At 41.0% G+C, this 72,089-nt stretch overlaps 2 protein-coding genes across 5 annotated transcripts; one reads left to right on the forward strand and one right to left on the reverse strand.

Moving 5' to 3' along the window:
* Positions 1–2,474: 2,474 nt before the first annotated feature.
* Positions 2,475–27,435, reverse strand: marco (macrophage receptor with collagenous structure). 4 transcript variants are annotated; one of them, XM_029530433.1, is made up of 11 exons: positions 18,983–19,158; positions 14,079–14,177; positions 13,211–13,377; positions 12,763–12,880; positions 12,619–12,681; positions 11,264–11,335; positions 7,282–7,350; positions 6,074–6,145; positions 4,676–4,711; positions 4,110–4,274; positions 2,475–3,344 (listed from the first exon to the last, which is right to left on the reverse strand). In XM_029530433.1, the coding sequence occupies exons 1-11, from the start codon at positions 19,080–19,082 to the stop codon at positions 3,211–3,213; spliced, it is 1,095 nt and encodes a 364-aa protein (XP_029386293.1). In that variant the 5' UTR covers positions 19,083–19,158; the 3' UTR covers positions 2,475–3,210. The 4 variants fall into 4 exon arrangements, with proteins under 4 accessions (XP_029386293.1, XP_029386292.1, XP_029386294.1 ...); XM_029530432.1 differs by having other exon boundaries at positions 2,481–3,344; positions 6,074–6,157; XM_029530434.1 differs by lacking the exon at positions 18,983–19,158 and adding an exon at positions 27,298–27,435 and having other exon boundaries at positions 2,547–3,344; positions 6,074–6,157.
* Positions 27,436–32,468: 5,033 nt separating this feature from the next.
* On the forward strand, positions 32,469–35,102 carry LOC115061881 (homeobox protein engrailed-1-like). Its single transcript, XM_029530440.1, has 2 exons — positions 32,469–33,024; positions 34,783–35,102. The coding sequence occupies exons 1-2, from the start codon at positions 32,469–32,471 to the stop codon at positions 35,100–35,102; spliced, it is 876 nt and encodes a 291-aa protein (XP_029386300.1).
* Positions 35,103–72,089: the final 36,987 nt, after the last annotated feature.

Consider the following 72,089-nt stretch of genomic DNA (forward strand, 5'->3'; position numbering starts at 1 on the left):
TCCAGGTCTGTGCCTGCTGAAGACTCCCGATCCATGAAATCAAAAAAGTACTGCTGAGGAAGCCTCTTCGATCCACACCTGTACTATTCTGGTTGTTGGTTAGGGGGCACTGCTTTTAGTTCCACATGGTGATAGTCTCCAGCCACGATCACAGGTGCTATTTTAGCTGTAGCCTGCAGTGAAACGTAGGCAGCCACATTCAGGATGGAGCAAAACTCTAAACATTTTGGTCTGCATTTCACTGTCAGATATTCTAGGTCGGTGAGTGGTGTGTTCCAATGATGTTCGTAGCTGTGCACCTGGAGTTGATAATGTACAGTGCCGAACCACCACCTTTGCTTTTAGCTGAGGCTACAGTCCTGCCTGCCCATTACAAAGATCGCCCCTCTTTTTCCACCGTAGAGTCTGGTATGTTATCATCAAGATAAGTATCAACAACAATTGCAATACAGCTGTCCATCCTGCTTGAGACGATCCTCAGCCAAACATCATCCATTTTGTTAGTGAGTGGCCTGACATTAACAAAGAAGAGCCTGGGTTAAGCGTGTGTGGGTTAGTATGTAGCCTGTAGTTCCTCCTACCCCGCTTTTGTTTATGGTGCCTCCTCCGTCTCCTAAACCTGTACCTCCTGATGAATTAAATCCAGTTTCAGGGATATAGAGAGAAAGAACTGTTTCCCAATATCCAACAATTCAGCACTTCATTGTTGAATTAAGGCCTCCAGTGTCTGAACTGACAGTACAAACCAACAGCTCCCGGCAGCTGCCTCCACACACTGCTCTCTTTGTAGCAGGCCGCAGGCTCAGCTAGGAGGCAAGAGAGCAGAAGTGGCTGTAATAAAGTAGCCCCCATCACCAACATGCCATGCAACACTGTCCAAGTGCCCACGTTAAGTTCCCTTGGGAGCTGTTCTCCAAAATAATGCCAGGCCACACCACTAATACCGACAGCAGATTCAGTGTAGAGTAACAGAGGTTGTTCATTGAAAGGAGATGCCACATAAGATAATGCCTGCATACCCTGCCAGGCCACATGCACAAGAAGCATTGCCACCCTGGTTGACTTTGATTAGGAGGGTGGACACATGAGTCAATCATTCAGGTAAAGAGGAACATCCACCCCTCTGTTTGCAGGGTGAAAGGGCTGCTGTCCACAAATCTGGTGAACACACATGGTTGACAGTGAAAAATGGAATGGAATTTGTGGCCCTGAAAGGCAAAGCCAAGAAATTGCCTGTGGTGGAGGACAAAGTGAACATGAATATATGGGCATCTTTCAGGTTGATTGAGGTGAACTCCCCTGGCAACTGTACACAGGACATCAGTCATGCTCAACACATAGAATGGCAAGAACTTTGGGTACCTGTTGAAACTCTGAAATTCTAAAATGGGTACAAAACTTTCTTTGTTACAAGAAAGTGCACCAAGTATCCATGAGATGCACCAGAGGATTCGACAGCTGGATGGCACCCTTGGCCAGGAGAGCAGACGCCCCTTAAGGTCTCCATGCCCTTGTATCAAGGGTAACTCCTAGGTAACTCACACTTCCTGTGAATTTGTTCATCACCAAACCTCTCCCTGGAATCCTGTCAACTTATCAGCATCTCTCCTCAGCCTTTCCTCTAGAAGACCTGTACTCATTCACTGGTTTGAGTGCTCCCACCAATTAACTCACCCTATCATACACTACCAGTCAAAAGTTTGGACGCACTTTCATATTTATTTGAATGAGAAAGTGTGTCCAAACTTTTGACTGGTAGTTAACCTGTTATTGGTGTGTGCCTGCATTTAGGGGGCCGACCACCTAGTGATCCTAACAATTTAAGGGTCAAAAACTGCAGCTTCATGAAGCTGTGGTCATATGGCTTGAGGCCACAACAAGCATATTCCACTGCTCTGATTTTTCCATGATATCCTTTTAACAGCTTGTCAAGCCAGTTTCTGTTCCTCACATTGTGCTCTCCGTCCAGCAGACCAGCAAAGAGGAAAGCAGATGGTGTCATAAAAACTCCTTAAAATCCTAAACAGGATGAGTTTGACCTCCTCAAGAGGTGCAGATGTATTATCAGACCAGTCCAAGATGTTATTGAGATGAACACCCTCATTATTTGCACACAGTATTTGTAAACCCTTACCATCTCAATATACAAACTTTGGTTGATCGCATTAATATTTCCAGTATTATTGTGAAAATGGTTCAGCTCACTCCTCAAACAAATTCTCTGATGACTCACTGGCTGATTAAAGTCCTTGTATTCCTGTTTAATCCCACCAACCTCTAACCACCCAGACACATATTTATTGATGAATGTATCACCAGAAAACCACTTAATTAAATTGTTGGCTGAGTTGTAATGTGTATACAGTGAGGAAAGCAGATAGTAATGTACCCTGAGAGGTTCTGTGCTGCAAACTACCACATCAGAAACTATTCTTGCAGCCTCACATACTGCAGTCTGTTGAGTAGATTTAGACTGACACTTGGGAAGCAACTGGACATATCTTGTTCTGAAGACGTTTCGCCTCTCATCCAAAAAGGCTTCTTCAGTTCTGACTGTCAGTGAAACCCAGGTATTTAACCCAGCATGGGTGCAGGTGATCACCAAAAATGAGAATGTGATTTAGGGTGGTTTGGCTAAAGGTCTTCAAAACAAGATAAGAAGTCCAGTTGCTTCCCATTAAATGCTCTAAGAGTAAGATGGCCTGGATGACTGAGAACCTTCACGGACATTTAGACTGACACCAATGTGTTTCGATTCTTTCATCATTAAAGACGCTCAAGTTCACACTACTTAAAGGAAAGAAATACAAAGGTGACATCAGACATGAGAGCTAGCCTAATATTAAATTATTATGGATTATCTGAATTCACATCTTTAGTACTGAAGCACCTGGGAATACAATGAATACACATTGACTACACTTGTGGGATACACTGAACCAGCTGGGTCAGAAACCCTTCACCACTTGTGAGTGACGGAAAAAGTTTATTTTTTAAAATTTATTAACATGATCTAGGTTACAATGCACTGTCATTTAAGGACATAAGTTTAGTGATACTGAGACTTAGCAAATACATCAGAGCTGTGAATCATCATTAGAAGCAGCAGCACTGTTCTGGTTATATTTCCAGTAAATAGTGCCCTGTGATTTCATGTTTATTAAAGCTAACTGTGGAGAGCAGCACAGACAACATTGCTCTTGTTCAACTTCAGTTCACACACTGCACTCCAGCATCCTCACTGTGTTGGCAGTTGTGTTGACCAATACCACCATTTGGACAGCTAAATATGTTGGACTCTGACCCTGTACATCGAAGGTCATCCAGCCAGATCTTACCAGAACCTACAGAAAGACAACATTCCGTTAGAAAACTCAACTCCTATGTTTTTATTGCAGTGAGAAGCTTGGCAAAGACAGTATGAAAATATTCTTGACTACAGTACTTTAGTCTAGTCTCTTAACTTCAGTGAACTGAAACCAACACAAAGGTGTGAACACAAAGAAGACCGGAGGACTCTGGACTGGCTCGAATGACCTATAAGGCTTATTGGGGTCCATGTAGACTTACATCTTTAACTGTACATGTATGTGATGGCATCACATGTGGCCTGTTAGTAGTTTCTACATGACTTCAGCCATAGTTGGTGGATGTAATCAGGCTGGCCCTGCTTTCTTTTTTTTTTTTTTATGAAATCCAGTAACAGTGACAGTCACTAATTTGAGCATATTCTGCCCTTTTCTAAGGAAATTTCACTGTAAATCATGCAGTCAAAATAGAGTTTGTGTTCTGTTACGTCCCAATTGACAGTGTTTTATGAAAATTATTAATTTAACAAACAGTAGTGCACATAAACAGCATCATCATGTCAGCCTGAGCCACCACACTTTTTAGACCATGCCTGGTTTTGACCATGCCCATTTGTGACCGACTATATGTGTCATGACAGTTTTCCTGCCTATAGCTCTCCTATACATTCCAAAAATTACTTCTAATTATTAATTCTAGTTCTATTTGCAAGTCAGGTTCATTCAATACCATGAGTTGTAGTAAAGAACTGTGCGACAGAGAGATAATGCCAGGCAATGATGTTGTTGTGCTCGTGTTACCTGGTGAGGCATTGAAGGTGAAAGAAGCAGATTGAAAGTCCAGCATCCTACAGATCACCTTGGCATCCATATTGTCGAAATAGTCATCACACACTGTGCCCCAGAACCCATTGTACATGACCTCCACTCGCCCTCGGTTTGGACCAGGCACCAGACGAACATGTACTTAGATGTTACAAAGATTGAGATCAGGTGGTTGAAGTGTCCATTTACCAACATGTTTGGCTATCCTGCATTAATTAATAATTGTGAACATCACAGCCAACATTCAGGCATTTTACATCTGCTGAGGTTATGTCCTCAAACTCCTAATAGAAGTATTTGGTTTAATATCATATGTGGTCACTGGGGGGACTCAGGTACGATGCAGACTTAAACCCTGTTGGGAAACATGGCCACATGCCCAGTGTATATGTCATGAGCATATCATAATTATGGCATGAGTGTCATTTTGGCTGTAAAGTCGGTACAAAACTATCAAATTTGTGAGAGGTCAATGCTTCAGAAAAAATTCAGAATATCATACATGGAAGAATCATGATTTCGTAACTCTTAACAACACTCACCATCATTTCTGTTGAAATCAGAAGCTCCTTTCTCTCCTGCAGACAAGGCAAGAGAAGATAATCTTGAAACCAGAGATGATCTCACTGACAAGGACTGACACATGTTCATTATTACACAGAAATGATTTATTCTACAGTTTCCTTTAATTTTTAAAGTGGTAACACAGATATGAGACAATGCCTGCAGCTTCATTCAAGAAACACACTTGTAAACCAAACAGAATGATATCCTGAAGCTCCTTTGTAAATTGAGGGCTCGGTCCAGGAGTTGGTTTCCTTACCAGACTGGACTCAACAAATGGAATAACAGCAGTCAAAACAATTTAGACTTATCCATCAAGCTGTGACACAATAAAACCACTTAACCCAGTATCCATGTACACCAGTGGATCACTGACAATGTCTTACTTCAGCACACTCACTTACCCTTTGAAAAGTGAAAAGTGTCTTTCATCTGGATGAAAGTGCTTTTTTCCGTAGGTGCATACCAAATTATTTCATGCATATGCGTATATTTTCAGTAAAACAGTCATGTTATTTTATACAAGCAAATAAAACATAAAAACATTCTTTACCTACTTACCTGATGATTCTGGTTCAATCTGATTCACCTGATTAGACACTAAAACTAACATCAACTAAAAGGAAAAATTGAAGATTGCATGTAAATCTGTTTGCAAGAGGTGCTGGCAACTCCGCCACCACTGTTCACTACTACTACTGTTATCAACGTAAATTCAGGGTAATCCTGGGTTGTCTGGCTCACTTATCACTATGATAACTTATTCTCACCTGCTCCAGAGCAGGGTTATGCTGGAGATTGAGAAGCACAGCCTAAGACAACCCCATGGAGCTCAGAGCAAAGGATTGTCAGAGGATCCCTCAGAAAAGTTGCTAAATCTGTTTGGTCCATCAGGTGAGTTTCTATGAGACATAGATTGATCAGATGGACTCATATCCATCTGTTAGCTTTTAGTACCGTATGAATCCGCAGATACTTAGAGGAAAGTTGATGGTCCCAAAGATTGTCATTACACTTATTGCTAAGAACACCCTGGATAGGTTGCCAGTCTATTGCAGGGCCAACAAATAAAAATGTACAGAGACAAACAATTGTTTCCACTCACACCTATGGGTAATTTAGAGTCACCAATCAACCTAGACAGTCATGTCTTTGGACAGTGGGAGGAAACCGGAGTACCCGGAGGAAATCCTGGCTAAAAATAAATGACACAAATAAACACTTTAAATCTGCATATAAAAGAAACAACGGCTGAGGTGGAAAAATTATTCAGAGTTGGTACACTCTATAATATTGACTGAAATGGAACCACAGGTTTGATATATTGAGATGCATGTACAGTACAAATCTAACCATAAAAATGTTACTTAGCCGACCTGGAGGTCCAGGTGCTCCAACATCTCCCTGGTTTCCTTTCTCTCCTTTGAGCTCAGGAACTCCAGGAATTCCTGTGCACAAATCTAAAATGAGGGACAACGAATCAACATGGGCCATATCACACACAAGTAGACAAAAGAAGCGAAAGATAAACACAAACAGGCAAACTCTCCCTGTGCAGGATTTAGTACTCAGGTACCTGTTCGGCCAGAGTTCCCTGTGTCACCTTTATCTCCTTGAGGTCCCGCAGAAAAACAAGAGTCAGAAGTAAACATTAAGGCCTAGGAGTGTCTCGGTTGAAGATGTGCGAAGATGATACATTGATTAGCCTGGAAGGTGTGGTTCACGTGGGGGATAGGCACAAAAGCGTGGGAAAGAGATAGGTTCACATAACAGTCTAGTCTGTGTGAAGATATGATACATTGTTTCATCAGGAAGTTGGTTCGAATGGGAGGATTGGCACATAAGTGCAGGAAAGAGATGTGTACCCGCAAAAGACATTGTTCAGTCTGAAATGTGTGTGTGAGTGAATGAGTGAATTGGGGTGGTATGTATGGGGATGTTTTCTGCCTGATGGATGAATATAGTCTGGATACCCATTCATTTCCTATGCTGGTCACTTTTGCCTGGGAACGCCACAGGTGTAACAATGTTGATTAAAACACTCAAAATTCAATGAAAGAGGTGATCATCACTTTTATATGTTGAAGTGCATAGTGTGGAGGATATCATAAGGCCTTGAGGCAATCAGATGTAAAACACAATATTTATGAGTGTTTTAAGTTGTAAATCAGTCAGATTTGACCCGAACACGACAGGAGGGTTAAGTCTCGTCAAACGTGGGTGTACGAGCATTTTAAATATGCGTGGGACAATCTACAGGCTGATGTGCTTATTATCAACATGGGAATAGTAGGGGGGGGGTCCAAATAATATTAAAAGGTTGGTGGGACTTGTCCTGCCCTTTTATAATCGTAGGTATGCCCATTAGTTAAACCTTTAGAGGGCCATTGCATACTCAACTGCTAATTGAGCAAGGAATGTTCAGACAACATGTTGATTGTATGTTAATATGATAACATGGTGTTGGATTGGTCTTCTGCATGGGTCTTTTCGTATTGTCAGTAGTTACTATCATGATTATTATTATAAAATTAGTTTTCTGGTTTTATAGTGAAAATCTGAAAACCTGAATTCAGACCCTTACCTGGGGCCCCGGGTTCCCCTTTCTCTCCCTTTGCATTTGGTCCTTGATTCCCAGGGATGCCAGGAGGACCTACAAACAGATATACAATATAACACACACACACACACAATGAGTGTTTATGCTATAAATCTGTATGGCCTTTGTCATTGTTCACAATCAGCCACATCAATAATGATGGCTAAACACTAAATGAGGAAGCAAAGCTACAGTAAAATAAATAATAATAATAATATAATAATAATATACAGTAAATAATTTAGAATTAATGTAAAATGATGCATCCCATTTGGAGCAGACTTATTCTAAATACCTACACAGCAAACCATTGAGTGAAGGGAATTGGGAAAATGAGCAAGAAGGAGACAGATGACGTTCATTAAACCTCCAGTGCATCCATTTTGTTAAAAAGGCCAACAAATAAGGAATTTTCCTACTTTGGTGAGCAGCAGTATATTTAGAGCACTGAGCTATAAAGAAGCATTATCAGAGAAAAGGAACAACAACATAGATTATTGAAAGCAATTGCTGAGAGAAAAAGTGGCAGCTTGAAGTTCCAAGTGTGTTTGCAGAAGATGTTCATTTGATTGTTTTGTTTCCCCTAAGAAGTCAAAGTTAAACTTAAATCAATCCGGGCTAGAGGCAAAAATGTGGAAACAGAATAATTTGGTGGAACTAAGATTGACCCGAAGATCGAGAGTTTCACTTTCCAGCTCAGCTCTCTTTTTGTTATAGAGGTGTGATACAGCAACTGCAGTACAGCTCTTGCTGCTCCGATTCTCCGGCCAATCTCACACTCCAAGGTCTCTGTGAACTCAGGAACAAGACCCTGAGGTACACGAACTCCTTCACTTGGGACAGAAGCTCATTCCCAACCTGGAGTAGACAGTCAGTTTCCTGCTGAGAACCACGGCCTCTGATTTGGAGGTGCTGATCCTCATCCCAGACTCTTCACATTCAACTGCAAATCTGTCCAGTGAGAGCTTAATTTCACAGACCGATGGTGCCAACAGCACCACATTGTCAGCAAAAAGCACCGACACAATCCTGAGCCCCCTGACTTGCAACCCCTTTGGTGACATGACGCAGCCCTGGCGGAGGCCAACCCTCACTTGGAACAAGTCCGACTTATTGCTGAATACCCACACAGCTCTCGCTTTGGGCTCACAGAGATTGGACGGCCCTTAAAAGTGACCCCCTCACCCTATACTCCCGCAGCACCCAGGACAGAAACTCCCAGGGGACCCGGTTTTATACCTTCTCCAGGTCCACAAAGCACATATAGATCGAATGGGCATACTCCCAAGCTCCCTCCAGGATACTCGCAAGTGTGAAGAGCTGGTCCATTGTTCCACAACCAGGACAGAATCCGTATTGTTCCTCTTCAATCAGAGGTTTGACAATCAGCCTGACTCTCCTTTCCAGCACCTTGGAGTACATTTTCCCAGGGAGGCTAAGTAGTGTGATGCCTCTAGAGTTGGTACACCCTCTGGCACACACCCTTTTTAAAAAGTGAGACCACCACTCCGGTCTGCCACTCCTTCGGTGCTACCCTCGACCCCCACACAACGTTGATAAGGCATGTCATCCATGACAGCCCGTCAACACCCAGAGCCATCAACATTTCAAGACGGATCTCATCAATCCCTGGGGCTTTGTCACTGTGGAGTTGTTTGACTATCTAAATGTTCCTTCCACAGCCCGTCTATCTCCTCATTTGAGGTCAGCAACATCCCGCCCTTGCTGTGCACGGCTCGGATGGCTCCCTGCTTCCCTGCCTAAGGTGCCAGACAGTCTTCCAGAACAGCTTTGGTGCCGATCAAAAGTCCTTCTCTATGTTCCTCTCTGAACCTCTCCGGAGCCTTAGCCTCCACGACCGCCATGGCTACCGCCCTTCAAGCCCGTTGGTAACCTGCAACTGCCTGCGGAGTCCCCCAAGATAACATACCCTTGAAGGCCTCCTTCTTCAGTTGGATGGCTTCCCTGACCACTAGTGTCCACCATGGTGTCTGAGGGTTGCCGCCCCTTGAGGCCACAACTGTCCACTGCAGCTTTGGCAATGGAGGATATAAACATCGACCACTCGAGCTCAATGACCCCATCCTCCACAGGGATGTTGGAAAAGCTCTGCCTGAGGTGGGAGTTGAAGGCCTCCCGGACAGGGCCTCCTCCAGATGTTCCCAGTTCACCCGCACTACACGTTTGGGCTTACCAGGTCTGTCCGGAGGCTTCCCCCTCCACTTGACCAAATTCACCACCAGATGGTGATCAGTTGACAGCTCAGGCCCTCTCTTCACCCAAGTGTCCAAAACATGTAGCCTCAGATCCGATGATGCGATAATAAATGCGCTCATCGAATTTCGGCCTAGGGTGCTTTGGTACCAAGTACACTTATGAGCCTCCTTATACTCGAACATGGTGTTTTTTATAGCCAGTTCATGACTAGCACAGAAGTCCAACAGCAGGACACCAATTGGGTTCAGATCGGGGAGGCCATTCCTCCCAATCACACCTCTCCAGGTTTCTCCATCATTGTCCACATATGCATTGAAGTCTCTCTGTAGGACTATGGAGTCCCCTACCAGGGCAACATGCAGGACCCCATTCAGGTTCTCCAAGAAGGCCAAATACTCCAAGTTGCTGTTCGGTGCACATGCACAAACAACAGTCAGAGTTTTCTGCCCTGCCACCCTAAGGCGCACTATTGTCCACCGGGGTAAACTCCAACACAGCATAACTCAGCCTAGGACGTGTGAGTATCCTCACACTCACCTGACGTCTCACGTCTTGGGTCACTCCGGAAAAGAAAAAAGTCCAACCCTTATCAATGCGCACAGTTCCAGAGCCTCGGCTGTGGGTGGAGGAAAGCCCCACTAGATCCAACTGGTAGCACTCCATCTCCCACACCAGCTCCAGCCCCTTCCCCCACAGCCAGGTGACTTTCCATGTCCCCAGGGCTAGTCTATGCCACCTGGATCTGGTGGACTCCTTGCTTCTCCCGCCACCCATTTGGCAGCACACCCGACCCCATTGGTCTTCCCTGTGGATGGTGGGTTCACCAGGGGGGCATTAGCCACGTGGCTTCATCGGGCCCCATGGCAGACCCGACCACCAGGTGCTTGTGCACAGACAGAGGCCCCAGGCTTCCTCCGGGCAGGGTCTTCTTGTTCCCTCTTTTCTTTTTCATGGAGTCTTTTTGGACCATTCTTTGTCTGGCCCCTAGCCTGAGAACAATTTGCCATTGAAGACCCTATCAGGAACACAAAGCTCCAGACAACATAGCTCCCAGGTTCACAAGGACATGCAAATCATGCTTTTTATTCCACTTATGGACATAAGTGGAATAAAAAGCACAGCTGTTGTGATAGGAAGCTTAGACTTTGTGGCCCAGTAACGTGACAGAGGAAGGATTCTTACAAATCTATTATTTGCTGAGTTGTGAATTATGGAGACAAACAGTTGTATTCAGCCCTTGGGGTTCCTGAATGTCAGTGAAAAATCTCATGAGATTCATCCAATATTTGTTGAGATCATCACAGCTGCCTGAAAAAGTGTCTGTGCCAGGCTGTTAACATGGCTAAGAATCCTAATCAGAAGCGTGGCTTACCACATACTTCTGATCATATGGCAGTTTGAATAGGGTTGGAGCCTACCAGGGGGTCGAGGGTGACCTGAGACAGGGGAACAATTTTGAGTTTGAACTGAGAAATAAATGCCTGGTATTTGCGAAAGTATTTTAAAATTGGTCCCTGGTGTCATCAAAATGAACAAAGATGCCAAAGCTGCTATGCCTAAAGCAGGCAGAAATGTAAAAGTTTCTTACATAGACCCAGCTTTCTAATATGTGATGTTAGCATTTGTTTTTCATTCACTTCCTTAACTCAGACAAGCACTATAGGCCTCATTTGCATTATTGCATTTCATTTTGGTTGCGGCCCTGTTTTGCCATTTAATCTCAAAGCAAATATATATTAAAGCCATCAACCTGGTTCTCCATGTGGCCCATTGAGTCCCATTTCACCTTTTGGTCCTGGAGGTCCAACAACACCCTGATCACCTGGAAAGAATTATTCCAGTGTAGAAAGTCAGCCTTATTTAGTTTTGAATGTTGCATAGATCACATCCCACTAATATTTTAACAACAATCATCATAAAAGTCCAGTTTAAAGTCTGCAGAGTTCATCTCATTTACAAAGGCACTATTATCAAATCCTGAAATGTTTATCCTGCGGGTGGGTTAAAGGCCAATTAAAGTCCACTTTGTGATAGGATCATACTACGCCATTAAAGTTTTGTTTTTTGTTTTTTTTTGTATGTTTTGTTTGTATTTTCCATGTCATCTTCTCTTCTCCTGTTCTAGTTCTCTCTCCATCCCTCTACCGAGTCCTCTCACTCTGTCTCTCTCTAACTGCCTCTTTTTCTATAAAACAGCCATGTTTTCACCTCACAAGAACCAATCTTACAGCTAGCTTGATATATTTTTAACCCACAGAACAATGATTCTGATAAAACTTGTTTGGATTCTCAGACATTTTGATTTCAGGATCTCATCTGAAATGAAAGTAAAATTATTCCTCAAAATAACACTTGTAATATTTAATTTGGTAGCTTCAAATGCGGCAAATTTTTTGTTAGCAATAAGACAATCAAACTGAGAAACCACACAATGACTATTAGTCCTCTATTTTTTCTGACTGGTGGAATTCAAGTTGTTACAATCGTCCTGTGTTACAACTATTCCTGTTCTCCCCCGCTAGGCTTATTAGAAAGACTTTCTATATTGGAAGTAAAATTGCAAAACTGTCTGACTTCAGTGTCAGCAAAAACCAAGTCTGGGGCACCTATAACCAGGCATAGCTGGCCTTTTGTTCTTTGAACATCTAGCCAAACAAATTGTTAGCAAAAAATGTATAGCGGGTTTTTCTTTTGGTAGGGGTGGTTAGTTTGTTTGGGATTGACCTAATGGAAAAACATTTGCCCCAGACTGAGGGTAATTTACAGGTTGTAGTAAAATTCCAGCCTTAACAGAGTTTTCATAAAAGAAATGTCAGTGCACTCATCAATCAGCTGGGTTTCATCAGCCGCTTGATAAAATATGACAAGTCATCAATGTCAGGATCTGCAACTGAAAGCTAATGCCTCCTGCTGCACAAAAGCCCCTTTTCAACTTTTTACATTGACAAAGTTTTCATCTAGGGCCATTTTCCAGATAAGAGGTAGCAGCCAGACTTAAACACTGAAACTTCATCTTCTTCTCCCAGTTGCTTCACACATCTCATCTTTAACTCATTCCAAATTTAGATTGTAGCCTTAATTAGTAATTGCCTCACATTGACTCACCTTTGGGGCCCTTCTGTCCTGGTGGTCCTGTATGTCCATCTATACCTGGATGGCCAGGAGGTCCTGAGGAAGCACTAGGTGAGTTACTAGGGTTGATAAATCTGCACTTCTTGATTACAAACATATACACACAAAGTATCATACCTGGTGAGAGGCTAATTTTTGACATTTTGTCCTGCAGGTTGAGGTTGCTTGTGTTGAGCAGGCTCAAGTCAGTCTTCATCTTATGCAGGAGGCCATGCTCTCCACACAGACCAGTGACCTGTTGTCGAGGGAACAACCAAAAAATTACTGTTATGTCACAGTAAAGCTGTAAATTGCAAAAGCAAGCTTGAAAGTGACACTGTGTAATTTATGAATCAACTAGTTTTTTTCTTACTATTAAGATATCAAATTGTAAGGTAAAGTACTCTGTGATTAGTCTCCAAGTGGAAAACTTTCATTTGTTGCAGCAAAATTGAAAAAAAGCCACCTGACCCAGGAACAGAACCCACGACCTTCTTATTGGGGGGGCAACAGGGCTAACCACTATGCCATTGCGTTGCCCATTTTCTTTCACTTTGTTCAAGTTAAGTATAAAAAGTAGGAGGACCTGACTCTGCAGGAATGACAGGTGTCCTCTCAAGGTCCTGGTATCTTGACTGTTGTTATGAATGAGCAATTGGAGGTTATCTTCACCCTGTCTTTTAGCCTCAGGAATATGATTAGCTCTTAGCTTCTCCATGCTGGAGTTAGACAGAGAAGAGTCCAACCTGAAAACTGGGACAGACAGGGAAAAATATCAAGCATGGTCCTCTAGTAACTGCATTTATTTCATGTGTACGATATAATTACATCAATCTGATGTGATGTTTAATGATATAAAAATGTTCTTCATTATCCACATACAGTATGAGGGAACCATCCGTGTCAATATGGGGGGTAAAGACACACATTAGTACATTGATTGTAAAGTTCGAGAAGACAGACTAATGCAAGAAATGTATTTTTGTGGTGTTATGCTTTTATTTTGGAAACCCTGCTAACGCTGAAGTCTACTTTGGGTTCATGGAGTTCACACATGAATGCATCCACAGACTGCCATAACCTGTCAGACTGAGTCAGAGATGGAGCACAGAGTATGATTTTTTTTTTTTTTTAGCTTTAGCTTTTGTTTAGTATTTTTTAGTTTCATTTGGAGGAAGGGACTAGGTGATTGTTAATGGGGCCAATTGGAGGTGGAGACTGTGGGTAGAAAAATGGTCTGGTGAGAGCTTGCAATGTGTGAGATGGGAAAGGTAGGCTCTCTCCTCTGCTGCTGCTGCTACAATCAGCTGGACCTGCTACACCTTATACCTTCTTACCGCTGGGCTCATCCTGTTTATAGTGGGTCACCACCATCAAAACCCTGTAATACAGTATCACTTTTAAAGAGACATAATACAAACACATAAATAAATGTTACATGTGTCCAGCAGTACCTTTGTAAAGGATGAAGACATTAAGGACAGTCTGGAAGACCAGGTAAACAACAACCCCAGTGAAACACCAGTGTTTTTTGGGCTGCACTGGCTTCACATCTGAAACACAAATACCAGCAAGAGATCAGTGTCCTGCAGCAAATTTACATCCTGTGGAATTTCAGGAGGAGACAGGAAATAGCTAGTCAAATCTAGCTTTCAAAAATTTGCAAATTGGGAAATTAAAAGTTTCGGGAGCTAATGGCAAATGTCACTGTGAAAACGAGGTGCAATTGTAGAAAAGAGCCACTGGTCATGTTATTATTTCACCTTGCTGTTTTCTGTCGGTGTAGGTTTTTCTCCCTGTGTCTGCATGAGCTTCATCCCACAGTCCAAAGACATTCATGTTTGGCTAAATTGGTAAATCTAAATTGCCCATTGGTGTGAGTGTAAATGGTTGCTTGTGTCTGTCAGTACGTCATTCATGTGCCAGACTAGCAACTTGTCTGGGGTTGACCCCACCCTTGCAAGCTGTCAGATTGGCTCTACAATCCCATGAAACAGAACAAAGAGAATGTTTTAGATTTTTCTAATGTAAATTTCTCCAATCACACCCCAACTCCTGCTTTTTCAATTGGCAACATGTATTAATCTTAGTGCTTGTAGTTATTTGTACGTTTTCTGTATGTATTTAAAGTGTGGAAGCTGTAATACTTAAAACTGTGTTTTCTGTCCCCTAAATTGTCATGGTCACCAAAATGTAGCACAAAATGTAGCACAACTACAAATACAAGGTATTGACACACTCAAGCAGACAATTTCACTAACCTGACAGGTAATGGCCTACTTCTGACTACATATTTTATCATCCATTTTAAAACAACATTGATGGCTTATTTGTTCATCATGTTCTTCTCTACACAATCTTTGTAACTTTTATTCAATATACAAATAAATCTGCTGTCTTTTCTAATTTTTACTTCCTGACATTAGAGACAGATTAGTTTTTGGCCCATTGTGTGTATGAAACCAGAATTTTGACAGCAGCTTGGAGTGAACGTGCCACAAGATTGAATAATAAGACATCTTAATGTGCCTTATATGGTACAGACAGAGGGAGAGAGAGAGAGATTGTGACTTAGAAAGTTTTAAAGAGAAACTAAATGGAGAAATTAGAAGCTCTGGTCAGCCGTATACCTGAAACCCAACACAACTGTTCTATCCAATCACCAGTTGTTGTAGTGTGAGCTGAACTTAAATTTGGTTTCAGGTGGAATCAACAGGAGTAAATAAATGAAAATACAGAATAGAACATGTAATGGCCCACTAGCTGGAGGCTATCAGTGGCCTACAACTACCCAGCACCTCCAGCATTGCAGCAGCCTCACCAATGGGGCTGTGCTGAAGGCTTTTAACTGCAAATGCTGAGGATTTAAACATGCCTGCTTGTTGTATTGTGTGTATAATTAATGTTTGTGTCACTGCTATGCTTTGTTACGGATAGTATGCCTCCCAACCAGGTGTTTCTGTTGACTGTGTAGAATAGGATTACATGCTGATAATGAAGAAGTAAGATGCACAACAGGTAGAGAAGTATTCCAAGCGCAAGCCCTCTATGCTATCAGTGGTGGCTGTTGCTAAATAAACTCCTCAACAGTTCAACGTCTTCTGTGCTCATGAAAATAACATAACACTGTTGCCTCTTCTAAAGGAACTTCTGCCTGTGACTCTGTGAGTCTGAATCCAGCAGTGAGTAAACAGAGGGAATTTAAAATATTCTTAGCAGTCAACTATGCAAAGGCCCTTTGAGACACAAAGTTAAAACCAAGAGGTCTTGTTGGCTGTGTTGATTTTGAAAAGGGTGTCTTTGGTTATCAGATGTAATTCCTAATAATTAGAGATAATTAGGAATTATAAAATCTGAAATTATTAAATTCAATTAATAATGTGGAGCACCACCGGAAACTGGCACCAATAACCAAACTGTAAACATTGCCTCATAAACAAGTGTTCAATTAGAGGAGCCAATATCTGAAATATCAGCACCACTAGGTGAACGGTGAAGGTGAGAAGTAATGACAAGAAAACTTCTCTTTAAAGCTACAAATGGTATTTACTAACTTCCACAACAATTAACAAAGCCAACAATTGTTTCAATAAATAAATACTATACTACCAACTAATGTTAAGGCAAACAGGTAAACTACAGTGTGAGTGTGTCTGTGTGTGTGTGTACATGTGTATGTGTGGCTGCTAGGGTGCAAGTAACGCAGCCGCCATCTTCAGACAGTCAACCTACTAGGTGCCTAGCAGCAGAATAAACAAAGATGCCATAGCAATGTGCAGCGGATTACTTTTCACAAGTAGGATTGAACATTACTATTGGTTGTATTTTGTGAATAGAATATTATTGTACTGTATTTATGTCCACCAGCAAAATTGTAGCCCACTAGCTTGGCTATGTTGAGTGCTGGTGTTCACCTGGTGTTCACCTGGCTATGAACTGAGACTTTATAATTCCATAACACTGACGTAGATTACAACAGACACAAGAATGCTATTGTACAAATGAAACAAATACTGCTGGTATAACATTGACCAGCAAATTTTGTACAGGTGGAACAGACTGTATTATTCACATGTAATGCACTCTAACAAACGTAAGATACCTCTCATGTCTCACACCCACCCCCCTTAAAAATACATACAACAGAACATCTGACTGTAGAAGTGTTTGCAAACAAGCTATCCAAATTCCAGCAGCTTGGTTCATTTGACTCAGAGATCATCCATCTTCAGGGTTCTAAATTAACACCCGCCAACCTGCCAAATGCGGGTTAAAATTCATTTTGGCGGGTGTTGATAAAAACTTACTAGCCAGTTTGGCCGGTGATGCATGAGGCAATCGTGTTGGTCAGATATACTCGATGCTATGTTTTGTTCTCGGTCATTTGTAACCCTGGCAGTGACTCCTACATTTCCAATAACTACTGTGCCGTAATGGTATGTAATGACATTGGATATGCCCATTGGCTGCGCGAATGTTGGTATTTCACGTTACAGTCTACCTCCAGAAGCGCTGAAGAGAGCCTTTCTGTGGATTCTCAGGATGCCCCAGAAAAAACAACCTCACACCCACAACTTCAGCCTAATGATGTGAGTATTTCTCCTTTAAACATCATATACACATCCACAAACATTCTGGACTTAAAATCTCACTTGTTTGCCGCCACTCATATTAAACACACTAAAAAATAAACCCATACACACACAAATGAAGACATCTTGAACATGCATTCCTGGCACGCACACACACACACAGTGTTGGCAGTGGCTTTGACAGGTGATAACTATCATAAAGAATGTGGGCAATACACTAGCAGTGTCAAAGCGATGTGTGTGAAGTGAAACATCACTCAAACCATGTTCATGCCTCTTTCTAAGGATCATGGCCTTGCCTGCTTCTCCTAATGCTCATAAGACCAGACTCAATGAAGCCTTGACACGAGTGGAAAGTTTGGAGTGAGAGAAAAGAATGCCATGGCCAGAGAAAAAGACCACAGTGAAAAGAACCCTGAACTCAGAGTTCAGGGTTCTTTCCCTGAGCTCAGTTTGTTGAACCTCCTTTTTGAAATGGACCCCTGGTAAAGAACAGCCTCGGAGCAGTCTCTCTCTCAGACCTGATATACATGCTCTACATATGATTTATATATATTTTAATTTTTTTCTGATATATAACTTTTATCTGTTGTTGTGTTATATAGAGCTATATAATGTATTCATATTTTGTTTCTTCAACTTATTAAAATAGCTGACTTTATGCCGCTATCTACTTCTCTATCATGTAGTAGTGAAAAAAAAATAATATATATATATATATATATATATAAATATATATATAAATATATATATATATATATATATATATATATATATATATATATATTTCCTTTTTCTTTTTTTTCTGTGTCTGTGTGTGTGTTTTGCTAAATGGCTATCATACATCAGAATATTCTATTACTGTTAAGCCCACTATGAATATTAAAATATGCCGAACCATGTGTCCTGCATCATAGCTACATGTATGACGTTTGCAGCAAAACAAAAAAAAAAAAAAACAAGTGAAAATCTGTTATGTATTCAGCGAGTTATAATTGATTAATTGCGCTGACAGTTCATTGCGCCAGTCAAACAGATTACACTGAGTGATGTGGTTGACCGGTCAAAGATGGGTACCCCACGGCTCGTCAGCACCAATAGGCAGTAGTAGTCGATGTGGCGTCCATTCGACTTCACAAGTAAACAACGGGTGGAGCTGCCGCCAGTTTCCGGTTAACAATGGCAGACAGCTCCAATCGGTAGTCAGAGGCGTTTCTGCACACGCATAAATCTGGTGGTGGATAACGAAGGGAGAAGGAGGTTATCTGAAGATCGGACTTGCGGAGCGAGCTGTGCGAGGTTGAATGGATATGTGCGCACCTACACGCCTAACACCTAACCTTAACAATCCTGAATGGGATAACACAAACACTTGTGTATGGTCAACACAGAACTAAACAGGCAACAACTTAAAATACTTCTCAGAGTACAGCAGAGGGAGGACTCGGCGGTCAGTTAAAGAACACAACAATAACGAGCACTAAGCTCGTAAAAAAACTGAACCCGTGTGTGTGTGTGTGTGTGTGTAAGTCCATCAGTTTGATCCAGCAGCGGGTCCTGGGGTTAGTGGTACTGACGCCACAGTCCTTGTTCCTCGAGACTGACGGCCATGGTTTCTCGGCGGGGCAGCGATGAAACGCAGGATGGTCGACTCAATCGGTTGACAACGGGGCGTAGATTGTATCCGCGACTCTGTGAAGAAACTCTTTCTTTCTTCTGCTGGTAATAGCTGAGAGGTCAGTGTGTTGCAAACAGCTGACTCTCACCGATCCGGACACGGGTCGAGTGTAGTCTCGTCCAGCGAGGGTGAAACTCCAAAGAAAAGCCGAAATTGTGTACATGAACATGTGTACAGGTCACTTTCATCGGTGATCTAGCTAATCGAAAAGACAAACCTTCTCCCGAGCAAGAATACCAGAAATAGGACGAGATTATTTCCCAGTCCATATTTAAAGGGAGAGTGACGTCATGGGAGACTCCCTGTGTTGTAGATTGGTCTCTGCCAATCAGAAACGAGAGCCTGCCACCTCCTGCCATCCCTTTGGGATGGTCAGGCCTCAGGGTTTGCGTGTAGGCCTTTCTATGTCTGACCTCATTATGGAGGCCCAGCAGCTGTTTGGTGGACTTACACATTTGTACTCTTGTTCCCAAGGGTGATCAGTTACTTCATCTATTGTTGGACTCCAGTCTGGACTTTCTTTGTTTCTGGAACATGGTTATGACCATCCACTCTTGGAAATGCATTTACAATGCTAGGATATCACAGCTTTCAACAAGATTTCACCTGCAGGGAGATGTAAGCAGGACGGTTACAGGGAAATTAACTAGTAATAAATTTCCTAATCCTAACGGAACTAGTTCAAGTGTTATCTGTTGTCTCTCTATGTCTCCCTCTCATTTTCTACCTCTTATCCATCAGGGTTACTGGGTGCTGGGCCAATCACAGCCAGCATTCTGGGTGTAAGCCATTATCTGCTGTATACCTAAAAATAGGCAAGCTGCATTTAATAAAAAATTAATTAAGACATGTTACAACATCTTTACTAATAAAATCACTTCTACAAAAGAAATTTATTATGAGGTTTCAGTAAAAAGTTTGAGAGGAAACATCAAGCCAAAGTAACCCTAACCCTACCTTGCATTAAAAAGGCAATAAAATCCAGGAGGGATTTAGACATGCTGATTTTTAAAGGCCTGAGAAGCAAGGTTATTCATGAGCTGAGATTAGACAAATTGCACTTGTTCCTACATATAAATGAAGTTGAAAGGTAAATAAACTAAAACTAATATGGCAAAACATTGATAAGTTCATAAGGAAGGGGCAAAGTTTTTTGGTGACCTTCATCTTAAAGTTGACAGAATGTTTATTGAGGACAAGGCTTCGATTGTTGCTTTTTTATTATTTTTATTTATCTGTAAATGAGCTTGGAAGAGTTAAGTAGGAATCTGGAAATTGCCTCTGAACACTACAAACGTAACTAAGACCCCAGAAGTGTGCCAAATTTTTAACTCCTTAAATAGTATCCAAAGTAAGGATGCCCTTCAGTTTGATACAAAAAACGACCATCAAGCACTCTTTCCATCTATAGTTTTATAGTTATATCAGGTTTTTTTTCTTTTTTGTGGTTAAAGTACAATACTTTTCCATGTTTGAAAACTGCCATTGTCACCCCTATCACTCAAAGAAATGGAAACTTGATGGAGCGGCGGCTCCTTTACATCTGGAATCATTCTCACCTCTAAATCTCTCAGAGCTAGCTTCTATAGTTTCATCATCCAGACCGTCAACCTCTCTATTAGACCCAGTACCAACTAGCCTCTTTAAAGAGATCTTTTATGTAATTGAGCCGTTAATCTAGATTTGGTTAATCTGACTTTATTTCTGGGTTATGTACCTCAGGCACTTAAGACTGCGGTCATCAAACCCCAGCTTAAAAAGCCTAATCTTGATCCAGATGTTTTGGCAAACTATAGACCCATATCGAACCTTCCATTTATTTCTAAAATCATTGAGAAAGCTGTAGCAAAACAACTACACGAGCATCTGGATGGGAACAGTTTGTTTGAAGAGTTTCAGTCAGGATTTAGAGCCCATCATAGCACAGAAACAGCGCTGGTTAAAGTCTCCAATGACATTCTAATGGCCTCAGACAATGGATCAGCCTCCATACTTCTCCTTCTAGATCTTAGTGCTGCATTCGACACCATAGATCATAATATTTTACTACAGAGACTGGAACATGAAATTGGAATTAAAGGAACTGCACTAAAGTGGTTCAAATCCTACTTATCAGATAGACATCAGTTTGTTCATGTAAACAACAGCTCCTCCTCATGTACTGTAGTCAGTCATGGAGTCCCGCAGGGTTCGGTACTTGGACCAATCCTCTTTACGCTTTATCTGCTTCCTCTAGGCAACATTATCAGGAAACACAGCATCAATTTCCACTGCTACGCAGACGATACTCAGCTGTACCTATCAATGAAGCCAAATGAAGTCAGTCAGATAGTCAGACTACAGGCATGTCTTGAAGACATAAAAGTCTGGATGACTGGAAATTTTTTACTTCTCAACTCTGACAAAACAGAAGTTATTGTACTCGGTCCTAAGCACCTCAGAAAAATACTATCTAATCATCTCATCAGTTTGGACGGCATTACTTTGGCCTCCAGCTCCACTGTAAGAAACCTTGGAGTAATTTTTGACCAGGACATGTCCTTTGTCCCTCACATAAAACAAGTTAGTCGGGCAGCTTTCTTCCACCTGAGAAACATTAGGAAAATCAGAAACATCCTCTCTCAGGATGATGCAGAAAAACTAGTCCATGCATTTGTAACTTCTAGGCTGGACTACTGTAACTCATTACTATCTGCATGTCCAAACAAATCTCTAAAAGGCCTTCAGTTAATTCAGAACGCTGCTGCACGAATATTAACAGGAACTAGGAAAGGAGATCACATCTCTCCCGTGTTAGCTGCTCTTCATTGGCTGCCAGTAAAATATAGAGTAGAATTCAAAATCCTTCTTTTAACGTATAAAGCTCTTAATGGCCAAGCTCCATCGTATCTCAGAGAGCTCATAGTTCCTTACTGTCCTAGCAGGCCACTCCGCTCTCTAGATGGACGTTTACTTGTGGTTCCTAGAGTCTCCAAGAGTAAATCTGGAGGCAGATCGTTCAGTTATCAGGCTCCTCTTCTATGGAACCAACTCCCAGCATCGGTCCGGGGGGCGGACTCTTTAGTAACTTTCAAGACCAGGCTTAAAACTTTCCTGTATGACAGAGCGTACAGTTAAAAAGTCCTCTACTCTTTAGGTATGCTGCTATAGGCCTAGGCTGCTGGGGGAAGGACTGAGCTTCTCTCTCTCTCTCTCTCTCTCTCTCTCTCGCTCTCTGTCTCTCCCTGTCACCCTCTCTCCCTCTTTCTCTCTAACTCCCTCCTTGCATGCGCTGATAAAAACCATCCTTCTTAAAAAAAAAAAAAAAAAAACAGTTTCACCCAGTTCTAAGCATTTATACTGCATTTACTAACCATGTTCTGCCAAAGTCTCTGTCTCTCCCAGTTCCTCTCCTCTCTCTCCCTGTCCTCATCCTGCAGGTGGTGACTCATCTCCATCCCATGTTCCTGCAACACCTGCTGGTCCCATATAGCATGAATTCTGTATTACAGCTCAACTCCATGAACTTCATGCAACAACATGTTCCTGCCTACACCCCCCCCCCCTCCAATGCCTGCCTGCCTGTCTCTCTCTCTCTCTCTCTCTCTCTCTCTCTCTCTCTCAACCCAACCGGTCGAGGCAGATGGCCGCCCCCCCTGAGCCTGGTTCTGCTCGAGGTTTCTGCCTCTTAAAGGAAGTTTTTCCTTGCCACTGTTGCCAAGTGCTTGCTCATCGGGGGATCTGTTGGGTCTCTTTAAATAAATTTATAAAGAGTTTGGTCTAGACCTGCTCTATATGTAAAGTGCCTTGATGTAACTTTGTTATGATTTGGCGCTATACAAATAAATCTGATTTGATTTGATTTGATTTGAGTATACCTTATGTAATGAATTTATGTTGAAAATACAAAATAAATTCACTTTTAGTAATAAAACCAAGGGAATTACGTTACTTCTAAATAATAATGGAGAATATTCAATATTATTTATTAAAAATTTAGTCGACTCAGTTATTTCAAAAAATGAAGTTTGTCCTAACGCGTTTTCCGTCCATCTGCCACTTGCGCACTGCGCAACACCGGCAAGAAGTGAGCAAGTTCTGAAAGATTCTCCCAAGGATCTAAAAATTATTGTAGAGTGTGTCGAAAGTGAACAAGGCTGGATATATTTATTTGAATTTTTACTAAGAACTTGATTGATAAGGAGAATTTAAACAGTAAATATAAGTCTCAGAAGGAGGCGGTAATGCAACAAATAGGATGCCAGCTCACTTAAAACTTCAAAGAAGAAGACGCTTCTCCTGTCTGCTTCGTCGGCATGGTGTGCACTTGTTAGGTTTCTTCGATTTTCTGGTAAGTACATCAATTATCAAAGCTACATTAATGAAAAGGATGTATAAATTACATTAAATTATGATTATTACTTTTGTACAGTCAATTGTAGTTATATACAGTGTGCAATTTGAAAAAACGGGAATTCAAAAAATGTTTTATTCATGAAACTGCTTAATGAATAAACGCGTGCCTATATTTAAGCAGCTACAAAGAACTTTAATTTTGCGTTGAGTTCGAGTTTGTGGACAAAAGTGATAATGTTTTCAGGGAATGAAGATTGCATTTCCCATTTAATTGAGCTCGGTTTATACTGGTGAGCAGTTAGCGTAGCAACGACTCAATGCTAATTTATAGTCTTGCATGCCCCAATGCATGTCATCTCCTCCTGTCTTAAGGTAGACCGGCAGAGTTAGACTGTTTAGAAATAGCTTATCTTCCCACTTTGTGACGGTGTCACAGAGGTAAGCAGCTTTAAGTAGTGGTGACTGGTGAATTCATGTCATTTGTTTAGGCCCGTGTGGGCAAGTATATCAGCTATGTTAACTGTACAGCAAAGTATAAATTAAGCTTTCAGTGGGGATGTTCGTTAAGATTGGGGTTTAACAATGTTTGTGGTCCAAGTAAATAATATGAAACCCTGTGGAACCTTAGTGTTTGGCCACAGTCGAGCAGTTACCTCAGAAATATAAAGAAGCAAAAAAAAAAAAAAAAAAAAGCACCACTAAATATTTATTAATTACTATTTCCTTTCTCTATTTTCCTTCCACAGAATCCCTCTATTGAAAAATGAAAAATTAAGAGAATGAACCCTGAAGGTACTTTGTGTATACCTAAATGAGAGCCCTGATGGCCTCAAAGCAGTTCCTTGTAAGGTGCAAAATGGTATGATGTGAATCCTTGGGTGTAACATATTTGTTGGATTGGATATTCAATATAAATATTTATTGTACATAAATAATCAAGTAGCATTTATGAGAAAGATCCCTCCTTTTTTATTATAATTGATTTTGAGAAATGTTTACTGAATGGGACATTTACAATATTAAAAATAAAATAATGTAGATCGCTGGATCCTCATGGGAATGTGAACCTTATGTTCTGTTAGAAAACACTGTTAGGGACAAAAACGTCCAACTAGTTAAACTGCTGTAAAAATGAATCAGATAATTTTTATTTATTTATTTATTTATTTTACTTTTTTTGGTCACATCTTTCAATCAACCTCTGTCCTGATCAAAACTGCTATTTTTGGTGCAGTATCAGATTTGAGCTTTTTACATTTTGAGCTGTTACGAATATCTTTGAAAATAGTATGACAATAACACAATCTGAAACACTGACTGTTAAAATAGATTTTCATAAATACTTTGTTCTAAATCCCTTTTTGGGGATGTTGATCCTGAAGTGCAGCACACGTTGAGTGAACAACTTCACATGGTGGTTCATCTGTCATGAAGGCGCTGAACCCACAGATGACCCTGAGGGTGTTAAATTTATAATAGAGGGGGTGGAAGTGCTGCAGGACTTGACATGGGACATGGCATACAGTTGTGCACTCCTCCTTGGTCTCATCTACTTCCTAAATCTGGAGTACCCCAGCAACCTCAAATACACCTTCTGAATAAACTTGAAGGTGTATTTGAGTGTGTATTTGAGGTAGCCTAACCTCCTAACCCTAACCCGCATTTGGCACATGCCTCCCGGTCATTTGAATTTGTGTTTTTTTTTGTTTTGTTTGTTTTTTAAAATAAATAAATAAATAAACTGAATAACGTAAATTGACTTAAGTGGTAATTCTTCCTACGTCAATACAACTAATTTGTCTTTAGTATATTCAAAATACTTGATTTTATTAAGTGGAACCTAATGGTGTTTCATAAATTGAACACAATGATGTTTAGTACATTCACAGTAACTGTATGAAGTAGCACTTAATTAAGACGGTTTGCTGAAATTTTGTATATACTATACTTCCAATTTAAATAAAATAGTTCAGTGACACCGGTTGATGTAATCTTATTATTTAAACCTAATGTTCTATTTCTTTGAGGATGTGTCCTCAAAGTCAGAAAGTGTCACAGGGCCAGTAACTATAGGCCCATAAGCATTTTTCCAATTCTATCTAAGGTTACTGAGAGCCAACTGGTATCAATTCTCAACATAAATTATGTTCATGTTTATCTGATGCAGTTTGGCTTTAGACCCAATCTTGGAAACCACAGAAACAGCAAATTTTCATATGATAGAGCAAGTTAAAGCTCAGCCAGGCGAAGGTGGGGTGGTTGATGCTGTGTTTTTGGACGTATGAAAAGCAAGTAATCTAAAAAAAAATTTACCCTTGTGCTCTTACTTAGATGCCTTCCTATTTGTTGAACAGGGAACAGTGTTAATTTCATGACCAATTGCCATTGGTCATGCAAAGGATCTCCAGAGGGCTTGATCATCTATATCTTTCCCTTAGTATAGATAAACTTCTAAACAATTCATAAATACTGAAATCCAAATCGTTACCAAATGTAAGTATCTTGGAGTAACTGTGGATCTTGACCCCAACTTTAAGTTACGTACATAAAACACTCAAACTCTCAAATACAAATTAGCTAACTTCAGAAGCATGCCCTGCATGATCCATTCCTTTGTGTCACATTGCATCGCATGTTGCAGGAAAGTACAAAGGACCAATCTTGAACAAAAAATTAAAGCAGTTTCATCACCGCAGAAAACTGGAGAACAATAATCATTTTAGTTTTGAGAACTTCGGTGTCTGTGCCTTATGTATACAATCAAAAATGGTTTCCACTGAAATACCTGCTGACTTTTGCACCAAAGGATCCATAAAATCAACATGGATGTCATCAACAAAGGACTGTGTTTTTCATTTTCATCATACTGCCTTTGTGCAGTCAGCATTTTGTGTGAAGACCACAACTCAATGGAATGCCCTTCTAGATTAAATTAAAAAGTGTACCCTCAACGACAGTATTAAAAATAGCTTAAAGGCACTACTCTGACACAGGCTACTCTGCCTGATTTTACTACCCTATGTGAGTAATGCTTTATGGATAATTATGTTTTTGTCTTTCAACTGCCAATGCAAATGTGAATTAGCTTGAAGCTAAATCTGGTAGAATGCATCAAATGGCAAAGTTTATTGTTGTACATTATCACTTTACAAATAAACTCATAAAGTAAAGTGAGTAAAACATGTATAACACATGGGCGTCACTAGAATTTCTTTACTGCGGCATCTGGCCCAGTATAAGCACGACATTAGCCATCTGAATATAATGTCTGTTGGGTAGTACAGTAAATGATGTCTTCTTTTAATAAAATAAATTTCCCACAGTCTTTGTATCACTCACTGCAGCATGTCAAACACAGAACTTCAGGAGTCGGTTTTACTGTACTAAAGTATGTAAACATGACTAAACTGAAGTAAGATTCTAAATGACCTTATTTTGACAATTTTAATTTGGTTCATGTAAATGGATTTCTGAAAATGTCTGGCTGGAACAGGAACAGGGAAGAAGCAGAAAGGAGAGTAGTCTGAGGGAGGCAAGAAACAAGAAGAAACAAACCATGTTACGTTACAGATCAGGACAGCTTCAGCTGTCAGTCAGATCTCTGTTTCATTTGAGGCTGCTCTGCCTGTTGTTTATTATTATCATTGCGTACCTAATGTAAAACAATGAAATGGACAGTGTTCTCTCAGTTTTTGTTATTTGCATACACAGTATGTGTCATTGAGCCTGTAAACATAGTTAGAATTTTCATGTACATTTGGTCATGTAATCCAAGTAAATATTTTTATGAACATTAATATTTCACGTTTACCTTTGCAAGTACTTGCTGCACTACAGGAATAGTGGTATTAGCGAGGGAAGTTTGTATAGTTTCTTGTGTTGCACATTTCTCATGCATAACAGACTATCAAGAAGAAGAAAATGAGATATGGGAAAAGAAGCCTGTGTCCTAACAGAACTCAATACCTAACAATGAGAATGGAAGATGTAGGTAGTAAATCTTGAAGTCTGTTCAGAATTAATTTATGAAACCATTTGAAGCTTCAGTGATTTACAGACAATACTTACCTTCTAGTTCGAACCTATGGAGATCACTTCTGCTGAGTGACACGTCAAACAGCGGGTTAGTGTGGCTGTGTGAGATTTCTTCCATTGTCTTGTCCACTGATGTCTCAGTGTTCTGTTGAGTTACAATCACTTACCATTTCAAGAGTCTTTATAAAACAGCATACAGGAAGTCACTGATCCCAAGAGATTGCAACAGATCATATCTGCAAAACAACTGACATGACCGTTAGGAGAAAAAGGAACTCCACTGATTTCCTGCTGATGTGGACAAAACACTGAGGAAGAATCAGCACAATGGTTTATGTGGGGCTGCTCACAGTGTCCTTGGGAAGTCAGCACACAACTCAGGACAAGACATGCAAACAGACAAAACGCAAATACATTCACAAAACATTTTCATCGATTTGAAAATGTCCACAACAAAGACTTGCAATAGAAAATAATGCAAACAGTTTCAAACGTTGCCATGCAATTAACATATATATCTTACAAGGTCCGTCTACAAGTATACCTGTAGACTGCTGCTACTTTTGACATGAACTTTCAGACTGTATGGGCCTTTAAACCTTTAGTCATACGCTTTAAGATCAGTTGAAGGGAGAAGCGGAGCTGTCAACTGATCACCACCTGTTGTTGAATTGGATCACATGGCTGGAGAAGTCAGACAGACAATCTGGCCCAAACAAATAGTGAAGGTCTGCTGGAAAAATGTCTGGCAGAGAACTCAGTCAGGTTGTTCTTCATCATCCACATCTGTTAGAAACTCAACCGTGTCTTGGGGGCAGCAGGGGGTATGGCATCAAAGTGGTCCACATTCCGTGCTTTCATTGCCAAGGTGACTGTTTGGAGTTATGGCCAAAAGATTTCTTGTGCTTAAGCACTGGAGAGTCCTGAAACGGCCACCAATGAGTCCAGACCTGAAGCCTGTCAAATGTGTGGAGAGGTCTCAAAGCCGCAATTGGAAGTGGATAGCCTTCAAATCTGAAAGACCTGGAAGAGTTTGCAATAGAAGAATGGTCCAAATTTCCAGTAGAAAGGTGTGAGAGCCTAATTCTTGGTTACAGGAAGCAACTGACCTCAGTTCTGACTCACTCACGCATCTACTGCTTATCCATTTCTGGAGCCAATCCGAGCCAATACTCCAGGGCGAGTGCAGGATACAACCTGGACAGGTCGCCAGTCCATTGCAGGGCCAAATTAATTTCAGTTATCCATTCTAAAGGATGCGCTCCCAAATATTAAGTTGAGGGTGCCAATGATTTAATGCAGTCCATTTTTGGAGTTTTGTGTGGAATATGTGTTATTTTTACTCATCTTATTTTGTTATTCATGTACAATCAAATTAAACATGTAAATGCTTTTTGCTTACTGTTAATATTAACCAATGAACATTTACTGGTAGAAGGATTTCATCCATTTTCACATCTATATGATTTTTTGTGGGTTATTGTCTCTCTCCCTGTGCTCTCATTCTTTCTCTGATAAAAAGTTCTAAAATTTAATTTTCATCTGTCATTCTGATGATGATGCAAGATGACGGGACATGATTTTTGGGATTGTAGCATCAGGTTCCAGCATAACAAAGGACTCTGATGACTTTTCCAAATCCTCTGCACAAACCATTTGACATCCAGGACAAATCTGTGACAAAAATATTCTGCATTAACATTATTTGATTCCTGGTAATTTATCACACAACGATGTGGTTCTTTGAATGCAGATGAATTTGGTAATTCATCAATTTCATTTATTTTTAATAACGGCAAAATTGGTGGAACTGAAGACATTAAACTTAATAGGTAGAAAAGTCGGATTGACTCTGACCCATGGATTTTGGGCGTACATGCAGTTTTAGTAACGGTCCTATGCATAGTTTTATAAATAAGGCCCCAGGTACTTTGACAGTGCTAGTGCCTCCCAGCATGCACTGGGGTAAGAATTTGATAGACTTACTGTTGATTTACAATTATTTTTTTATTGCTGCTGTTATTTCCTCTTCATTATCACAGTGTTTCCTCACATCAATTTCACTCTCTTAAAACACATCAGTAAATGTGCCTACAACTGAGTGGTGATACAAATTGAATTTAGAGTAAACACAAGAAACTTGTGCGGCAAAAAAAATGGACGACACTCAGTGTATAATTCCATAACAACAAACTTTCGCCCTGCCCTATGTGCCCCGAAGATAATATCTAACTAGGCCAGTGACCAGTGATAGCTAACATGTCTTTGGGGTCATCAGGTGGGAACCTCATTTCACCAGTATTTCGTCTAGTCTGCCCAAGATGCTGTCCAATAAAACCATCAAGCCTTCAATGTACATTAAACCACACTAAAATATCACACAATGCCACTTCAACTGTGTTAGCAAAATCCATCTTGAACTTAAACATTTCAAATCTTTGAGTCACATTAATAAACCAACAAACCAGAATATCTAATTCACTATCAAGTCAGTGTGCACATGCACACCTTACAGCTTTCTAATATCATTAAACCATGCTTGTGCAGGTTAAACAGTTACAGTCCCTGTCGGCATTAGCCTGTGCAAGTTTGTGAAGAACCGCATCTGGATTTAGATTTAGGTCATCAGGTCTGACTGTCCTCTGGGTTTTATCTGGGCCAGTTGTCTGTATTTGTGTTGTTCATCCTGTTGATCACTAGATGTCGCTGTGACATCACTTCATTTTACCTCGGTCGGACAATATCAGTGGTATGTGGAAATGCCCCGTCGGATTCCTGTGATAACAGACGTTTATGGCAATTTCGCCCTCCCCCTCTCTCTGCGGGGGGGGGGCAGTTGTCTGGACTTTCACTGTCACGGTAGAACAGTTTGTCTAGATGAGAGGGGATTCAGATCAGGTTTGCTCATCTCCGACTGATCCTGGCGCTGAGACACGGTCCTGATTGCTCATCTGACCTTTCTTCACTCTCCCTGTTCACCGCACAGATGACATCATAGATAATTTCTACAAAATTACTGTCCTGGAAGTAAAATAAATCATTCTATCCAATTTTATATTCTATTGTTTATACTTATCGCTTATTATCATTCATATGACGATAGTGATGATATAATCATCATAATTAATATTATGTTTTGATTTTATAATGAAAATTTATAGTATCGTATAGTGGTCATTTTAAAAGGGTTTACCATGGGTATTTATTTTTATGTTGAACAATATCCCGCAATTGCGATGCCAAACAACGCGCAGAAAAGCCTGAACTTCTGATTTGACGATTATTTCGTATGTTTTTTGAACACCAGGACCGCGGTTTCAGATTGTGATGCTGATTATTACTTTGACAAAGATACAAAAATTGTGTGGCCATTATTCAGCCCCCTCTTGTAGATACAGAGCTATGATATTATGTTATGTTATGTTTTGACACCATAAGAAAAGAACAGTTAACCGAGCCACAGTTAACCCTGCGGATAAAGCATTGTCAACAACTAAAGGGTTATCAAAGCAAACAAACGAAGAGGGATGAGTGGAACCCCAGATACGTTTAGGAACAAAGTAGAATATAATACTGATATTAAACGTGATTCGAGTGTCGCGGAGTTGACAGAAACGGGCTGTGTAATAACAATCACATAATATCCACGGCCATTAATGGTCATCAGATATAATCTACTGGTTTGTAAACTGTTTGATTCTGGACTGGTTGAATACAGAAACACTTCAAATCATCATCTTCGACGAATTATTTTTTCCATTATTTGAATGAGCAAAATGACTCTCCACTTAAATGAGTGTGAGGGTGAGGGAAAAGGGAGTCGCATTTATCGCCACGAAGTCAATTGATAACACGGGGTGACTTTTGCGCTGTGAGAGGGTTGCTCGGGCCTCTGGATTCATACGAACTAAATAAAACAAAACATCTACTATGTACTACACAGATTAAGTTGTCCCCTAATGTAGGCCCTTTGCATTCCAGCTGCACAGCAGCATTTCTAGTAACAGCAGGAAAACGTTGCTGAGCTGTCCGCCCGTCTCCCCTGCTGCACTATTTTTTTTCCTATCGCCCACTTCGCGCGCACTTTGATGAAGTGCTGGCGTTGTGACGCTGACAGAAGCTTTGAGTCGCTATTCTATCACGCTAGGTTGATAAACGTGCAGTTGATCAGGCGGAATTAAGAGTAATTAAAACCTATAAATTATCCACGGCAGTCCACTCTCTCTCTCTGGAAGATAAGCGTGCGCTTTTCAGGAACTGGGCCTGGAAAACAATGCAGACTGACAATGGTGGCTCTACCTCAGGAGGTGCATAGAGAGGCGAAAGTGGTGTGTGAATAAGACTGAGCAGAGGTGCACGCATTTTAAATAGACGCTAATTGAGAAGGATGGTGTATGGTTAAAACAGGAGGAATGTAGATTATTGGAGACGTGTGCTGGGGGGGCTGTACGCGCGCGTATGCATTTTTTGGGAAGGCTTAAAACAAATGGAAAATCAAAGTGAGTATTTTGCTTGCTTTTCAAAGACAGTCCGTAAAGTCCAATTCAAGGTGAACCATCTCGAGGTAAGCAGTTGAATTTCATCCAAATCATCCGTCAGACAGCCTCCGGTTGTGTGTTTGTGTAGCCCCTCTCCACTTCACCCTCAGCCTATAAGATATAAAAGATACATCGTAACAAGGATGCAGCGCGGAGCAGTGATAATCTCTTGTTTGGTTTTTCTGTGAAGTCTACTAGCTGCTCCACAGCTTCCCTTTGGCTCACGGAAGCCTGACATTATTGGACGTCGTCACCCCTAGTCCAAAATAGCCCCGGCTGCTGATTGGCCCGGCGCGCTTTAGATGTTATTCATACGCCTCCGGTTGGTGTGTATGAGTGTCTGAGTGTGTGTATGTCCGCATGGTGATGTGATGTGAAGACCTTGTGAACATCCGACTGTCATACAGCGGCGAAAAGCTCCGTGTGCGAGCTGTGCGAAACTGCAACTATAGCCAGCGTTATAGTAAGTCACAGACCATGACTCACAGGCGCTTCTTAACGAAAGCAGGAGGGTCACGGTTTGTAATGACCGCAGCCAACAATATTCCAGAGAGAAAATAACTATGTTTTAGTTTATCCCTGGTCTCTGGTTTTGCGTGCACGCACAGACCCACTTATTGGAAGTGGATTGAGAGAAAAGAAGCCACGTTCTTCACGGAAGTCCCGATGGAGGAGCAACGGGATCTGAACAGCACAGATAGTAGCGAGGGGGAGAGTGTGCCCCCTTCCCCAAGCCTTCCTTCACCGCCCATACTACCCCTGCAGGTCGCCCAGCAGGCCCACAGAACCACCAACTTTTTCATCGACAACATCCTGAGACCAGACTTCGGTTGCAAAAAGGAACATGGCCTGACCTCGCGGGAGAGGGCGCAGACCTCTGGCCGGGAACGTGTCCTCTCGATGGTCAGTAGGCCGAGTCTTCCCGGGACACCATGCCAAGACTCCAACTGCAGCAGCGACAGCACTTCGTCCTCCGCCTCCTCCACCTCCTTGGCGAGTCCCAAAAACAGCAACTGCAGCGATGGAGGAACCACAGCTGACGCCGTTTCTACTGGGAGCAGCGGCGTGAAAGCCGAGGAAAGGACTGGCGGCGGTGCCTTGGATAACACACCCACCTCTCTTGTGGTGCTGAAAGGCACTGGGGCGCCCACACCGGAGACTCAGCCACTGCTCTGGCCTGCCTGGGTCTACTGCACTCGGTACTCGGATAGACCCTCATCTGGTAAGACAATAGTTTCAAGACCAAAAATGTACCAGAGAGGAGGAATAAATCACATCTGCTACATGAGGTTGAATCCGCAGTTCATTTTAAAATATTTTTTTTTTCATGACACAAAAACAACAAATAAATGCATCCGCACATCCAGAGATATTTTGTTGAATAAAAAGAAATAGAAAAGGGAAATTTTCAAATATGGGCTGAACCCACAAATGAAGAAACAATCTATTTAAAATCTTTTCATTTTGGAAGGTCACAGCTAACTCCACTGTTTAAAGCTACATTTATAATTTTATAAATAATAATTTATATTATAATATAGAAAAGTTTTACACACACATATGCATACATATATATAGACATATGTGTGTGTAAATGTGAATATTACTGTAAAGCAGGATTTAATCCAACATATTAAATGAAAACTTCTTAAAAAATTTATTCGCTTTTCAACAAAACAACGAACTTAATAATTAGGTAGTGTGTGTATGCGTTAGGGTTAGGGTTATGTACTAAATTATAAAACTATATTTATTGTTATTTTCCGCTTTCTCTGCGAATTTCTAGCAGAAAATTTTACTTTATTTAAAATGTACAACTTTTAATAGAGATGAAAAGCTACTGTTAATTTTTCAAGTCTGATGTGCAAGAAGAAAAAAATATTTTAATAACGAACAAAATAGAAAACAACGCTAAAAAAAAATCTCAGGTGACAACGAGAGAAGGCCACAGATGTTTATTGTCTGAAAACAAGCGTTTCAATTAGGAGTTTGAGGCAGATGCTGCAGATGACGGTATCAGGGCAGGGTTTTGGTTCAGAACTAGATGTTTGGCTCGACAGCAGATGTTTTCTATCTGAGTTTGAGTCTTATTGTGCTTTACCGTTTCTTTCACGGTAGAATTAAATTACTAGACTTGGTCTTACTGGAGGAGACAGGGTGAGAAAAATGTCTTGCCTGTTTGATGTAATGCACACTGTCACAGCAAAGAAAGAAAAAAAATTAAACCAAATTATCCAATTATTTTACTGCTGTAGACAAGTTCCTGCTGATCGGCGATCACCTTTTTGAATTTATTCATACATTACAGAATAACAGCAACATTTTAAATATTCCTGAAACATGTAAATACTTTTTGCTTACTGTTAATATTAACCAATGAACATTTACTAGTAGAAGGATTTCATCAATTTTTAGTCCTGAAACTCGATCTTCATATCAGTATTCTGTATTGGCTTTTGGCGGCTCTTGTGCCAGTCGAGGAACCTCGCCAGTGGAGGCTTCGTGCTTCTCCCACTTTGTTGACAATTGACTGACTGTTACCACTGCAATCCGCGTCAAGCAGAACAAAATGAGCCCAACTTGGTGCCTTATTATTATTGTAATAATAATAATAATTAGTATTATTATTGTTGTTGTTGTACGTTATTATCATCATATTAGGGCATGACAATAATAGTATAATATATTATATATAATTATTTTCAGTACAGACTATTAAACAGTATATATAGGCCTGTTCCTACACACACTCTGTGAGTGGGGAACTTGTATTTTTATATTGCTTTTATTATTATTATTATTATTATTATTATTATTATTATTATTATTATTATTATTATTATTATATATTTTGTATAAACCAAAAAAATCTACTTTTAACTAAGACTAAAGTATTTTTTTAAGTAACAATGTCAATACTTTTATAAGATCATGCGCTGAATATTTATATTTCCGCTTTCTCCTTTCGTTCTTACTGCAGGCCCAAGGACACGGAAACTAAAAAAGTCGAAAAGCGGCAAAGAGGACAAGCGGCCGCGCACAGCCTTCACGGCCGAGCAGCTTCAGAGACTGAAGACTGAGTTCCAAGTTAACCGCTACATCACGGAGCAGCGGCGGCAGTCTCTGGCCCAGGAGCTCAACCTCAACGAGTCACAGATCAAGATCTGGTTTCAGAACAAGCGGGCCAAGATCAAAAAGGCCAGCGGCTTCAAGAACGGGCTGGCACTGCAGCTGATGGCGCAAGGACTATACAACCATTCCACCACCACCATCCAGGAAGACAAAGAGGACAGTGACTGAGCGGTTCGCCAGGTGTTGAGAGCTCTGGTCCGCCTCAGTGCTGTGTGGGAGTGCACTGCGTGGCGCGAGCCGCAGCGGCCTCCTCTACACACTTCGTACATTGTAAATATATAGTATCTAATTTAATGATGAAGGTAGGGATGTGTCTGCCTCGTCATCTCCTCTTTCTCCTCTGATCTGAGTGAATTGAGCAGACTCAGACTTTCGGACTGACCGTCACCGCAAAACCAAAGATTTTCCTGGAAAACAGCCTAGTCACTTTCACAGACTGAAGAGACAGAACCACTTACCTATTTTTTCTAATTTTTGCCTCGCGTCAGCCATAATGAAGCCCACACGAGTTGATGTTTTCGGTCAGTTTAATTTCACCTCTCTGAAACAAACCCTTCCTACACACATTCGAAAAACACACACAAAAGTGCAAACACCATCAAATAACAAACTTTTGTTTGACAGCGTTCCTATATCCGTTTAGCAGCGTCAGTGAACACCCTCAGGAATACAGTGGGAATATTACAGAAGTGTTGTGACGTCACCAAGAACTGCAGCTGAAACAGGCATTTTACACGACAAGAGTTAACAAATAAAATTATCGGATTTCGTTTCGTTCCAGCCCGCCTGCTGCTTCTTGCATTTTCTAATAGTAAATATTACAATTTGAGAATTTCAGGCCATTGATTAAATTCATTTAAAACTTGGGTCTGTGCTGTTCAGTATGGAGATCAATCTAGATAAGACAAAACACCGATCATTACTTTATATGAGGCAAAGTGTTAATGACCCAAATATTTGAAGATAACGGTTTCAGAGATTCTGAAACCTCCATTGAGGATGGACATACACACATTTCCGTCTAATTAGTATGACAATGTGTCACTACTTGAGACTGATTATAGACTGTGATAATCATCTGCGTCCTGCGTAAAGATAAACAAATGGGACGTTTCTATTATATTCCTCTAACTTCCTGTCTTAGCAAACAGGCGCTTGACTTCATCTTCCTCACCTCCTTGTGACACAGTGTCTTCGTTGTGTTAATCTTCGTTTTGTCTGACTGTCGAGCTACTGTCGTTGCGTTTTTGTCCATCATTTTTGTTGCCTCTGTTCGGGCAGGTAAAGACAGATACACGAGTGGCTTCTACCGTGATGGAGGGTGGATTTACCATGTACATTTAAACCATGTTTTCAAATAAACACTTTTGTATTAGAAACAGAGAAACGCCTAAGAGAACACACTGTGCCATTTATTTTAGTGGATGAAGCCGGGTATTCAAATAATGAATGCAGATGTGTCTGTGTTTGGTAGTGTGTTAGTGTGCCTTTTTGAGTGAAGGGTGCCGAACATCAATATTCATAGCCTGTGGTAGGAGGTGAATTTACACTGCCCGCTGCGCCACTATCAACGCTGTTCAAAGCGTCTCGGAGCATGAAATTGCCTCTCCGTCCCTCTGTTTTCACTCATTTGATCAGCAGCCTCTTCAGGCCCAGAACAGAACCTGGAGGCGTGGAACAGAACCTGGACTCTCCTATTGAGTGAGAGAGAAAGCAGACAGAACCGGCATATTGCCATGTCCACGGTACCACTATAGCCTCCTCCACAAGACAACAAAACCATAAAAAGAAAAGAAAAAGGATGCTGATGGGACGACAATTGTGTGTATCAAAAAAAAAAAAAAAAAAAAAAAATCTATTACAAACATCATTACTTCGGTTCTTCCTTTTTTCTCAGTTATACTTTTGTTTTTCGAAGTCATACTTCATAGCTTCCTTTATATGATGCGAAGTGAAACATTATTAATGGTTTTACCAACACTATTATAAATAAACAATTCAACTGTTGCTTTTGTGCTTTTATATATTACAGTGCAACAGCATTTATAGTAGATCAAATACAATATAAACAGCATCTATTATATAATTAGAACTATGTTATATAATATGCGTTGTAATTTCATCTGTTAAAAAAAGAAAATGCCGTGCTTTGAATTAAAGGAAGTCAAATGAAGTGATTTTATCAGTTCCCATCGAAAAAATAATTATGTGTATTCATTAAGATTAAATAATATAAACGTTTTTATAAATTCACTGGTGCTGTCAATTACAGAAGGATAATTATTTCATGAGGAAGTGAAAGCGGGAGAGAATAAAAGAGAAAAGCAGATATGATTTTAAAGTGCCAAAAAGGACAATTTGTGTGGATTGAGGAATGTCCATTGGTCATCTCAGTTTCCCACAACTATTTTGGATTATTTATCTAAAATGATTAGTACGAGCAGCTTCGAGACGACTTTATTTATTCTGGAAAAAAACATAAAAACAATAAAAAAAATTGAGACAGAAACAAACGGACAGGTAGACAGAGATAGATAGATAGATAGATAAATAGACAGCCAGATAGATAGATAGAGATGATTTGTGTGAAAAATACAGCAGCAGCAATCCACTGAAATGTGTAATTATTCTGGACCCAATTACTTATCGAATGAACATCTTCCCGATATAACCAGCTATTTCCTGCTACCCGTAGGTTATCTGTCATCTGCAGCTTCAGGCGTCCCTCATAGGAAGGAGCCGGTCTCTTCCATAATCGCTCTGGAGCCTGTCCAAGGAAATTCTCCCCCTCTTAAAATAAGAATGAAAACAGTGGTTAACTGTAGGTTGCGATCAATTTTTCAAACTCTAGGTAAATGTTGTGACAGGTTGACTGGATCTTTGCCTCTACCTGTTTGCCTACGCGCCGCTGCTGCCCTCAGAAGAGGAAGATTTACATTTACAAAACCCCTATGACTAAGAAATAGAGTGATAAATTGATTTAATTTATTCCCGTGTATTCCAGTGTATAATTGCATAATAAAAGCATAGTGTGTAAAATCAGAGTGTGATGCAAAATACCAAACAATTAGACAAATTAATATTTCCCCGCCAATTATGCAGGTCTGTACGTATATATTTATGTGTGTGTGTGTGTTTGTATGCACAAGTAAAGTGGTGGTGTGCAGAGTGTAGACAGTGGCCATGCAGCCAGGCCTGCAGCTACAAAACAGCTGTAATTTACATGCAAATGAAGGTAATAAACAGAAGGGGTTCAGAACTGTTGGAGAACTGTTTCACATTACAGTCTCTCAAGCCACACTGATACACATGAGAAATTTCAAAAGAACAAATTAATCTAATGGTTTGACCCAGGATCACATAGTTCAACCAATTTTTCTGTAGCAGTGTATGATCCCTCTTCAGCCAACCCAATATTGACATTGCTGGAGGACAGGAACTCTCAGCTGATGTGCAGGATACCCAGCCAGCGTGCACTCCACTTCAGCCATATCCAAGCAGCATGGTGCCACACTGAGGGAAGCAAAAAGCCCCACACACATGCACATACACATACACACACTCGATGACGGTGGTGAGTGGTGCACATCCCCACCATTGTTTTATCATGGCTGGGTAACAATGGTGGCACTGAGATGTACAGGCATCCCACGCTGCTACTAAACAATCTGCATATTATTTTGTATATGTGCCTTAAGTATTTTAAACCATACAGAACATGGATTAGGCAGTAATGTTTTTATATGAGTCCATCTGTGTTCATGTGAGCTGTGTGCAGATGAAGATGATCCACTGTTGTGAGTGCTAAGATGATGAAAGAGAGCAGCTCTGATCATTCTTTACATTTACCATATGCACTCATTGTTGGATGTTCAATTGCATCTATTAGAGCTCAGAAGGAAAGACATGTTATTGAGGACACCAACCTCACTGAAGAAGAGGTCAGAGACGTGATGCAGGATAAGAGCAGATTCAGGCTAGAGATATTAACTACATCATACACTGGTTTATCTCAAATTGGGGCCCACCTCCTGTCAATCTCTCTTTCTTCCCAAACAATCGATGCAAACAGGATTAGTTTGTCCTCGGACCACAGACTCTGCTGCTCTTTAAGAAAACGACCAATAACAGGCCCAGGCCAGAGATCCCACAGAGGAAGCTCTTTTGACTGGAACCTGAAGGTAGGCATGTCATGAGTATTTGGTTCAATTTTTGTATCATGAGTTTGTTGTGGTTCAGCGTAAATATGATTGATCAGGGCTGAATTTATCACGTCCTAAAAATTTTTGCAAGTGATTCTTCGTTCATAAACAGTTAACAATCAAAAGTTTTTTTAAAACTTCATATCATTCTTTCTGCATGTCCCCCACAAAACATCAATAATCTCAACCACACAAACCATGGGTTTATTTATGCTCTCAGCTCCCACACTTTCACATCATCATTGTTGAGCACAATTACAACAAAAAGCAGTAGTCAATTTTAGTGCAGGAATCAATTTGACATAATATTTTGATATTATCTTTAAAATGTAGAGTATAAAAAATGAACAGAAAAAGAGAATTAACATTTGAGAGAATCAGGTCATTATAATGTCAGCACTCATATAAGCTGACAGCTGCCACAGCATTTTTTACTCACTCTGAGGCCACCCATGCAAAACTGTCTCAGGATAAAACTCTACAGTCAATAGGGATACAATGATGAAGGCTGTACAATCATGACATTTTGAATTAGACAGGAAAACCTTTTGTCTGGAAAAAGTTAAATTGCAGCTTTTTGTATGTCAGTTATTCAAGTGTTTTCTTTTTTTTTCTTAAAATTAGTCTAATCAATGAAAAACCTCAGAAAGTTTATGCCCATTTATTTTGTTGTTAATGTGCATTTTAAAGCAGCATTTAAAAATTAATGATTATATTTGTCTTCACATGGATAATTTTTTATCTGTATCATATTTTTAAATATGTATGAGGGAGTCTTTGCAGTGGCTCAGCAAAACAGACACTCACAGAGGTGTCAGAGACAGATAATCGAGGCAAAGCGCCTCTGTATGAATCCCTATCAGAGACAGTTCAGTTTTTAACGCATTAAAAAAAAGCTTAAAGCATTCTTATTGACCCAAGAAATCTGCACTCATGAATGGCATACTGTCCATCACTCTAATACAGTATTACTTCTTTGATTAATTGTCACTATTATTGTGTTTTTTACATTCATGCAAGTGGGGGTGTTGTGCAGTGGCACCTAGCCACATGGTGTTATCATTATTTTGTCTTGTTGTTTTTAAATATTATTATATTATTATTTTAGATTTGAATAATTGTTGCTGGAGGTGTGTCTCTTGTACTTTTATGTTTATATTTATGCGTTGTGGCAGTGCCGTGTAGCAACAGGAAGATGCTGCATGATAAACAGAAGTCATCCCCACAAGATGGAAACTGTAGTTACAGCCTTTCCAACTGATGATGGCTCCTCATAAAACCATTAACCTGACAAACATAAAAAAAGGATGGTTTAATTACCTCTTCACTATATAGATCAAGCCTTGCTGCAGAAGAGAGAATATTAGGTCTTGTGATACAGTATTATCCAAAAAGGTAAAAAAGGATTCTATGTTCCTGCAGCCTGGCATGCCAGACCCTCAAGGGCCTCTATCTGGCAAGCTCATTTATGAATCAGTAGTGTGGGTCAGGTTGAGTTAATGTTGCAGAGGTGGAGAGTTCCAGTCACAACCGTGAGGATTTCTTGAAATGGAGCTCAACTCCAACCATAGCTAAAGCAACACAAGCTCGCTCTATGTGTGGTCCTTATGGAATTTTGTGCATTTGTGTTAGTGCTTGGGGAGGGGGGGATCTGAGCCTGGGGACGGGAACAAACAGGCTACAGTTAGCATCCAGTGCTAACAGCTGAAATATGCTCAAGCAGTTTTATTTCTTCTTGTTAGTGTTGGCAGACACAGAGTGGGTCATTGCTGCTCATTTGGACAAAATGATTTTGGCAATATTTCTGGCTTCAATAGACTCTGGCAGGTGTGAAGAATATATGCCCATTTGTGTGTGTGTGTACGTGAGGAAATTTGAGTGACCTTAAACTTAGGCTTGAATGAGTAAAACAGTCACATGGCATATCTTTCATTGATCACAGTGTGTTGTCATATAAACTCAGCTTCGGAATGTCTCAGGTTTGTCTGTATCTTAATGTATGTTGATGAAACCTATGGTGAATTAAAGCATATTTGGTCTTCAGTCATTTCTGTACTCGTGTAGTCCTGAAGCACAGTATGTTACCATTGATGCTTGGTCTGAATCTACGGCACTGGACCTTTATGTGGTGCTGAGGCCTGTAGTCTGCAGCTCATCTGTCAGATGGAGCTATGACAAGTATTTTTGGTTTACATCATTTAGAGAAACACAAGAGTAGTGCTCCTTTCAGAAATGGGTCAGTGTCAAGAAATCAAAAATTATTACTTAATTGCCTACAGTTGTTGCTGCAACACCTCACAGAGGCACTAATTAGTTAAAAGCCACATAATAAAGAATCAAATGTCCTCAAACAGCTTCAGCAGGGTCCATATTCAACAAAGGTTCATGGTGAGCTGAGTAGCAAAGACAACAGTCCATGAAGACAGAATAAAATATAAAATTGCGGGGAATAATTCCCCCTCATTGCTCATCCACGAGCTATTGGCTGTATGCGTTTTAGTGAGACTGAATGGCTACCTTTGTTGAATCCCAATTTATCATCTGCATGATTCCAGTATGAGGCAAAATGTGCTCCTTTTTGCAGAGACCCTCTAGAGCGCAGTGCTGTACAGCTGGTCTGTGTAAGCTGCACCAGACACTGACTGATTAACCAAGTGCAGGTGCATTTACCAGCCAGAACAAACTCCTATTCAGCAGCAATTGCTCTTCATCACAGTGTTTGAGAGTCCTGTGGAACTTTGAACCGGTGGGTTATTGCTGCTCTAAGTAACAACGCATCATAAGTAAAAAAAAATATAGGATTTGAGAAATGTCAAGTTGTGCTATGGTTAAAGGTAGGGTTATCTTGGTTTTGTGAACAACATACTCAGCATGTCTTCTTTCTGTGGTTGAGTGATGTGGATGTTAGTGTACATGTGTACTTTATTCAAGATCATATCTAACTGCACTTCCTGATTCCTGCCACCCAAGCTCTCCTCCACCTGCCTGTAATCTTCCAGGAAGCTAAATAATACCAGTGCACAAAAGCTTTATCACTGTCTGATGATTCACACTTGTTCCCAGGGCTGAACCCTGGAAACCTTCTGTACGCACATCAAAGGTTTTGAAGCTTTAATTAGTAGGCTTGGAGCCAATGATTCCCATACGGAAACCATTGCACAGTTGCAAGAAAAGGATTTGCTTTCTGCCCTCCTTTTTGTGTAAAGGCTGTAGAGAATGAAGGGAGAGGTCAATCTGATGTTCCTGTCAGGATCCAGTTCATCTCTGCTCTGTGTCCAGGTTTTTCTTTTCTACCAGGGCTGGGCGGGGCCTTCCGGTACCAACTGCATTCCCCCTGCTCTACACACCTGCTGCTTTTCAACTTGATTCCCTGCTCCCCACAGCAGTTATAAGCTGGCCTCACCCTCCACTCATCACCAGTTCGTTGTTTCACCCACACGTGGTGATGCTCTCCACCTCTAAGTCTAGTGATTGCTACTAAATGCAAGAATCTGTTGATTCCAGCTCTGGCCGGCATTTTTTCAGTGATTCATTCCAGCTCTACCTTAGCCTGCCCTCAGCCTTGCCTCGCCCATCCCAGCTGTCTTCAGCAACCTGTTCCTGCCCGGCCATTAACCATGGACCCTGCAGATCCAACCCATAAGGCTCTCATTAATCAGGGCACAATGATCGGACAGCACCACCAAATAATCTGCGCTCTGTTTGAGAGTAATCAGGCCCTGGCTGCAAATGTAATGGAGGTTTCCAGACAGGTCACTTCCCTGGCTTCCTCCTTCCAATCCTTACAGGCCGGCTCTGCTCCAGGGTCATCACCAGCCACTGCCTCACCTAAGGACTCGCACATGAGTGACCCTGAGCCATTTGATGGCAGTCTGGATCATTGTCAAGGCTTTTTGTTACAATGTGGACTGGTTTCTGTTAAATGTCCTGCATCTTTTTGCTCTGATGCATCCAAGATACGATATGTGCTGGCGCTGCTGAGGGGTAGAGCTTTGGCCTAGGCAGAGGCAGCGTAGTTCCCATGTGGACTTTTGTTCTTTACCTTTTGCTGAGTTTATGATTATGACTATGCAGTTGAATTTTGGGCTCTAGCAGCTGATGCGAATTGGGATGGCGCCGCATTAAAGGCAATATTTTTGAGCGGCTTAAAGATGAGCTGGCTGCCAGAGATGATCGTTCCGATGTTTCCTCTCTTGTGTTCTTAGCCATCCGTCTGGACAACCGGCTACAGAGCGATGGCACCAGAGACACGCTGCTTCTTCTCCCCCTGAATCAGTACCCAGGAAACCTAGGAGATGGTCACCAACAAAGGTTCATGGTGAGCTGAGTAGCTTGGCTACCAAAAGGGGAGGCTTGTCAGTAAGACTGGGGGTCCTGACGAGCACCTCTGCACTCAAAGCTAAATCCCTCAACTGTTCTTGTCTGTTAGTCGCTGCTTCGGTTATGTGTGGACAGACTGTGCTACCCCTACAGGTGCTAATTGGCTCTGGTGCAGAGGACACCCTCACTGATTTGGAGGTTGCCACCCTTCTGGGGTGCCAGTTGGAAGAGATGGACAGACCCATAACTGCCTTGGCTTTGGACGGTAACATGTTTACACAGATCACACATCAAACTTCCCTGGTCACCCTCACCGTTTCTGGAAATCATCAGGAACAGATCACTCTAAACGTAATCTCCACATACACCTCTGATATTAGGACACCCGTGGTTAAGGCTCCGTAATCCACACATCGATTGGTCCACTTGCTCCATAAAGGGGTGTAGCCTCCACTGTCATTCACTCTGCCTACTTTCAGCTCGACCACCCAGTGTTACCAATATCCAATTTGAACCCACAGAATCTGAATCCCCTGATTTAACTTCTGTACCTAGTGAATACCACAACCTCAAAGAAGTCTTCAGTAAAGCTAAGGTTTTATCTCGTCTGCCTTACAGACCCTATTGTTCCATAGAGCTGCTCCCTGGGGCCACCCTCCCATTCAGCCGCTTGTATAACCTCTCCAAACCAGAGCGTGTTGCCATGGAGAGATACATCCCTCGCAGCAGGCATAATTTGGCCCTCGTCCGCACCCTTAGGTGCTGAGTTTTTTTTTTTTTTTTTTTTGTTTTTTTTTTTTTACACAAGAAAGACAATACTCTCTGCCCCTGCATAGATTTCCGAGGTTTGAAAAAGATCACCACTAAGAACAAGTACCCACTCCTGTTACTCAGCTCTGCCTTCAAGCTCCTGCATGGTGCGATGATCTTCACCAAGTTAGATCTTCGGAATGCCTTTCATCTCGTCTGCATCAAGGAAGGGGACGAGTGGAAAACAGCATTCAACACTCCACTAGGCCATTTTGAGTATTTAGTAATGCATTTGACAATGCAGTGTTTCAAAATCTGATTAATGGCATCCTCAGATTTTCTCAACAGATTTGTTTTCATTTACCTCAATGACATCCTGATTTTCTCCCGCTCTGTTGACGAATACATGATCCACGTCAGACAAACCCTCTCCCGCCTGTTGGAAAACAAATTGTTCGCTAAAGCTGAAAAATGTGAGTTCCACACTAACACTGTCTCTTTCCTTGGATACATTGTTCAGAGTGGTCGCCTCATGCCTGATCCAGCCAAGGTCCAGGCGGTGGAGGAGTGTCCTGTTCCAGCTTCCAGGAAGGAACTGCAGCGGTTTTTGGGCTTTGCCAATTTCTACCGGCACTTCATTCGGGACTACAGTAAGGTTCTGCACCAGTGAACATTTCATCGTGGAGGTTGATGCTTCTGATTCTGGTGTCGGGACTGTACTGTCACAGTATGTGGGTCCCAACAATCGCCTGCATCCATGTGCCTTTCTGTCTCACCCTCTGATGTTGAATTTCAATGTCTTCATAGACAAATACAAGTCCAGTTGCCTACGAATCAATTTGAGACAGAACAATGACCTGGATGAATGAGAATCTTCAAAGACTTTCTAACTCGCTGTTTGTCCCCTGCAGAATGGAACTATGATGTCGGCAAAAGGGAGGTACTTGCTGTCAAGCTAGCCCTGGAGGAATGGAGGCACTGGCTGGAGGGCGTAGAGAAGCCATTCATCGTCTGGACAGATCACAAGAACCTTGCTTACATCCAACCAGCTAAGACGTTGAATGCTCGTCAAGCCCGATTGCTCTAGTCTTCAGCCGATTTGGCTTCTCACTCACCTACCATCCTGGGTATAGGAATCTGAAGCCAGATGCCCTCTCTCGCCAGTTTGCCTCCAGCAACCCCGAGTCTAAAACTACCATCCTCCCTCCTGAGCAAGTAGTGGGAGCGCTCACCTGGGGCATAAAGAAGACTGTGCGGGAGGCTCAAGCGACCCAACCAGACCCAGGCACAGGCCCAGTCAACCGCCTGTTTGTCCCCATAACTGTTTTCTCCCAGGTGCTGCAGTGGGGCCACATCTCCCAGTTTGCCTTTCATCCAGGCACTAGGTGCACCCTTGCCGTTCTAAAGACTCATTTCTGGTGGCCTAACATGGACGCTGATGCCAAGGAATTTGTGGCAGCCTGCACCACATGCGCCCATAGCAAGGCTTTGAATCAAACTCCTGCTGGTCCACTGCAGCCGCTCCCAGTCCATGGACGGCCTTGGTCACACATCGCCCTAGATTTTGTGACAGGTGTGCCTCCCTCTAGAGGTAAGACGGTGGTACTAACAGTAGTCGACAGAATTTTTAAGGCTGTTCACTTTATTGCCCTGTCTAAACTGCCGTCTGCATTCGCCACAGCCAAACTGCTAGTCAAACATGTTGTCAGATTTCATGGCATCCCCACTGACATTGTCTCGGACAGGGGTCCTCAGTTTGTCTCCCGGGTGTGGAAGGACTGGAAGGCCTTGGGAGCCACGGCCAGCCTGTCCTCAGGTTACCACCCTTAGAGCAATAGGCAGCAACCAGATTCTGGAAACATCACTGCGTTGCATGGTTGAGAAAGAACTGGATTCCTAGACCACCCTACTCCCCTGGATTGAGTATGCCCACAACAGTCTCGCTATTTCATCCTCCGGTAGGTCACCTTCTAAGGCTTCTCTTGGCTATCAAACACCTCTTTTTACAAATCAAATCAGATTTATTTGTATAGTGCCAAATCATAACAAATTTACATCAAGGCACTTTACATATAGAGCAGGTCTAGACCAAACTCTTTATAGAATTATTTAAAGAGACCCAACAGATCCCCCGATGAGCAAGCACTTGGCGACAGTGGCAAGGAAAAACTTCCTTTAAGAGGCAGAAACCTCGGGCAGAACCAGGCTCGGGGGGGCGGCCATCTGCCTCGACCAGTTGGGTTGAGAGTGGGAGAGAGAGAGAGAGAGAGAGAGATAGGCATTGGGGGGAGGGTATAGACAGGAACATGTTGCTGCATGAAGTTCATGGAGTTGAGCTGTAGTACAGAATTCATGAAATATGGTTAGTAAATGCAGTATAAATGCTTAGAACTGGGTGAAACTGTGTTTTTTAAGAAGGATGGTTCTCATCAGCGGTCATCAACCTGCGTATGGGAGAAATCCTCATTTGAATTTAGATATTGTTGGGAATGATGACCAAATGTTCTCTTTAAATTTAGCCAAAGCAGCTTCAGATAAACATCTTCTATAGCTGAATTTATTCCTCAATGCTGTGGAGCCCATTAAAGTACACTCAAATGTAAAAAGGTAATGTTCAGTTAGGAGAGAGTTTTGGGGAAGAATTGTTAGCTTGTCAATTTCAATGCCATATGTTAGAACAGGATCAAGGATATGATTGTAGAAGTGAGTGGGTTCATTCACATGCTGGGAAAAGCCAATTGAGTCTAGTAGGGAAAGAAACCCAGAACTAAGGCTGTCGCTTTTCTACATCAACATGTATATTGAAATCTCCCAGTATAATGATTTTATCTGTACTGAGTACTAACTCTGATATAAACTCAGAAAACTGATAGGAATTCTGAGTACGGACCAGGTGGACGGTATACTGTAACTAACAGAACTGGTTTTTCACCTTTCCAGTCTGAGTGGGAAAGACTAAGAGTGAGGCTTTCAAAAGACCTGCAGCCAGATTTTGGTCTGGGGTTGATTAATAGACTGAAATATTGCAGCCACCCCCCTCCTTGACCTTTGGTACGAGGGATATGAACGTTAACATGAGTTGGGGGTGTAGCTTCATTAATGCTAACATACTCATCCTGCTGCAGCCACGTTTCAGTTATACAAAATAAATCAATATGATGATCAGCAATGAGATCATTTACTAGTAGAGATTTTGATGATAATGATCGAATGTTCAACAGTCCACATTTGATCGCAGTGTTATTTGAGACTGACTTTGTGGCTGTTTTCATTTCAGTTAGGTTATTGTTTTTAGCTCCTCTTCTGTTCAGTTTGGGTTTATTAACTTTTCTAAATTTAGGTGGTCGGGGGACTGACACAGTTTCTATAGAGCTAAACAGGTGACCGCTCTGACTGAGGTGCAGAGGAGCGTGTTAAACTGCGGCTCTGCCTCCTGGTCTCGACTCGGGGCTGTCAGGGTTTTTGGATTTCTAATAAAATTGGCCATATTTTAGCAAAAGTACACACCGATTCCACATTAATTTTTGTGACTTCCGACTGGCGAAGTTGGGTGGCGTTACTGCCGAAGTGAATAACAATATTAGCATATTTACGTTTACCCTTAGCCAGCAGTTTCAGATAAGACTGGATGTCACCTGCTCTGGCCCCCGGGATACACTTCACTATGGCCGCCGGTGTCGCTAACTTCACGTTCCTCAGAATAGAATCGCCAATCAATAGAGTCGGCTTTTCAGCGGGTGTGTCGCTGAGAGGGGAGAACCTGTTGGAAACGTGAACTGGTCGATGGTGAACCAGGGGCTACTGCCTACGACTATGCCTCTTGTCTCGGGCAGTCACCCAGCCGCCTTGACTAGATCCCGGCTGCTCGGGAGCCACTGGGGGATGGAGAAAACTATCTCGGCTGCCGTATGAGCTCGTCTAGGTCGGCCCGCGGGGGGAGGCTAGCTACACTAGCATAAGTTGGGCTAGCTAAAGTGCAAAGCCATGATTGTAACTCATTAATTTTCGCCTCCTTTTCTACCCTCATCCTACATCTATGACAAGAGGTGCTATCATAAAAGGAGGCAGAAGAATAACTACACATGAGGCACACAGAACAGGAGAGGAGAGGAGGAGGAGAAGGAGGAACAGAGAGTGGAGACAGAGAGCTAGAGGACATTGCTAATCGGGTAGTTTGATTAGCGGAGGAGCAGAACCGGTTATAACCTTTGGAGAAAGGGGAGATATTGACTATTCAGACCGAGTGTTGGTGTGAAAATAATTTGCTATCAGCTTAATCGAGTGAATTAGGAAATAATAGCAGAAGAACAGTGGAAACAACACACGAAATGACACAGAGCACAGCAGAGAGCACAACCACCAGTGACTGGAAATGACGCAACACGGTTCCCTCCCACGAGCAAGACATCTCAGTCCCTTCAGTACAGGATTTCATGGACCATTGCAAAAGGATCTGGACCGAAACTAAGACCATCCTAGCATGCACCTAGGAGAACCAAAGACGGCTTGCTGATCTGCACCGGTATCAAGCACCGTCAGTCTGTCTGGCTCTCCACTTAGAACATCCCTCTAGCAGCTTAATCCCGCAAATTGTCCCCCAGGTATATTGGTCCATTTCCCATTATCAAGATCATTAACCCTTCTGCTGTCAAACTCAAATTACCTGCATCTTTGAAGATCCACCCCACATTCCATGTCTCTCAGTTGAAAGCAGTTTCTTCTAGCAACCTGAACCCTCCGTCTGCCTTCTGTTCAGCTTTTTGACTCATCACATTTCCTGTATATAAACAAAGACAATTAATAGCAAATGCAAGGCTTTGTACAGAACACCTCGTTTTGGAGGTTTCATGGTTGTGTCCTCAAATATAAGTATGTGCAATGTTGGGTAATTAAGCTCTGACCCTGTAATTGTAAAGATACGTTTCTGTGTGGTCTATTTCCAATATATTACCTTAGATCTGGATAGTATGAGACACTTCATACACAAACGCAGAGTAAAAATATCATACATACACCTTCTGAAAACACACTGGGACCTGACTTATCTTTATTCTTGGTCAGCAGATTTTTTTCACTTCAACAACAGTTTACTTAGTGTAACTTATTAGAGGTCCAGTTAGTTGTGTAGCATGCTACAGATACATCAGCATTATAAAACGGAATTACTGAAAACTGATAATCACCTAGTTAGGGGTTAGGTTGTATAGATCTCGCCCATTCATAAATTGGATGCATGTGCATAATCCTCATTTCCACTTCTATAAATAGATGAAGACACTCCCATAATCCATCAGTCTGAAGCTGCCAATATTACAACAGAATGACACATGATAAATAATGATGAGATAAATTCAAGGAGACATTAAGCACACAAAAAAAAAATTTCCTGATTATCTGGTTTTCAGAAATATTCTGGAAAACAAACAGAACTGATGGCCACATTTCTTACAGATTGTTGGGCTTTACTTGACAATCTTTTGCAAAACTTCTTCAAGGCTTTAGCTACTGTGCACTGTAAACATGGCAGCAAGGAAGTCAAAGTAAATCCAAGCACACATCTGTAACACTCGAGACTAAATGTTCCTGTGTGACCTAATTTGCCGATATAATCATAGAGCAATGGTGACGCACAAAGGGTGACCATATTTTGATTTCCAAAAAAGAGGACACTCGGCCCGGCCACGAGATAGACTACTTAAACTTAAACTAAACTAACTACTTTACTCAAAGATTCCTTATCATTTTAATATATTTAAAGTTTATATGTATGGATAAAATATTTTGTTATATTACAAAATAATATATCTAGATATATATATATATATATATATATATATATATATAGTAAAATCTCTGGAATAAAATAATGTTAGAAATAATTTTGCCTCTGTGTTGGAAAAATCAAAGTTTCACAAAGAACTCAGACAATTTTGCTGAACTACTCTCACCTTGCACTGCCTTTTTATGTTTCTCTGTGTCCATATGAGCTGTTAGGTCTCTGGCACCTTTATTGGACACAGACACATATGTACCAGCTTTGCAAGGCACTCAGCCTTCCATATGTCCCAACCGGGTCAGTAAACTAGGAACTTTTTCTGCAGTTCAAATTGAATGCTTCAGCTGCACCGCTGGTGTCTGCTGCTTTCTTGTTGTGAGTTTTGGAGATCCGCCCACCGGGCAGCCTCTCAGGGATTACGTCACACACGCTAACCCAAACAATGACAACCGGGTTAAGCGGGGCACACATACACACACAGAAGGAAAACCAGACATTATAATCAATTCATAAATAGCCCAGGACGGGACATAAAAAGTGGACATGTCCGGGGAAAAGAGGACATTCGGACAGCCTAGATGTGCACACAAAGGCATATATGGTATAAAGATATATATGTATAGATAAAATAAGATAGAGAAGGTATATAGTACTACATCTAGTATATGTACATATAGTATATGAGCATGTGTAAGTGTGTTATCTGCCAAATAGACTTGAATCCTTTTGTGCTGCCGTGCTGTAAGTGACTGACTTAGTTGTAAAACATATATTGAGGGGTCTGTGCTGCTTCAGATGAATCAACAATTCCCGTGGACTCTTATCCTCATGATGTTAGAAATACAAATGGGAAGGATGTTGAATGCTTCTCTCTTGATGGTTTCTCTGATGGTGAACTTTATCTGCAAGCACAGAAAGAAAGAAGCTGGACCTCATCCTACAAAAAAAATACTGTATCATGAGAGTGGCAAAGGTCAGGCAGACATGGAATGAGTTTTAGCTTTTAGACTCAGTGCACGTCTCTCATTGCCCGATACCATTCAGGCCAGGGGCAGTGGCCTTTACCTGTCTGAATGGCTGGCACTGCAGCACACAGACAGTGGAGACACCACCTTCCTCCTCCTCACCTAGAACACCAGCAGCAGAGACATACACACTATATAGTATTTTCTGATATTCTTGTGTACAAGCACCTCAGAAAAATACTATCTAATCATCTCATCAGTCTGGACGGCATCACTTTGGCTTCCAGCTCCACTGTAAGAAACCTTGGAGTAATTTTTGACCAGGACATGTCCTTTGTCCCTCACATAAAACAAGTTAGTCAGGCAGCTTTCTTCCACCAGAGAAACATTAGGAAAATCAGAAACATCCTTTCTCAGGATGATGCAGAAAAACTAGTCCATGCATTTGTAACTTCTAGGCTGGACTACTGTAACTCATTACTATCTGGATGTCCAAACAAATCTCTAAAAGGCCTTCAATTAATTCAGAACGCTGCTGCACGAATATTAACAGGAACTAGGAAAAGAGATTATATCTCTCCTGTGTTAGCTGCTCTTCATTGGCTGCCAGTAAAATATAGAGTAGAATTCAAAATCCTTCTTTTAACGTATAAAGCTCTTAATGGCCAAGCTCCATCGTATCTCAGAGAGCTCATAGTTCCTTACTGTCCGAGGAGGCCACTCCGCTCTCTAGATGGAGGTTTACTTGTGGTTCCTAGAGTCTCCAAGAGTAAATCTGGAGGCAGATCGTTCAGTTATCAGGCTCCTCTTCTATGGAACCAACGTCCAGCATCAGTCGGGGGGGCGGACTCTTTAGTAATTTTCAAGACCAGGCTTTAAACTTTCCTGTATGACAGAGCTTAAAGTTAAAAAGTTAAAGTCCTCTACTCTTTAGCTATGCTGCTATAGGCCTAGGCTGCTGGGGGAAGGACTGAGCTTCTCTCTCTCTCTCTCCCTGTCACCCTCTCTCCCCCTTTCCCTCTTTCTCTTTCCCTCCCTCTCGCTCGCTCTCCTTTCCTCCCCCCTTGCATGGGCTGATAAGAACCATCCTTCTTAAAAAACACAGTTTCACCCAGTTCTAAGCTTTTATACTGCATTTACTAACCATGTTCTGCCAAAGTCTCTGTCTCTCCCAGTTCTTCTCCTCTTTCTCCCTGTCCTCATCCTGCAGGTGGTGACTCATCGCCATCCCATGTTCCTGCAACACCTGCTGGTCCCATATTTCATGAATTCTGTATTACAGCTCAACTCCATGAACTTCATGCAACAACATGTTCCTGCCTACCCCCTCCAATGCCTGTCTCACTCTCTCTCTCTCTCTCTCTCTCTCTCTCCCACTCTCAACCCAACCGGTTGAGGCAGATGGCCGCCCCCCCTGAGCCTGGCTCTGCTCGAGGTTTCTGCCTCTTAAAGGAAGTTTTTCCTTGCCACTGTTGCCAAGTGCTTGCTCATTGGGGGATCTGTTGGGTCTCTTTAAATAAATGTATAAATAGTTTGGTCTAGACCTGCTCTATATGTAAAGTGCCTTGATGTAACTTTGTTATGATTTGGCGCTATACAAATAAATCTGATATGATATGATTTGATTTACAAACACAGAGACCAACTCATATATATGCATATGTATGCAGAAAAAAAACATTTAATATGCACATACTCACAAACACACTCACGCACACATAAAAAAGTGTCTCTTAGTTCAATTACAGAAAAGTCATGACAGTGACATAAATAATCCTCTTAGCACTGCATCACACTATAGGTTAAAACTGATGAATGCGCTGCTGAAAGGTCAATTTACTATGATTGACTTAAACTACTCTTTCAAACCTAAGTAATGAAGCTTTTGTTTGTTTGATCCTTGATTATTTATTTAAATAAAATCAACAGCAACTTTCACCAATAGGAGAATTTTTCCTCCTTTAATTTTTCAGACCAGTTTATGGACTGCATCACAAAAGATTATTTGTATATACTATAGATATCTATAATATACTGTAACAGATAAAAGACCAAAATAAAGTTACCTTGAAGGAACTATAGATGGACAATAAAACTGTTTATAAAATGATTTAAAGAGACCTAACAGATCCCCCATGAGCAAGCGCTTGGCAACAGTGGCAAGGAAAAACTTCCTTTAAGAGGCAAAAACCTCAGGCAGAACCAGGCTCAGGGGGCCATCTGCCTTGACGGATTAGGTTGAGAGATGGGGAAGAGGGGGGCTTAGTGGAGCAGGGAGTGAATGAGAGCAGGAGGAGGGGATATTCAATACAGGTGTAGGCAGGAGCGCATAATGCTGCATGAAGTTCATAGAAATGATGGTGTATGAAGTTCATGAAGATAAGGGAGCAAAAGGGATGGGATGGCCATGCTTAATCACCTGTAGGATGATGACAGGGAGGGAGAGGAGAGGAACTGGGAGAGACAGAGACTTCGGGAGAAAACATGCTTAGAACTGGGAGAAGCAGGGTTATCGGTATGTCGGCACATGCAGGGGGGAGGGAGAGAGGGGGGGGGAGAGAGAGAGAGGGAGATGCTCAGTCCTTCCCCCAGCAGCCTAGGCCTATAGCAGCATAACTAAAGAGTAGATGGACTTGAACTTTTTAACTATAAGCTCTGTCATACAGGAAAGTTTTAAGCCTGGTCTTGAAAATTGCTAAAGAGTCCGCCCCCCGGACCGATGCTGGAAGTTGGTTCCATAGAAAAGGAGCCTGATAACTGATAGATCTGCCTCCAGATTTACTCTTGGAGACTCTAGGAACCACAAGTAAACCTCCATTTAGCCAATGAAGAGCAGCTAACAGAGGAGAGATATTATCTCTTTTCCTAGTTCCTAGAGAGATTTGAGATTTTTTGGACATCCAGATAGTAATGAGTTACAGCAGTCCAGCCTAGAATTTACAAATGCATGGAGTAGTTTTTCTGCATCATCCTGAAAAAGGATGTTTCTGATTTTCCTAATGTCTCAGGTGGAAGAAAGCTGCCAGACTAACTTGTTTTATGTGAGGGACAAAGGACATGCCCTGGTCAAAAATTACTCCAAGGTTTATTACAGTGGAGCTGGAAGCCAAAGTGATGCCATCCAGACTGATGAGAAGATTAGATAGTATATCTCTAAGGTGCTTAGGGCCAAGTACAATAACTTTTTTGTCAGAGTTTAGACGTCAAAAAATTTTCTGTCATCCAGTCTTCAAGACATCTCTGCAGTCTGACTATCTGAGTGACTTCATTTGGCTTCATTGATAGGTACAGCTGAGTGTCGTCTGCATAGCAGTGGAAGTTGATGCTGTGTTTCCTGATAATGTTGCCTAGAGGAAGCAGATAAAGCGTAAAGAGGATTGGTCCAAGTACCGAACCCTGCGGTACTCCATGACTGACTACAGTACATGAGGAGGAGCTGTTGTTAACATGAACAAACTGATGTCTATCTGATAAGTAGGATTTGAACCACCTTAGTGCAGTTCCTTTAATTCCAATTTCATGTTCTAGTCTCTGTAGTAAAATATTATGATCTATGGTGTCGAATGCAGCACTAAGATCTCTTGATCTTAGCATGAAGCATGGAGGCTGATCCATTGTCTGAAGCCATGAGAATGTCATTGGAGACTTTAACCAGAGCTGTTTCTGTGCTATGATGGGCTCTAAATCCTGATTGAAACTGTTCAAACAAACTGTTCCCATCCAGATGGACGTGTAGTTGTTTTGCTACAGCTTTCTCAATGATTTTAGAAATAACCGGAAGGTTCAATATGGTTCTATAGTTTGCCAAAACATCTGGATCAAGATTAGGTTTTTTAAGTTGGGGTTTGATGACCGCGGTCTTAAGTGCCTGAGGTACATAACCCAGAAATAATCAAATATAGAACGAAAGGCTCAATTGAATAAAAGATCTTTTTAAAGAGGCTAGTAGGTACTGGGTCTAATAGACAGGTTGATGGTCTGGATGATGAAACTATAGAAGCTAGCTCTGAGAGACCCTAACCCTTCCTGTCATCACTGTGATGCCGGCTGCTTAGATGTTAGCGTCCCTGTAGTTCCTGTATTGGAGGACTTCCTGCGTGCAAGCTACCATGAGCTCTTCGTTGTGTCCACTGAATGGTAGCTGCAAGGTGTTCTTGTCCCATTAAATGCGAAAATGGTGAGGCTGCATGGAAAGCCCAGCCACTTCCGAAGAAAGATATTTATCTTCCTTCCTCTTATAGGTGGCTGTCATACACCTGACTTGGTCAAGGCCCCTCTGCATTCCACCTCAGCTGGCTTGACCACCATGTTAATGGAAAGGGCAAAAATTATAACAGAGATAGTGCAGCTTGCTATTATTCCTTTTTCAAGGCGATACCAGTCTGATGTGACTGACACAGAATTGACCCTTGACCTGAAATTATTGTAATAATCCAGGATCAGATCCTTGATGATTTGATGATTTCACCAAATGTTTGTTGTGTGTTCCATGTTAAATGAAACTCTAAATACATAAGCACATTAATGAAATATCTGAATGTCAGTTATTAAATAACTGTGAAGATACAAAACCAATATCGGTGTAGCATTCTGGGATATAAACATTGTCAACAACACAAAGCCTTTTCCAAAAAGATATTTAGAAACCAGGAGAAACCAGCTGTGGTGATTGTCTGCATTTCATTCCTGTGATCTCAGATTAGTTGATAGGACTAGATGTTGCAGTCCCCGAATGATTCAGTTCAGCGCTTTGAGTGGGTTATGGGAGATGGCTGGGTGCTGGTGACCACCCGTTGATGTTTCTGCCCATGTGGCACATATTCAGTTCTTCACTGACGCCACGCCGTCTCCTTTCTTCACAGCCATAGCAAGTGACTGCACTTCTCAGCTTCTGTGGTGAGATCTTTGATGGTCTTCCTCGGGGTTTGCCCTCTGATGCCTAGCTCCTTCAAGAGCTTTGTTGTGGAGCAAACAACAAAGCCCCTGCAGCTCACCTCAACTGGGCGCACCCTCACCGTCAAGCCTTGTTCCTCTGCTTCAGCTGCCAGGTTGGCACAATACAGCTTTTTCCTCTCGCATGCCTCATCGATGGCATCTTCCCAAGGCTGCATTACTCAACGATGTAGGTGCAGCCGCAGGAATTGGACCAGAGGACCAGGTTTGCCCGCAAGTTGGTCACTGCGATCTCTGTAGGGATGGTGAGTCTCTAGCTTAGGTCCGCACGTATTTCCCAATCCCTTGCTGCATTTAGTGGTTTGGAGTTGGACAGTGGAACCTTAATTCTAAGTTTCTCCTCTTCCCAGATGAAGGGTGTCAGGAGGAAGGCAGTTTCGGTAGCTGTGTACCTCCATGTGTTCATATCCACCAATTTAACGATTGGTGGATATGGCAGGGACCCTTTCTTTCTTCCCTCAGCAGACCTCCAGTGTGTTGCAGGATTAGTATTTTAATATTCCACAGCTAAAATCTGTGGTCCACTGACGGCATTGGTCCAGACTGAAACCTGAAGAACACTTTTCATCTCTATCCCACAATGCAAGGTGCTCACTGTTACCAGGTTAGGATATTAAGAACTGCATTATTGTCTGTGTTTTGTGTGCACATGAAAGCATGTTACACAAGGGAACCACCCACACTAGAAACCACCAAGTCAACTTCAACCGGAGGAAAGCAGCAGTATCCTGGTGTACATGGCATTGAAATTGACAATTACATTTGAGTTTACTTTAATTGACTGCACAGCATTGAGGAAAAAATTCGCTATAGAAGATGTTTATCTGAAGCTGCTGTGGCTAAGTTTAAAGAGAACATTTAATTTCCAACAAAGCCATATATAAATTCAAATGAGGATTTCTTCCATACACAGGTTGATGACCTTGTGATTCACACTATGCCCACAATGTGTTCAAATCTTGATGATGTTGCCCCTCTCAAAAAGAAAGTAATTAAACAGAGGAGACTCGCTCCCTGGTATGATTCCCAAATTTGTGCCTTAAAACAGACGTTAAGGAAATTTGAAAGATGTTGGCGTTCGAGTAACTCAGAAGAGCGTCACCTGGAAAGATAGCTTAAAAATGGATAAAAAAGCTCTCTGCAGTGCTAGCAGTTCATCTTACTCAGCACTAATAGAAGAAAACAAGAACAACCCCAGGTTTCTCTTCAGCACTGTAGCCAGGCTGACAGAGATCCCCTTAGCTCTCAGCAGGACTTTTTTTTACAGATAAAATTCTCACAATCAGAGAAAAAATTCATCAGCTATTACCTACATTAGACAATAATCTTCTACTGAATACAGCAACTCCTGAATCAACTGCAACTCCTCTTTTACAACTGCAATCATTCTCACCTCTGAATCTCTCAGGCCTGGAGAGTATTGAGAAAGCAGTAGCAAACCAATTACACGACCATCTGGATGGGAATGGTTCACTTGAAGAGTTTCAGTCAGGATTTAGAGCCCATCACAGCACAGAAACAGCTCTGGTTAAAGTCTCCAATGATATTCCAATGGCTTTAGACAATGAAGACAATGAATCAACCTCCATACTTCTCCTCTTAGATCTCAATCCTGCATAGATCATAATATTTTACTACAGAGACTGGAACATGAAATTGGGATGAAAGGAACTGCACTAAGGTGGTTCCTATCCTATTTATCAGATAGACATCAGTTTGTTCATGTTAGCTGTAGTCAGTTATGGAGTCCCACAGGGTTCGGTACTTGGACCAGTCCTCTTCACCCTATATATGCTTTGTTTAGGCAACATTATCAGGAAACACAGCATCAACTTTCACTGTTATGCAGGCGACACTCAGCTGGCTCAATGAAGCCAAATTAATTCAGTCAGATAGTTAGACTGCAGACATGTCTTGAAGACATAAAAGTCTGGATGACCTGCAACCTTTTACACTCTCACCCTCCCTCTCTCAACCCAACCGGTCGAGGCAGCCTGGTTCTGCCTGAGGTTCCTCTTAAAAGAAGTTTTTCCTTGCCATCGTCGCCAAGTGCTTGCTCATCGGAGGCTCTGTTGGGTCTCTACAAATAATTGAATAAAGACTTGCTCTGAGTAAAGTGCCTTAATGTAACTTTGTTATAATTTGGCGCTATATAAATAAATCTGATTTGATTTGATTCAGTGAACAATGGTGAGGGAGAGAGAATTTTGCCAGAGTTGGAGTTGTTGGATGTTGAAGAAAGGGATGCAAAATGAAAAAGAGAGAGAAGAAAACATATTGGAGCAGGAAGATGAAGATGAAGATCTTCATCTGCTTATCTGCCGTCGGATTGCAAGGAATTTTTTAATTATGCATTAAAAACATTAAAGGAAATTCAATAATGATGTTGCAGTACAGGAGAAAGTGATGCTTTCTTGTACCGGTTCCAAACACATTCTTTTCTCTGGGGGAAACAATAATTATTTATCATGTTTAAATCTGGTGTAGGTTTCAGGTTAACACTGGGAGAAATAAAATTCTTTAACCCTGGACCATTGGCCCTGGTGAGTGCTTTGTTATGACAACATAAAGCGCCAGAAGGCTCAGTTTCTGGACACAGTGTGTGAGCACTGTGGATTGAGCACCTTGATACTTAAATTTTTAGTGTTAATATATAAGATAGACCTAATAATCCAAGAAGACTTTGGACAATATGAGAACTTTGAATAGTTTCACTTCCTTTCTTGTATTTCACATGTAAAGGTGCAGAGCCTGAAAAGTGTCATATTATAATTAATATTTTAGGTCTGCATTGTCTTTGCTGTTTGTCATACTGGTGCTGTTTCATGATGTTGATAATTGTTTGGTTTTCAGTGAAATGTTGCAACACTGTTGGATGGATTGCTCCAAAATTCAGCACAAGCTTTAATGTTTTCATTTAGTTTAGTGTTTGGGGCCAATAAGTAAACATAAATGCAGTAAAAATAGATGAATCCTCCACTTGGTTGTATTGAAGAAACAGCACATACACTACCAGTCAAATGTGTGGACACACTTTCCAATTCTTTTGAATGATAATTCTTTTCAAACTTTTGAATGGTAGTGTATTTCCTGATTGAAGTTATCACCATCACTTTTTTCACAGAACTATTATATCTCCAACAAAGTTTTGGTCATTATATTGATCTAATTTTTAGATGACAGAGTCATGTTAAAAAAAAAAAAAAAGTTTGTGGAGGGATTACATTTCATTACATAACAACTCTTGAACTGTACTGAGCAGATACAGAGAACAAAGCCGAAGTGGTGCTGCAATAAAGTATTTTCAGGAGAAAACAGTCTTCTGAACTCATGAATGTCTCTCCCTCTGTCTCGCTCACGTAAGAGCTAATTATCCTCAGGTAGCTTAATCGGGATTTAACTGGGGGAGAGGACAGGCATCAGAGCATTGAGACACAGAGAGGAGGCAGACGGTGGGTGTCTCTCTCCTCCCTGGGCGTGAATAAGGCACAGCCGCCTGGCTGCTCCCAGCAAAGCAGCCAGTCAGAGAGGAAGCACTTGCAGAAAGCCATTGGATGGTACAGTTACTGAGCACCCCTATACCTCCCTGCCACCATTGCAGCCCCTCCCCACCATTTTCCTGTTAGCCTGTTGGTCTTGCATCACTTCTGTGGTGCATCGCATACATCTGTTGCTGCTGAGCCAATGTGTCATTTGAGTCTGCAGCTTATTCCCATAGTTCAGAGATGGTGTGTGCTTAGTCCAGTTGGGTAACACCAACAAAGATAGTGAAACAGTCAAACTTTTGGACACACTTTCTCATTCAAATGAACAGGAAAACCTGCCCAAACTTTTGACTGCAGGAGACCACGATTTCCAATGCAAGTACAAGTGAGTTGTTACTATTGTCCATAAACATTGTAAGTTTCCATTATAGGTGCTGCGTGCTGTGGTAAGCATGTTACGTCATTTCTGATCACTGGTGGTACCGTTGGGACTTCATTTTGCCTATTATTATTTCTGTGGTTTTCTGTGGTTTAAATTGGCCACTTACTTAAACCTATTGATAATTAATTTTCACTTAACTCACAGTTGGTTAAGCATTTCGTTTTTCAGTAATTTCTAAATCACTCAGGCAATTCTTTATCTCTGCTAATTTACCTTAACGATTAGCAATGCCCTATTGCTCTCCTCTCTCTCCTTCTCTTTCTTTTGCTCTCACTCTTTCCCATTCTGTGTGCTTCATGTTTCATTACTCCTCTACCTCCTTTAGTGTGAATGGTATATGTTTTAAATGCAGGTTGTTTTAAGATATAGAGCAAAGACTACAACTGAGTTGTAGGCACCTTAGCTAGTCCAACTTATGTAAGCTTAGCTAGCTAACCCTAACCCTAACCCTCTATAGCCAACCTAGAGCAGCTCAAAGAGTTACTTCCCTTCTAGCAGTTCAGGGCAGCTGAGTGACTGTCCGACACAAGAGGCATAGCCGTAGGCAGACACCCACGGTTCACCACCAACAAGTTCACGTTTCCAACAGCTTCTCGACACTGAGCAACACAACAGGTGTATCGCTGGGGCTCAAGTGGGCTACAGTGGTGTGTAACTTTGTAAAATTGATTTCACACATCATAGTTTACTCTAGGGTTAGGGTTGCCCAGTATGGCCAGTGACAACATGTATAACCAAGTGTTATTATTGTATCGTTGTTGAGGTGGTGTCCAGAAAACAATGTGTGCTAAATACACTACCAGTCAAAAGTTTGGACACTCTTTCCTATTCATTTGAATGAACTGAATGAATAAACTTTTGACTGGTAGTGTAGATAACTGTAAGACTTTCCTGGGGGACTTGGTCTGATTAGGAGAGATGCTGTCCATCCCATATCTGCTCTCATATCTAGGAATCTGATTGAATTTACTAGAAAGTTAAAACTGTGACATTTCCAAGTCCAGACCAGGAGGGAGAGCTGCAGTTTAACACTCATCTCTGCGCCTCAGTCAGAGCGGTTCCCTGCCCAGAGTAGAATAGAAACAATGTCTATAGAAACTGTCAGGCACTAACCTCCGAGTCAAGGAATAATGTATAAAAGCCCTTTATTTTGAACATTGGGGTGAACATAAAAAATGTAAACTAGACCAGTTTCGGCCATGTCAAGCCTAGAAAAAAATTTCCTATATTAGTTTTTAGCAACATCTATTCAATGGGGGCTCGAACCTGCAATATGCTCTTTAAGCGAACAGTAGTTTAAAGCGCATATTACAGGTTTGAGCCAGACAGTGTGTGTTTTTTTTTTTTAATTATGCTACTGATTGTTTTCCCCTCTGGTGGGCGTTCTGCCTCTATCACAGGACACCCTGAGGAGCATTTTCCTTCAGCTTGAGTATGGATATTGACTCGTATTAATCATATGGTACTTGTACTTGACAAAATTGCTTTATCCGTACCGAATACTCATTTCAGCTGAGTATCTGGATCAACCCTACTTTTTACATCTGTATGTTTGGTTTGCATTTCCTATGACAACTTCTCTCTTCCTGCTCTTGTTTTTTCTTCATCCCTCTACCGAGCCCCCCTGCTTTTCCTTCATGGTCAATCTCACTGCCTCAGCTTCTCTCTCTGCCCCCTGCCTCCCCTACCCTCTCTCGCTTAACCCAACCAGTTGAGGGAGATGGCTCGAGGTTTCTCAATGAGGTTTCTGCTTCTTCAGTGTTTGCTGTTGGAGGCAGTGGCAGAGCATACTATTAGGCAAACCAGGAGCCCAGGACGTTGGGTGCCCCAGATATGCCCTCTCTATATTTTTCACCTTATTTGTTGTTTTTAGAAAAAATCCTTTACATAAATAGCATTGGGATGCCTAATTTGATCAATTACTCATGTGTTCATGGTCTTTACCATCATCTAAATGTATGAGGAAATGAATGCAAATGAATGAAAATTCAAAACAGTAAATAGTGATAAGAAGATGAAGTGATGCTACGAAAGCGGGTGACAAAACTAAAAGAGAGATCAAAGGCAGGAATTAATTTCAAAGCTATCAAGCTTTCTCACAGGCACATCAGTGGCGGCGAACCTGTCCGACAAGAAGAGCAGTCAGCGGCGCCATTTGCTCCTACTAGTAACGGAGCAAACAGCTCAACAGAGCAAATGGTAACTCATGACAGCCATTTGGGGACTCCAGACGAACAGTCTGCCACTGTGTGGAGGGATATATTGGGTCTCTGTAGAAACTCCATAAAGAGTTTGGTTTAGACCTGCTCTATGTGTCAAGGAGGTGCCTTGATGTAACTTTGTTATGATTTGGGGCTATATAAATAAATTTCATTTGATTTATAGTAGTCTCTCCAATAAAACATAGATATTTGATGAGTCAAGAAAACGTTTTTAATCCTATTGGCCTTCTTGATGCATTTTAATATATGATGTCTTTGATACCTGTTCACTTAATGTCCATAAGACTTTGAATAGACAGTGCCAAGGAGATTGCAGGTCATGGCTGGTGTGAAATAATCATTTGGAAAATGATGATTTCTTTCTAAATGAATATGGCAAAAGGAATTACAACAACTGGAACTCAGGGGAGTGTACCCCATTGATCATCTGCTACTTCCTGGGCCACAGATTGTGAATAAAGAGGATCCACAGGTTTCTGATGAGTTGTTCCAGAGTTGCTTAACTTTGCTTCTAACCAGCTTATCCAAATATGCATAAAGAAGTGCAGTGTGGGTGTAGCCAGTGTGTGACTAGCACACTATCCCCAGTTCTTACTCAAAGAAATCTAATTTTTAATTCAATATAATTTTAAAAAATTTAAACAGGTTAATATATAAAATTTTCATGTTTTCAAAAGTTTTCATGACGGACTAAAATGTATTTGACCAGGCTCAGACATATTCAATCCTGTTAACATGGGAGTCTATAGGGACTGACTCTAGTGACCTGTAGAACAACAGGTTTTAGTCAAGTTCAGCCTCTGATTCATGCCTGATTAGGAATGTAGTTAAAAATGTGTTAATCCCTGAAAAGACTGTATAATTAATGTTTTCCTCATACATTATTTCATAGCCTGGTGTGCAGATTAGAGTGGGCATAAATGTGCTCTTCTATATCCCTCTTCACACCTCTCAGCCCTGATGGCCTGTGGTACAACACAGAGACCTGCAAGACAAGGAAGTTAAAGTCCAGATTCCTGGTGGAACAATGTGATAAAAATCATGAGCTAAGAGGGAAAATGCAGCAGATCAGAGAAGACAGTGTTTTCCTGCTGGGGCCTCCTGAGAAAGTAAAGTGATCCTTCATCTATTATCTGAACAGTATCTGTGTAGGTCACTGAGGTAGGGTAATGTCTTCCTGGTTCCTCGCTAATGACAGGCCTTCCACTACTCTTCCAAAAAGGTCATGACCAATTCCCTCTATCTGCCACTCTGACACTCTGCAGACAGAGCAAAGCTGTAAAGAAACAGAATATGAAACTCTAAAACCTTATGAGGATGGGCTATGGGGTGTTGTCTACTTTAAAATTGATTATTGCAAAGTAGCAGCCAAAGATTGGCAAGCCTAATTAAACAAAGACCTACAAATACTCTTCTCCAAAGGTCAGAACTAACAGGTTCCTACACAGGAGCATGGCACCTTAGAGGAGGCTGCTCAGTTACATCCACGACTACCAGAAATGGAATGATGTTATAGTGTCATTGAGCATGGCATTAATTCTACCAGCACCTGGTACTGAGCTTCCATTGGAGGGAGATTCATCAGTTGCATAAGCCAACACTGTAGAAGAAAATACTAGTTTTTGATAGCATGTGCCTAGTCCAATCTAGTCAGCAATAGTCAATTGTGCTTCTCTGTGTCAAGAAGTCTCTTGACAAAGCATGCAACAATGTATGTCTTTCTGTCTAGAGTAAGTTGGCGTAAAAAAAAAAAATACCCTAACCCTCAACAACTCATGCTTTGTTTAGTGTTTGCTGTACTGTAATTACAGAGAAACAGGGCACACTGGATTCCTAACCAATGTAAATAGATAGGCGATATAATTGCCTCATGTGGGATAGCGAATGTTTTGTACAGTCAGGGTCCTTCTAGAATAACGTGTGAGTCTCATGTTTTCATCAGGAGCATCATCAGTTCAGAAACCCAGCTTGTTTATCACCAAACATTAATAAAAAAAATTTGATTATGGCTTCTAGTATTGCTGTAAAGTTATTATACAGACTATCAGACTCAGACTGAGGTATAATGGTGATATTATATCTAGCACATTATTGCAGCTGTCTAAAATTGTATTGGGAGATAGGATCACATCTGACAGCAGTCAAAGTCGTCAAGTAGAAATTTAGCAAGACAGGAACAAAGTGCAGCAGTGCGGTATAGGGATAGGGAGGAAGGTTAGCACTGTTCCCTCACAACAAGAAAGTCGCAGGTTTGATTCTCAGGCTTCAAAGACTTTGCATGTTTAGGTTAATTGGTTACTCTAAATTGCTTGTAGGACTCAATGTGCGTAAGAGTGTTTTTTTGTCTGTCTCTGTGTGTTGGCCCTGCAATGGACTGGCGACCTGTCCAGTGTGAGCTGGGATTGGCTCCAGCATCGCCCACAACCTTAGAAAAGGATAAGCGGTAGAAGATGAAACAATGGAGTAACGTTAAGTGTTCAAACAAACACTTGACTTGCTGAGGGTGTTTCTGAGAAGAAGCCATGAAGGGCTGAACTTGTCAGACCAATATGGATATTCAGCAGAGTTTCAAGTTCTCAGCATTGAAGGAAGATAAACGTGGTGTCACATATATGAAGGACACACTTAAACACTTTACACATGTAGGAGGGATAAAGGAGGCAGACACTCCATACAGTCACAGTGGGGCTCTGTGACCTCCTTCCTCCATCCAGTCAGCAAGAGACGCCTATTGCTGTCTGCTGGCAGGCAACACCATATCCTCTATTTCCAATAAATCAGCCTGCTAAGATCAGCTGTGTCAGGAGACTGATACTATCAGCAAACTGCCTTTTTTGAATAGGTGATGACTTGACACCAAGTATGCATACTGACCCCAGTTTATGACAGATTTATAATTAGACACACCCATTCAACACTGAGACAGGGGGACAGCGGGCGATAGAATAATAGCTATGACTGTTAACACAATTTATTACATTACAATACCATTGCCAATTTAATACAGTATGTGCACAAGAGATAGCTGTTCACTTAGCAGCTTCACTGAGCTTCTCTTATCTCCATTATGAACTGTGCTAATGTAACAATGTAAAGTGTTTCTTTAAAGAGGACTCAGTGCTTTTGTTGATTCATTACAGCCTTCATCAGAAATCATGTAAATTGGCAGTATTCATCTGCCACACTGTACCTTATGCTGATTTACAATGGCAGTATCATCAGTATATTAATACTTGGGCTGGCAGTGTTAGAGGTACTGTGACAATACCCCAAGGCTGCATTAATTTTCTTACAGTTGAGGATGAACAGACGTAGTTACAGTCACATGTCGTCAGCTCTCTAAAAGAAACAATGTGGAACAGATGTCAGACAGCAACATTCAAATCCACCACGTTTTCTCCAGCCATCTGAAACCTCAAGGCTATAAGGTTTTTGAGTTTTCATCAGCAATGTCAGACAAAGATGAGGTCACAGGTTCAACTTCAGTAATGAGCAATCTGATACTCTGAACCTGCATTTATAGGATAAGAGAAGAAGCTAGGGTTAGCGCTGTTGTCTGACAACAAGAAGGTCATCTGTTTGATTCTCTCTTCTCTTCGTGATTCTCCCTGTGCTTACATGGGTTTCTTCTAGTCCTTCTACTACTAGGTACAGTTTCCTGTCAAAGTCCAAGGACATGCATGTCTAAGTTGATTGGTGACTCTGATTGTCACCATTGGTCTGAGTGTGAGTGTGAGAGATTGTTCATCTCTGTCTGTCTCTGTGTGTTTGCCCTACAACGGACTGGGGGGTGTAGGGTGTGCTCTGGTGACGGTCGGATTGATCCCACGGTATCAATATATCGATCCCGGCACATCGCCCATTTTGGTATTGACTAATAATTAATAAATGTGAAATAAAAGTGCATGTGTGTATTCCAAATATTTTTTGGTAACTTACTCCTCCAAACACCTCCAGCCCGCAGCATATTGAACTGGTCCATCCGAGTCACGTGACCACAAATTGTGTGTTTATATCCTGCTAGCAACAACACAGTGAGGAGCATGTGCGTCACAGAGAGTTTCTGATGGAGCGGTGAAAATGGAGAAATGGCCAACAGAAAGAGAAGCTAATTCTTTTTTTGACAAACATTCCTTCTGTACAAAAGTTTGTACTTAGATCTCTGTCAGCACCAAATTATGCTGGTCACCCAAGGTATGGTTAGTTTGACAAAGTAAAAGTTCAAATGTGTACTTTTCTGTTTTTTAGAATTTTATTTCACTAATAATTTTGTTATTGTTATTGATTGTGATTGATTGCAAATATATTGATTTACATTTCTGTCAGAATAATTTCATTGTTTTGAAAAGAATGGTTCTCAGTCTTGTGTTTTATTTTATTTATTTATTTTATACTTATGTTAATTATTCGTTTGAACTTTTTTTTTTTTTTTTTACTATAACAATAAAGTTGTTATATGGCCAGTATTTGACTTGATTTTTTTTAAAGGTTCTCATGTTATGATTGAGAAAAAATAATTCATCCATAAGAAATTACCAGTAATTGGTATCGGTATCGAATATTTTCTGCAAAAAGTAATCGGTATTGAATCTTAAAAGTGGGGTATCGCCCATCATTAGTGTGCCCCACTCTGCCTGGAGCTGCTCTCCCTCCCTCTCTCAAGCCCTCTGTCTGTCTACAGTTCTCATTGTATCTCTCTTCTCTTAGATCAACCAATCATATAAATTGTAAACAGATTAAGCCCCGCCCCCTGATTGTTTTCCATGTGTCAGTGTGTATGTGTCAGTCTACGCTTGGCATAGAGACGGAGCAAACTAAGAGAAAAAAGGAAGAAAACGGCAGAAAACAGTGACAATAGAGCCTACTGAAGACAAATGAACTGTCAACAAAGCGTTCGGTGGTGAAGAGCGGCTAAAAGAAACGGTAACGGCTGTTCGCTGTTCTCAGCGCTCTTCCAGCCGTTGCTCGTAGCTGTTGCTCCCTGCTCTCGTCCTGTCTGTGTGAGGAGAACTCTGTTTCATCTGTTATTGCTTTGGGCATCAAGGTAAAGCACGTAATCCACAAAAGATGTGTTCCCCTGTAATGTAACTGAAAGTACATTTATTTCATTAGTTTACTTTTTGTAAACTGTTGTGTAGGAAATCCTCCTCTAAGTGAACAATGTTTGTGATTTATTTGAGCTGACATTTTATTTATTTATTTTATATACCGGTATATATATTTATTTATTTTACTTTATTGGTTTACTGAAACTCATAAATTAGAAAAGAGAAATAGAAATTGAAGGTACATTTTGAAATATAGATTTTTAGGGTGCAGCTGAAATAGAATATTTGGCCATATTGATACTCATCTGATATCTGATTGTTGTGTGTAATATCTGTGTAATTGTTTCGACTTGTGAGATTTTGTCTGGTTTAACTTATTTATTTACCTATTTATCTCTTTATTCTAATCAATTAATTTCCAAACTTCATTCATTCTGTCTTTGCCTCCTGAGTCTCATTTCTCACATTCTACGGTGCTCCAGTAGTCGAATCTATCTGACACACTATCAACAAGTAAACTCAGCCCATCTAAGTGTTAGGTGTTATATTAGCACAATATGATTAGATATTTCATTCGATTTGATTTTCTTTTAGAAGATAACTGAGTGAGAAAGGTAGATGCCATGAAATTTGCATGCCAGTCAAGCTGCCATAATCATCAAAGTATATATAGTATAAAGTATTTTTAAAAAGTTAAACATCACATTGGAGTATTGTGGTAAGTATTCAGATGCTCTGACATCTGAAATTCACCTCAGGTTTCTCCAGCTCCCTTGATCATATCGGATACGTTTCTACACATGGACTTGAGTCGAACTAAGCTGATTGGACCTGATGTGGATTGAAACATACCTACAGCTAACAATCATTGATGATGAATATATTTTGTCTGGTCTTGTCTGACACAGACCTGGAGCAGAGCAAATTTTTCTTATTTAGTTTTCAGTCTTAGTCATTCAACAAATGCCATTATTAGTTGTGTCATCTTTAGTCCAGCATATAATTTTTTTTTTCTCATACTATAGTCAACTTAAAATCTTAGCATTTCAGTCAAAAGAAAATACAAATAATTTTATACTATGCAACTCATTTTGGTCTTTTTTGGCCTCTTTAAATAATTGAAAACAGATTAATTTTAACAATTCAGTTAATCTAATTGAGCCAAGATGTGATTTTAGTATTTTTCTCGCTCATTTCTCAAAATGTATGATGTTATCACCTGAGGAAGTAGCTACAAATGTTGAATGTTTGTGGACGCATCACAGTCCAGGAGTGATTATTATGTCACCTTCATACCTGACAAAGACAGCCTGTTCAGTTTGATCATTGTGAAATTAGTTTGAATTTGAGGCAGTTAAAATGTTCAAATATTGACCCACAGGCAGCTATAACATCATAACAAGTTAATCTTTCATTGTCAAATGTGTCTCAGGCGGGCCTATATTAATAGCCAGAGCCCTGTCACATGGATGTTAAGCATATTTAAGTTTTATTTGCCCCAACTGGCTTCACAACACACAAAGGTAATTCTGGAAAAACAGACAATCAAAGCTGGTTATCATGGCATCATTTAATAAAATAAAAAAAAACTAAATCAAACAAGCACATCACACATTCAATTAACTCACATATTTGTTCAGCTGGAATGAAAGTAAAATGTATAGAATAATCATTCACTACTGTTCAACAACTATAGATGGATCCAATGCTGAGCCAATGTTTTTTGTGTTTGTTTCAGCTTGGACCCTTTTCACACTTCCGCATTCCAATAACCAGAAGTCGTCATAGTAGGGATAAACAATTCCAAAACATGAAGTTACCGGTAACAAACACAACTTCTCAGAGTCATAGCAGTTGTAGTGTGCCTTTTTGTAGTAACTTGAAGAAAAAACAAGCAGAACCAACTTTTCATCAGTTTCTTAATGATTTGGATCTCAGGAAGGGGTGGGTGTGTACTATAAAACAAAATGAAGGGCCAATGTTTAGCATAAAACGAGGCAGCAGATTTAGATTTCTGATTTAAAAAATTCCTAGAAAATCAAAAATGGTATAATTAATCAATATTCTGATTATATTATTGATTATAGTATTTTTCTTATTTTCCTTGCCACTGTCGCCAAGTGCTTGCTCATCGGGGGATCTGTTGGGTTTAAATAATTTTATAAAGAGTTTGGTTAGACCTGCTCTAAATGTAAAGTGCCTTGATGTAACTTTGTTATGATTTGGCGCTATACAAATAAATCAGATTTGATTTGATTCATTGATAAATATAGCTGAGTGTCGTCTGCATAACAGTGAAAGTTGATGCTGTGTTTCCTGATAATATTGCCTAGAGGAAGCAGATAATGAGTAAAGAGGATTGGTCCAAGTCCCTGTGGGACTCCATAACTGATTATAGTGCATGAGGAGGCGCTATTGTTAACATGAACAAACTGATGTCTATCTGATAAGTAGGATTGGAACCACCTTAGTGCAGTTCCTTCAATGCCAATGTCATGTACCAGTCTCTGTAGTAAAATGTTATGATGTCGAATGCAGCACTGAGATTTAAGAGGATAAGTATGAAGGCTGATCCATTGTCTGAAGCCTTTAGAATATCATTGGAGCCTTTAACCAGCGCTGTTTCTGTGCTATGATGGGCTCTAAATCCTAACTGAAACTCTTCAAGCAAATCATTCCCATTCAGATGGTCGTGTAATTGGTTTGCTACTGCTTTCGCAATGATTTTAGAAATGAATGGTTTGATATGGATCTATAGTTGGTCAAAACATCTTGATCTGGTCATACGATCCAAAGATTGTTCCTTACACATTTGTATTTAATTTCAGTGTTTTATGTAAGGCATAATGTTGCCTCCTCATGAGCCGTGATTACCAAAAAAGTAACTCCTGACAGGTGATCCATGGAGTTAATCCCAGTAATCACTGGCTCACAATACATTATCATACTTATTACACAGCTAATTATCTGAAAAAAATAATCAGACAGAATTATAAGTTGTTTTTTTTTTTTATCAAAATCGAAATGAAATCATTCCATTTAAAGCAAGATGGTACGACATCACTTCAGTTGTTTCACGATTCCCCAGTGAGACTGTTAATGATCCTTGGGCTGAAAATGCTGTTTACAGACGAACGTGCTGCCTCATTTTATGCTAAACATCGGCCCTTTGTTTCGTTTTATTGCCCACAGCCACCGTTTCCTGAGATCCAAATCATTAAGAAACTGATGAAAACCTAGTTCTGCTTGTTTTTTCTTTGTGACTCTGAGAAGTCGTGTTTGTTGCTGGTGAATTCATGCTTGGCCATCATGTTTTGGACTTGTTTATCGCTACTATGGTCAATTCAGTTCTATGCTGCTGCTGCCCATTAGCCACTGATAGCGACTGTAGCCCTTGCTACCATTGGCACCTTGCACCAATCCTGGCAAGTCAAGTAATGGTCATCTCACTCACTCAACTCACTCACTTTTTTTTAATTATGCTGCGTTCCAGGCAACCCATAACTCGTGTTTTTCCCACCTGTAACTCATGAAAGTGCACTGGAATGGCAGTCAAACTTGTAACTTTCCACTCATGAACTCGTACCTAACCGATGTACTATGAGTTATGACGTGTAGCATGGCTTCCTAAACAATATGGCAGCTTGCATGGTTGTGGTGGAACAGTGTGTCACACACAGACTTTAGAACAATGTCAAGTAAATTTGCACATTGGAATCAAAATATTACACAAACAATTGTGTTCTACAATCTGTTATGTATCCGAAACAGTCCCCAAATTTGTCGCTGACAAGAAAAGCTAGTGATAGCTAATGCTAGCCAACGTTAAAAGGTCGATCATGCTAATAAAAGAAACTGTAATGTACAATTATTCAGCATGATGAAATTAGGCATAGAATCTTAATCAATTAAATTAATCTTGTATTGTTAATCAATACAAAATATATTTCAAAATAACAACAAATAACATACAATAGATAGTATACGCTTCTGTTAACTTATGCACTGTTTCCCTTCCTCTGTTTCACTCAAATCAGCGAGTTGCAGGCACCTTTGGCGATTGAAATGATTAAGTATAAATCTGACAGTGTCCGTCATGTTGGCTTGTTTACATATCACAATTGCTCAAATGTGCTCAAATGGAAGTTGTAACTTGCCTAGAACACTTTGAGGTCAGAACTCAGAGATTTCAGCTGCTGATTTCAACTGAGCTCCAGTGTGTCTGGAATGCAGCATTATATATAGACTGCATGCTCTACAGTAAGGAGGAGGACTTTGACAGAACAGGGCAGACAGTCAGGATGAGAGTTGGAGTGATCCCTTCTGTCAGTCAGTCTGTCAGTACAGGCTGACACTGGTGCTGAGGATATATTTGGTCTGGGTGGGCAGCCAAACCATAGACATACGTACTAGACACCGCATGGAGTGGGTTTGGCTGCTGCTGAGGTGACTCAATTTCCGCATTATGACCTAATTTCATGATTTCATTCAATTTAATTGATTAAATTAAGTCCATGTACTTCTATGAGTTTACAGCGCAGCCTTGACTCATCCAGCATGATGGTGACATTGACGTATGTATGTCTATGGTTTGGCTGCCCACACAGACCAGCAATGGGTATTTAACATTAACTAACTTATATGTTGAAATTCCTAGATTATTTGTTTATTTATTTATCACACAGCCTTTCCACAATCCAGCAACTTTTTCCCGCTCTTCAGTGAAGAGTCAACGTCACAGCCTTACGGACTTGGACACAAGTGGGTGGGGGGGTATATTTGATTAAGTCTCCTGGTTGGGTGGTGATAGATTGATGTCAAACTGTCATGATAGCCCGTCCGAGCAATTCATGCCAGGCTTTACAACAGATATTTTTTTCAAGGGCACAAGGCCAAATTCAGAGAGGGCCGTGTTCATTGTGGCCCTTGTGAAATTCCTGTGCTGATGTATACACTAATTTGTGACAGAGAAGCAGAAGCAGATTGTGGCAG

This window comes from Echeneis naucrates, chromosome 21, assembly GCF_900963305.1.
Source record: "Echeneis naucrates chromosome 21, fEcheNa1.1, whole genome shotgun sequence".
Lineage (NCBI taxonomy): Eukaryota > Metazoa > Chordata > Actinopteri > Carangiformes > Echeneidae > Echeneis > Echeneis naucrates.

Bases quoted from the DNA above. Each gene is read 5' to 3' on its own strand.
- marco (XM_029530432.1), bottom strand. From the start codon at position 19,082: ATGAAAGTGACCTGTACACATGTTCATGTACACAATTTCGGCTTTTCT. The intron at 14,178-18,982 runs GTGAGAGTCAGC...TTTGTGTTTCAG, and splicing joins CTCGACCCGTGTCCGGATCG to ATGTGAAGCCAGTGCAGCCC. The intron at 4,275-4,675 runs GTGAGTGTTGTT...GTAACATCTAAG, and splicing joins TGATTTCAACAGAAATGATG to TACATGTTCGTCTGGTGCCT.
- LOC115061881 (XM_029530440.1), top strand. From the start codon at position 32,469: ATGGAGGAGCAACGGGATCTGAACAGCACAGATAGTAGCGAGGGGGAG. The intron at 33,025-34,782 runs GTAAGACAATAG...TTCTTACTGCAG, and splicing joins CTCGGATAGACCCTCATCTG to GCCCAAGGACACGGAAACTA.